General features: G+C 38.5%; 1 protein-coding gene, 1 long non-coding RNA gene and 1 pseudogene across 4 annotated transcripts; 1 reads left to right on the top strand and 2 right to left on the bottom strand.

Annotated features, from left to right (window-relative positions):
- Window positions 1–31,445: 31,445 nt before the first annotated feature.
- Window positions 31,446–61,788, bottom strand: LOC127122929 (eukaryotic translation initiation factor 4 gamma-like). The gene is made up of 4 exons (XM_051053201.1): window positions 61,366–61,788; window positions 60,487–60,580; window positions 35,981–36,131; window positions 31,446–31,758 (listed from the first exon to the last, which is right to left on the bottom strand). Exons 1-4 carry the CDS (start codon window positions 61,786–61,788, stop codon window positions 31,446–31,448), a joined length of 981 nt encoding a protein of 326 aa, XP_050909158.1.
- LOC127124344 (uncharacterized) lies at window positions 40,661–40,760 on the bottom strand (annotated as a pseudogene).
- Window positions 61,789–66,592: 4,804 nt separating the features above from the next.
- Window positions 66,593–67,936, top strand: LOC127119168 (uncharacterized). Of its 3 annotated transcripts, none has more exons than XR_007802688.1 (2): window positions 66,593–67,173; window positions 67,628–67,936. It is a non-coding gene; the product is annotated as an uncharacterized LOC127119168 (long non-coding RNA). The 3 variants fall into 3 exon arrangements; XR_007802687.1 differs by having other exon boundaries at window positions 66,593–67,446; XR_007802689.1 differs by having other exon boundaries at window positions 66,593–67,455.
- The last annotated feature ends 4,153 nt before the right edge of the window (window positions 67,937–72,089 follow it).

Here is a 72,089-nt window from a genome sequence, read left to right as displayed (position 1 = left end):
AAAATTTACCGCTATGTTAAGCAATCGTAATTGAACTTATGTAGAAGTCACAACTATTTGAGGTCGTGTAATAGAATTTTGGTGTTAATACATGTTAGAGACATAGTATAATGGTATATGCTCAAAAAGAATTATGCAAAAGTAGGGGCCTAATCTCATCCATACTTATGTTGATTTTTAAATCAACTAGCCTTAAGATATTGAGATATCATAGGTCCATGACATGAATGCATAAAGAAAGGGAATGAGATGAAGAGGGAGGGGAAATGGATCAAACTCAAATTGGACAAAGGAGGACTTTTACCAAATTATGATCATTAATTCATTTTGGGAGATGGAATGTACATTCCATCAATCCCCTAAATCCAATGATCTTAACTTAACAAAGTTAAATCAACCTTGACCAAGGTCCAACAACACAAGTCAAACTTGCCAAGTCAATCAAAATGGCTCTACACAATTTATTTGGCATTTATTCAATTAAAAATACTAAAAATAATACATTAAATTAAATATGGTTGGTCAATTTCCTAAAACCTCATCAAGACACCAAAGAAATGGCCATGAGATTTATCATAGCTTAAAAAAGGTCAAAGGACCTTGGAGAAAAAATTTCAGAATTTTTGGAAACTTAAAAGTATTTTTAAACAATTAAAAATATTCACAAAATCAATTAAATCATGAAAAATATTAATAATGATCCAAAAAATATTTTTAATTCAAAATATGAAAGAGAATTTTATTTAAACTTTTTCGGTGAAACTCATATTTTTTGGATCAATATTAAAATTAATATAAATTAATGAAAATCAAAGGAATAAAAATTAAAATCAAAAAATCAAAAAAACATGGACCACTTGATCTCCCTCATTAATTGAGGTGGCAGATCAAGTGGTCTGGAACGCGCAATCCACGATGGTCTTTAGTCAGCACGCCACAATAATGGTCGTCTAAATCAACGCTTATGATTAAAACATTTTAAACCAAATCAATGGTTCTGAACCGTGCCACATCACTTCCGGAGCCAAAGGTCGGTCATCTTCTCCGATGACCCTGGCCGGACTGGTTCAATCATCACCATAACTTAAATGAAAAAAGCAGACATGATCTGAAAGATAAAATGGCATAGATCATGAATATCACCTCAATTTTAACTAACTCCAAATATATAGAGAGATATGTGGAGTTGAATTCTGAGGTGTGTCAACTGAGTTGCTTCGATTTGACCTCAAAGCAACTTAATCTTCTTGCCTATATTGGTAGGACTTCAGATAACCAAAGATCCAAGAGAATTGATGAGAATTAAGTGAGAATCGAAGAGAAGAAAAAATCTGGAAAATACCTTCAATGTTGTGCAGAACTTGATCTCTCTTGCTTCAATTCGTGTTTGATCTTGCTCCAATAGCTTGCAGAAGTGGCATAGGATTGATACAAAGCTTTGGATTCTGGAGTTTTTGAATCTCCAAACAGTGAAATTCAAACTCAATTTTCAAATGAAAATTCTCAGGTTTTCCTTTCAAATGTGAGGGTTTCAAGTATGGAGGCAAAGCTGGCGCACAAGGATCCCTTGAAATGAGCACATAGGGTCTCTATTTATAGCAAAATAGAATGTTATTTGGACACTTGAAATTTTGTCCAAATTTAGAAATGCCATGTTCATGCTTGCATGGTTGTGTGCAGGCTCGTGAAGCAATGCAATTAGGTCTAAAATCAACTGTGCTGAGGTTTGAATCAAGCTTGAATGGCAAGGCAAAGTTAAATGATCATTTGAAGATTTGATTTTGCCAACTGATACAGTCCTATTAACACCATCTGCAACCCTATCAAACTTTGTCCAAAACGAATGAATTAGGATTCTTTGGAAAGCTTAGATCAAGAGGAACAAATCTTATGTTAAACACTTTTCCATTTGAAACTTTTATCATGGTGAATTTTGAGGTGGAAGTTTGGAAATTTCAACATGTTGAAATTTTTTCTATGTGCCAAGTCACATACTTCATTATTCCACCTTGCTTAACTTTTTACGTCAGCTCCAAATGAGAAACATGTCTTCATTAAAGTTGTATCTCTTTCAAATTCCTTCAAAATGGTCACCAATTTGACATCATTTAGAATTATAATGAGTGAGTTATGCATTTTTGAAGTTGAGGAAAATCACTTATTCAATGGTATTGGTCCAAAATGACCTATAATGTATCCTAATATCACATTCTCATAAAAGTTCATTTACCTCTCACTCCAAGCATAAAAGTTGAAGTAGACATCTTGAACTTGATTGTGAAACTTGTAAATATTACATATCATAAAAATTGAGCAAGTTATGGCCTTAGGAAGTTGACTTTCAAATTAGGGTTTAGACAAAATGACCTATAATGTTTCAACATAGAAAATTACTTCCCAAGCAAAATTAGCTTTAGACCTCAACATGAAAGTTATTTGGAATTTCATTTAGAGTAACGTTTCTCTTAGAATAATTTTCATATGATGAAAAGTGTAGGAGATAGGGTCTAGGGAGACCCAATTTTGATTAGATGAATTCATCTGGCCAACCACCAATAACCAACTTGCTAACTTTCAATTCTCTTGACTTTTTAGGCTCATGGTAGATCATATATGCATAAGATGATGAATTTTGAAGTTTCCCTTGAGAAATTTGATCTATTGATGAGGAAGCTTGTTGCAGAAGTTACTCAAGATACGCAGACAACCTAGGGTTTCCAAGGCAAACCAACTCCAAACTCTTGAACAAATCTTGATCAAAGTAACATGTAAAGATCAATGGGACTCATATATGATGCTTAGAGACATTGTGGATCAATCATTGATTGTGCTCTTAGCCATGAGGGTCTTAAACCCTAGATGTGAACTTGATAGATCGATGGGGATCATGCCATTCCTACAAAAGAGTTAGGCAAATGCAAAGACATATTTTTGGTATTTTGGTTAGTGAAATGATAATATACAAGTATGATACAATCACATGGTGCTTGGTGATCTCTCCTAAAACAAACCCAATGAAAGGAGGATGCTAAGGTATGATCCCAATGTTAATGCATATGATGAGATTACATGAGGGATCTTAGGGTCAAAATTGGGGTCTTACAACTGCCCCTATTTAAGGACATTCTAACTGAGGAGGCGAAGGTTAAAATCTTCATATCGACTGAGTAGAATGGGCTTAAATAACAACATATAGGAACAAATTTTGGTCCCTAAGAGACCTCATGACGCACATGAATGTAAAAGCAAATTCTCTATGGGAAAATGTTGCCACAAAACAAAATAAATCAGAGAGATCGAGGGTCTGCAGGAGCGTAATGCATTCCGTAAGGAAAGCTCACTAGGGAGACAGAGACTCTGAGGGGATAAAAAGATCATGCGTAGGCCAGGCTACGACTTACAAACTGCTGGGAGACTAGAGGGATTCCATGAAAATGGAAAGACTCAGTCGGGGAAACAAAAACATCTGCAGGGGAAACGAGCAGATCAACATAAAACTGAAATACTTATATCATGCAGGAAAGCGATTTCACTATGAAAATACGCACTCAACTCGACTGGGGAAGAAATAAACTTTAACACAAGAGGAGCATAAATTTATTATCCACTAACTGTTACTGGGTAAGCAGATAATAAAAATCTGACAGAGAGGACACTCGTCATCGGTTAGGATGAACATATCAAGGATGACTCGCTGAGAACCGCCAGGCGGGTGTATTCGTTACCGGTTACTGGGTAAGAATAGCCTTGCTGGGGAAAAACTACAAAAATAGGATTTACAACTACCGGTTACTAGGCTGAAGACCGAAGATGAGAATATCCTTCATCGGTTAAGATGAACATATCAAGGATAGACTCAAAGGGAAGAAAATCTGTCATCGGTTAAGATGAACATATCAAGGATAGACTTGCCTGGGGATTCCAAGGGGGATATCCTACATCGGTTAAGATGAACATATCAAGGACAAACCAACTGAACAAAAAGTAGGAATTACATTTATCGAATGCTGGATAGAATACCATCAAAGAGAAAATCTGTCACCGGTTAGGATGAACATATCAAGGATAGACTCTGCGAGGAAAAGATAGGAATTACATCTATGAGTTACTGGATAGAATACCAACAGAGAGAATATATGTCACCGGTTAAAGTGAACATATCAAGGATAATCCCTGCAACGGAAGTGGAAAGCAGGATTTACAACTACCGGTTACTTGGCAGAAGACCGCAAAGAGAAGGAAACCCGTCATCGGTTAGGATGAACATATCAAGGATTAACTCTCTGGGGAACAAAATAGGGACTACAACTACCTTTTTACTGGGTAGAATACCAAATATGAGAGTATCCGTCATCGGTTAGGATGAACATATCAAGGATAAACTCAAACAGGGGAAGAAAATATCTGTCACCGGTTGGGGTGAACATATCAAGGATATACTTCCTAGGGAAACAAAAAATGAATTCGTTGGGGAGAAAAAAGGGTATAAACTGCAAACTAAGAAGAATATTACTAGTTACTAGGTAATAAACTCTTAGGGGACCCAAAGCATCTATCTAGGTAAGATCCAGAAAGAAATGGTCAATCAAGACTCAACCCAATGAGGATATAACTCAAGGGGAGTGATTCCATCCAAATAAACAACTGGGGAGGAAACTGAAACAATAATCGTCCACGAGGAACTAACTCGGTGGGGAAAGGAGAAAGGTTAAAGTCTTTCTGCTTAGGGAGGCTGACACTCTACAATTGAAAAGAGGACAGACATCAAATTCGTATGGGGGTAAAGTACCGCCATAACAGAGGATAAGAATCAATGATGCAATAATGAGATTATATGAGTGTATATGTATATGTATATGTATATATGATGATTATGCTGACAAAACGATCGCAAAGGATAGAAAGGTGTAGCAAAATTGAATCATCGATACAATTCTCGGTCAATCCACAAAAAGGGAGACAACTGCTAGAGGAAAGAGAGATCAACATCCCAAAGACTCAACCCTATATGGGGAAGGAGGAGATCTGCTGAGGAAAACTTCTACCAACTTTGTGGGGAATTTTAGGTCAACACCATATCAAATGGGAGACAACCATGCAGAGGATAAACACAAATAGCTGCTCAGGAACCAGGAGGAAACTCTGACTGGGAGCGAATTTGACAGCGACTAATAATGAAACCGAAGTTCTGCCGCACCTACATGAACTGCTAAGGACACTGTTATTACTTTTCTGGAGACCAAAAATCGGTCGGGGAATGCACACTAAATTCCGCAGGGGGACCGATCAATCAACTAGCTAGCTACTCCAATGGGGAAATAGTGAACAAAAACTGCTCGGGGAAATCAGCAACTACTGAGCGTTGCATCTATACTTTCGGGGACGAAAGAGAAATGCGCCTACTGCTTGGGGAGAACCAATAATGCTCCACATTTAGGGCTTACTACTTTCGAACCACTGTTGATATTCCTTTAAATGAAATCGATCGCTTAAAATTCATGCTTTTATATGTTTAAGAAAAATGATTTTGATTTAAAACTTTAATTTCAAAAATGATCATAATAAAATTTAAAACTATTTGGCTGAAATAAATAAGAGTGGAAACAATTGGATAAAAGCTCAACTTTATTTATTGGAATGGTAGTCTGTAAATGACAAGACTCCATAGATCTTTACAAAGTTGAAAATGGTAATTTTCATGGAAAATGGTTACATTGAATACAATGATCACTAATCCTTCTACCAACTCTTGATATCTACTGTGCTCTCGACTGGTGTTGGGCCTCATGAATCACCATTGACCATTGTGCTCAAAACGACTTCAACACTAAAGATCAGCAGGATGCAGTTATTTGCCATAATCCCTAACTTTTGCATAAATTTCCCCAAGGTAGGGTACTCAATTTATTGGGATAATTCTTTTCTATTTTATGTCTCTAATTTTTGTCTGGATCGCCCTTTCGGGTTTTGAATCCACCGAGACGCTCATTTTTGCCTAAGTCGCCCTTTCGAGTTTTCAACTTAGCGAGTTGTTCTTTTCTTTTTATGTGAAGTATTTCTTGACTGCATCGGCGTTCACAGGACGAGTGAACTCTTCACCATCCATAGTTGTAAGGATCAAAGCACCATCTAAAAAGGCTCTCTTAATAACATATGGGCCTTCATAATTAGGAGTCCATTTTCCCCTAGAATCTGGTTTGAAAGATATAATCTTTTTGAGCACAAGATCACCTTCTCGGAACACGCGAGGTCTGACCTTCTTATCAAAAGCTTTCTTCATTCTCTACTGATACAATTGACTATGACACATGGCAGTTAATCTATTCTCTTCTATCAAGTTCAACTGATCGTACCTGGTCGGACACCATTCAGCTTTAGTCAACTTCGCATCCATGAGCACGCGTAATGAGGGGATCTCCACCTCTACTGAGAGAACTGCTTCCATGCCATATACAAGAGAGAAAGGGGTTGCCCCTGTTGAAGTGCGGATGGACGTACGATACCCGTGCAAAGCAAATGGGAGCATCTCATGCCAAGCCTTATATGTTAAAACCATCTTCTGAATAATCTTCTTGATGTTCTTGTTTGCAGCTTCAACAACCCCATTCATCTTAGGTCTGTAGGGAGAAGCATTATGATGTGCAATCTTGAAGTCTTTACAAAGAGCTTCCACCATATTATTGTTCAAGTTCGATCCATTATCAGTAATGATCTTGCTTGGCACACCATAACGATATATAATCTGATTCTTGATAAACCTTACAACAACTTTCTTGGTTACATTCACATACGGTGCCGCTTCAACTTATTTTGTGAAGTAGTCAATTGCCCCTAAAATGAAATGATGTCCATTCAAAGCTTTGGGCTCAATCATGCTAATCATATCGATTCCCCACATGGATAAGGGCCATGGGGAGGAAATGACGTTCAACAGTATCGGAAGAACATGAATCTTATCCGCATAAATTTGACACTTGTGGCATTTCTTCATAAACTCGCATCAGTCAGATTCCATTGTCAGCCAATAGTAACCTGCTCGCTACATCTTCTTTGCCATCGCATGTCCATTGGAATGAGTACCGAAGGAACCTTCATGGACTTCTGTCATCAACAGGTTTACTTCGTGTCTATCCACGCATCTGAGTAATACCATATCGAAGTTTCTCTTGTACAAAACATCACCATTTAGGTAGAAGTTGCCGGTTGATCTTCTCAAAGTCTTCTTATCTTTCAAAGATGCCCCAGGCGAGTAAATCTGACTTTGGAGGAAACACATAATGCTGTAATACCATGACTTCTCGTCTTTGATCTCTTTAGCAACAAACACATGAGCTGGCCTATCAAGACGCATCATAGTCAAGTCGGGAACTTCATTCCAATACTTCACTACTATCATTGATGCCAATGTTGCAAGAGCATCTGCCATCCGGTTTTCATCTCGAGGGATATGATGAAACTCAACCTTTGTAAAGAAAGTTAAAATCCTCCTCGCATAATCTATATATGGTATCAAACTGGATTGATTTGTCTCCCATTCACCTTTGATTTGATTTACCACCAAAGCTGAATCTCCAAAGACATCCAAATACTTGATTTTGAGATCGATGGCCTCTTCAAGCCCCATAATGCAAGCTTCATATTCAGCCATATTGTTTGTACACTTGAAAGTCAATCTAGCTATAAATGGAAAATGCGTGCCTTGAGGAGTAATAATCACTGCCCCAATGCCATTACAATACTGATTAACAACTCCATCAAATACCATGCCCCAACGGGAACCAGGTTCTGGCCCTTCTTCAAGCAATGGTTCATCACAATATTTCATTTTCAAGTATAAGATCTCTTCATCAGGAAAATCATACTGCACTGACTGGTAATCTTCAATCGGTTGGTGAGCCAAATGGTCAGCCAAGATACTACCTTTGATCGCTTTCTGAGATTGGTATTCAATGTTATACTCTGATAACAACATTTGCCAACGGGAAATTCTCCCAGTTAAAGCAAGCTTCTCAAATATATACTTGATTGGATCCATTTTGGATATCAACCAAGTGGTATGATTCAACATATATTGATGCAGACGCTTAGCAGCCCAAGCCAATGTGCAATAAGTCTTTTCTAGCATAGAATACTGAGTCTCATAGTAGGTGAATTTCTTACAGAGGTAGTAAATTGCAAATTCTTTCTTTCCAGTATCATCTTGCTGGCCAAGAACACAACCCATACTATCTTCAAGCACAGTCAAATACATTATCAACGGTCTTCCTTCAATAGGCGGAGACAAAATCGGAGGCTCAAGCAAATATTCTTTGACACTGTCAAAAGTTTTCTGGAAGTCTTCGGTCCAATCACAAGACTGGTCTTTCTGAAGCAGCTTGAACATAGGCGCACATGTGGTAGTCATGTGTGAAATGAATCTTGAGATATAATTCAAACGACCGAGAAAACCTCTGACTTGCTTCTCAGTTTTGGGCGCAAGCATCTCTTGTATTGCTTTGACCTTGGCAAGATCAACTTCAATACCCCTCTCGCTGACAATAAAGCGCAACAACTTACCAGAACGAACACCAAATGTACACTTATTGGGATTCAAGGGGAGTTTATACTTCCTCAAACGCTGGAATAACTTCAACAAATGCTCAACATGCTCCTCTTCATCAATTGATTTAGCAATCATGTCATCAACATAGACTTCAATCTCTTTATGCATCATATCATGAAAAAGAGTACTCATTGCTCTCTGGTAAGTTGCACCAGCATTCTTCAAACCGAAAGGCATCACTCTATAACAGAATGTTTCCCAAGGTGTAATGAATGTGGTCTTCTCCATATCTTTGGATGCCATATTAATTTGATTATAACCGGAAAATCCGTTCATAAACGGAAAGACTTTGAATTTAGTTGTATTGTCTACCAACATATCAATGTCTGGTAGAGGAAAATCATTTTTCAGACTGGCTTTATTCAAATATCTATAATCAACACACATGCAGACCTTTCCATATTTCTTCGGTACAGGCACAATATTGGCCACCCATTGCGGATATTCAGCGGTCACAAGGAAATCGATGTCAATCTGCTTTTGCACTTCTTCTTTGATCTTTACTGCCATATCAGGATGCGTTCTTCTCAACTTCTGCTTGACTAGCGGGCATTCTGGCTTCAACGGCAACACATGCTCCACAATCTCATAATCTAAACCAGGCATGTCTTGATAGGACCAAGCAAACACATCTGAATATTCTCGAAGAAGATCAATCAACCCTTTCTTAACATCTGGACACAGTCGAGACCCAATCTTGACTTCCTTCACATCATCCTCGGAACCCAAGTTGACTAGCTCAATCTGCTCTTCGAATGGCTGAATTGTTTTTCCTTCATGCTCAAGAAGACGAGACAATTCATCACTCACTTCTTCGTCACTTTCCTCCTCAGCCTCAAACACAGGGAATTCAAAATTTGAAGAAGGAGAAGGATCATTGTATTCAATGGGGTTAGAATCCAACCTGCATAATGATTTGATATTTTGATTTTAGAGAAGTGAATTTGTGATCAAATATTATGCAGATGGACAATTATATTATTTATTTATGTTTTTTGTGATTACCATTTTCAGAATAAAGCAAAAAGTAAAAACAAAACATCATAGATGTGGATAAATAGAATTATACTTTATTAATGATCAATTTGAAATGCCCAAACAATGTTCACTTCTCCCTTAGGCATAGGAGAAGGATTTTTTAAAACAAATAAAAGCAATTACTTAGATTGATGCATATTAACAGGAATATCAACAACAATCCAATTTTTGCAAGCCTTTCCATGCGCCACAAAATTGGTGTAGTCTTCCTCTTCGTCGTCCTCTAGCACAACATCAAAGTGTTGTTCATTGCCATGAATGAACCCTCCACTACGGAAGCTGAGTTGCACATCTTCTGATCTAGCCGTTGACGAACCTTACTGAAAACCCAGACCATTTCTATTCTTGTTATCGAAGACCTCTACCATCTGCCCCCACTGATCAACAATCCCTTCTTCGACAATCTTCCTTGCATCTTTAAATGAGGACATGGGTGCCCTAACTCTCTTTTCAACAGCAATAGATAAGGCTTGGAACGGAGTTCCAACCTCATCCTCAGCTTCAACATAAGAGAAAGATGACAGGTGGCTAACCAACAACGCCTTCTCCCCGCCAACGATAATAAGCTTCCCATTCTTGACAAATTTGAGCTTCTGATGCAATATGGAGGTAATAGCTCCTGCCTCGTGGATCCATGGTCTTCCCAACAGACAATTGTAGGCCGGGTGTATATCCATTACTTGAAAAGTAATCTGGAAGTCACTCGGACCTATCTTCACCAGAAGGTCCACTTCGCCAATGACAGTCTTGCGCGAACCATCAAAAGCTTTGACGATTACACCATTATATCTCATAGGCGCTTCTTGATATGACAGTTTTGATAATGTTGACTTTGGCAGTACATTCAACGAGGATCCGGTGTCAACAAGTACATTGGATAAAGCTTCATCTTTGCAGTTCATGGAAATATGCAAAGCCAAGTTATATTTCCTACCCTCCTCAGGGAGTTCCTCATCACAAAAACTGAGATTATTACAGGAAGTGATGTTAGCTATAATATGATCAAAGTGATCCACCGTAACATCATGTTCCACAAAAGCTTGCTCAAGAACTCTTTGCAATACTTCTCTATGTGCTTATGACTTCATAAGCAGAGACAATACTGAAGTTTTTGAGGGGGTTTGGAGCAGCTGCTCCACCATATTGAACTCACTCTTCTTTATCAACCGAAGTACCTCATCATCATCGTTAGTCTTCAAATTGCTGGATTCACCAGACTAACGCTTTGGAGCACTGACTAGATCTACTGCAGTCACTACTACTTTCTTACCTACTGAACCATCTTCTACATCTTTTGGGAACACCGACCCAAACACTCGACCACTGCGGGTCGCCTTGGCAACATCAGCAATGCTTAGGACAGAACTGGTCGTAGGTAATGGAACCTCTTGACCATCCTTCACCATAGTTGCATGTACTGATAAGGAACAGCCTTATCGGATGCGTACGGGACTAAGCCCGCTAACCATATAACCAACGGTGATACCGATCTCTTGCTGATACTATTACTGTTGCTGCTATCATACTGAATCACCAGTCTCTCTGGATTCTTGAATACATGCACTATTACATTAACATCATCACATATTGGACGGGATTGAACAATCTGGATCAAGCCTTCATCCATCAACCGCTGGATGTCCCTCTTCACAATCTCACAACCTCGAGAATTAACACTACAGATAGCACAACCATCATGGTCATGCTCACAATCGCTCACCAAGCAAATATCCTTGTGCATTGTCACCAAGGATCTTCTAATGAATCAGACATCGAATACTTTGAACTCCCCGAGACAACCGTCCACCATATTAACAGATGAATTTCCATGGGCAGACAGTGGGTTAGCTTTCACGTTGGGTGCATGGTCCTCAAAGGACCCCATTCCACTTTTTACCAGCTTCTGAACTTCATACTTGAGTGGGTAACAGTTCTCAATATCATGTCTGGGCGGTCCTTGATGAAAAGCACACCAGAGTTCTGGTTTGTACCACCATGGAAGTGGTTCAGGGATTTGCGAAGGATTTCTTGGTTGTAGCAGGTTCTTGAGAACCAATACGGATATAGTTCTGCGTATGTCATTGGAATCGGGTCGAAAGAGACCTTCTTCCTCTCAAAGTTCTGTTGTTGATGATTGTTGGTATTGTTGTTGTTGTAGGTGTTTGTTCGTTGTTGTGGTTGTTGTTGTTGATGTTGTTGTTGTTGAACTGATGCTGATTGATTTGCTTAAAATATAGGAATTACTAAAGATACTTGATGATGATGTTGACGGGGTGGTTGACTTCTTCTGATCTGAGGCCTCCTTTGCCTCCCACTCGAAACTGCATTAGTTTCTGCTTCCTTCTTCTTACCAAAATTGTTGTCGTACCTCTTGCTGGAGGATACCTCCTCTCTAGACAACCGTCCTTCTCGGACACCTTCTTCTAGCCTCATCCCCGTGTTTACCATTTCGGTAAAATCACTGGGGGCACTGGCGATCATCCGCTCATAATAAAATGAGATAAGGGTCTTCAAAAAATCTTATCCATCTCCTTTTCCTCTAAAGGAGGGTTGATCTGAGCAGTGAGTTCTCTCCATCTCTGAGCGTACTCCTTAAACGTCTCTTTGTTCTTCTGAGACACTGATATCAGCTGATCTCGGTCGGGAGCCATATCAACGTTGTACTTGTACTGCTTTACAAATGCTTCACCCAAATCGTTGAAAGTGCGGATGCTCATACTATCCAACCCCACATACCATCTTAACGCCGGTCAGACTGTCTTGAAAGTAGTTGATCAACAGTTGATCATTGTCCATTTGGGTAGACATCTTGCGGGCATACATCACCAAATGGCTGAGCGGACATGTGTTCCCTTTGTATTTCTCAAATTCAGGCACTTTGAACTTTACTGGAATATTCGCATTCGGCATTAGACATAGTTCAACATCACTCTTCCCAAATAGGTCCTTACCTCAAAGTTTTTAACTCCTTGCGCAGCTCAAGAAATTGATCTTTCATTTCATTCATTTTCTCATACATATCCGGGGCCTCGAACTGCTCGGAATGATAGATGGTGTCTTCCACACGAGGCAAGGTATGCACAACAGGCGGTGGCACAGACATGGCCGGGCTAGATGCCGGCATAGAAGCAAATGTAGGAGCAAAGCCTTCAGGCACGAAGTTTGGCGGCATTCCCCAAGGGAATCCGACAGGCATGTTGGGTGCGAAAGGAGCGGTAGTTGCAGGCACCGTAGAGGTAGCCACCTCTGAAATAACAGCCCTCTAAGGAGGAGAAGTTGCGGGCATTGGAGAAGACTGACTCTATGCAGCTAAAACTGACTCCATCATGGCAGTCAGGCGGGCGATCTCCTCTTTTAAGTATCTATTCTCTGGCACAAGATGTTTCATAATCTTTAGATGATTGGCGCGAGTATTGTATCAATGAGTCAGCTTGGCTGAAGCACAAAAGAAACACCAATGAGACATCTGGCGAATGAGAAACCTGCTTATGCAAATGATGCATGAAATACAGTGCTTGATTGTTTTTATGCAAATGATGCATAAAAATCTCTTTTATTTATATAATTAGAAGGATTACACTGAATACAATTTCAGAAACCAAATAAAAAATACAAGAGAAAAGGAGACTAGTCATCCTAAGGATCCCTAACAACAACGTCAGAAGATCTAGTTGTAGGCGTGTACTTCCTTCGAATGCTTCGAATCTCGATCTTAAAAGAAGCTTTCATCTGAGTCTTCTCGAGGACAAGCTGGTCAACAATCTTCTTCCAAGCAATGGAAGGCTGAGGCATGCTAGAGGAAGATGAAACCCCTGGCTCTCTCTGTCTCTTTGTCTCCCGGTCTTCAAGTAGCTCAATAAGTGCATCTTTGTCCTTAGACTCAAGTTGCAACTCCTCATACTTTTTGCTCAAAGCATGGAAATGCTCTTCCCACATATCCTTCTCTCGCTGCATCTTAGCGAGTGCGTCTTCCAAATCCTCTACATCTTGGTTAGGGAGAGTTAATGGCTCAACCACAACCATAGACGTGGGTATTTCACATGGATAAGGCATCTTCAACTCCATAGCTCTCTTCTTCACCCAAAAAGTGTAAGCTTTCAAAGCTACACAATTGCACGGACCAAGCTCGAATCTTCCTTTCCTATGCACATTATGCCAAGCATGCATAATCTTCTGCTTCAAATGTTGGGGATCTTTACCCTCTTGATAGAAAAGACCTTCTAACAAAGTGTTATTAGGTTTATCTCTCAAGGGGAACCCAAGTTGACGACGAGCCAAAGCAGGGTTGTAGTTGATTCCTCCTTGTGTACCCATGAGAGGCACATTAGAGAATTCTCCACAACTATCAACAATCTCCAAACTACTCAAACAATGATCATACCAAACTATATCATCATTGGTGAGAGACATAAGTCTCTGAGACCACCGTAGACATTGTTTGTTCTCCACAAAAGCAAGTGTCTGAGACAAGTGCAAAATAAACCACTTGTACAGAAGAGGAATGCAACAGACAATAGTTCCACCACCTTTAGAATTCCCTAGATGCAAGGAGAAGTACATATCACCCAACAAAGTAGGCATAGGATTCCCAATCAAGAAAATTCTAATGGCGTTAACATCGACAAAACCGTCAATGTTAGGAAATAAAGACAACCCATGGATGAGCAACACAAAGATAGCTTCAAAAGCGTCCACACTACCAGTCTGAGCAAAAGCAGTAGCTTCCTTGATGAGGAAATCAGATGGCAACCCAAATAATCCTCCTTTCTTCATCCAATGAGCCTCTATTTCAGACTTCTTCAAGTGAAGAGCTTCAGCTATAAGATAAGATCCGGGAATGTCTTCCAATCCACTAAATGGCACTTTGCTAGAAACGGTATTCCCAAGAGATGGGCATACTCTTCCAACGTAGGCACAAGCTGATAATCAGGAAAAGTGAAGCAATGGTAGAGAGGATCATAGAACTGCATCAACACACTCAATAGTCCTTCAACCATATTAGCAGACAAGATGGAGAAAAGCTTCCCATGACGTTGTTTGAAGTCCAAGGGATCTAATACAAAAGATGCTAGTTTCCTTAACTCTTTCAAGTCGGGACATCTGAAACTATACTTCTTAATGTTCCTTCGTACATAATTCATGTGATAAATGTTTGGATGCATACGAATGCATGAATGCAACAATCACAAATAAGGGATCACGCACAAGGCAAACAAACAAAGGTCAAGGGATGAATCAAGTCATTTTCAAGATCAATCATCCATTTTGGTGGATTATGGCTTTCACCTTATCAACACCCAAGTTCCATTGATATTGACAAGACTTAATTGGATCAACCAAGAGTCAAGGGTTTGTTGTAAGTCACGAGCATGGAGTTTGGGTAAGAACCATCCTAAAGGAGTGAACTAAGGATAAAAACCTGTAGATCATTTTCTGAAAAGTTCCCAGAGTCTTAATTCCATCTACCTGTGATCAAGTCTACACTTGGAGAGTCTTTGCACTACGTCCTAAATAGGCCAAGAGGGGTTAAATGTTCTACGATCCTCAGCTTCTCAGACACCAAATTAGAGATAGTAATGCCTAACCACAAATACTTGTGTGACATTTCCAAATCCAAAAGGGTCTCCACTAAGCAGATGGATCTCAAGCCAACTTGTTAAGGACTACTCCACACAAGTCGAACATGACTATACCATCCTCCTATCTTAATTGCACTCAAGTTCGGGTTAGAACTTATCTTACCACTCAGAGATCAATAAGCACAACAAGCAGCTTATATCACACAAACAAATATACATACATCAAATACACAATTATATACACACAAATAAAATAGGCTAAATCCACTGGAGACTACTCCCCCACAGAGTCGCCACTTAATTTCTGTAGCGGTAAATTCATGATCATCAAGCTATGGATAAGCAAGACATCAAATAATAAGAGTCGCAACCGCGCTTTTATTGTTTCCAAGGGAAAAGGGAAAATTACGAACAAAACCCATAAATAAGAAGTTTTCAAATCAAAACTAATAAAATGCCAGAGATTACAGGTAAGGGGGTTGGTTACACAGAGGGAAGGTGTTAGAACCCAAAGTGTTCTAGGTACTCCTAGGGAGCCCTTTCTTGTGCGCATATGTGTTTTTGTACAAATGATGTTTGTAAGCAAATATAATGGAGGGATGAGAAAATAATTCATTAATTATATTTTTGTGTTTGACAAGACCTTCGGACTTGTGCCTACATACCAACATAAAAATGAGGGATCAAAACCTCGTAGTTCGTGGTATAAATTTCAAAGTGGGTGTATTGCTTTTAACAAAAAATTAGGTTTGAAAGGCACAAAGGCCTAAAATGGTTTGAATGAGCGTCAGTTCTTTTTAGATTTTGAAAATATTAAGTCAAGTATAGTTAAGTACGTTTACAAGTTTGATTAAGAAAAGAAGTTTGAAAATGCAATGACATAAGGCTAAAGTTTCTAGTTTGCAATATGTTCTGAGTTTAGAAAAAACAAGCACAAGCAAAAAAGTTTTTTTTTAAAAGGAGGGAGAGATTTTGAAATTAAAGAAGTGGGGAGGAGATGAAAAGACTAATCCTAAGAATCAATTTAAAAGTTAAGAGTTGAAAAGATCTGACCAATGGGCTGCAATCCAATAGACAAGAATGTCATATAGAAACCCAAATTCCCTTGGACATTAGAATCAAGCAACAAACAATGCATAAAATATCAACTTGAAGAGCAAAGCATCAAATAAATATAGCCACATCCAAGCTTAGCAACTCCATGATCTTCTTCCAATTTGCCCATGTAGCAGATGAATTGCACAATACACCAGTCACAGGTTCACAATGGCAACTTCACAATGATCATGTTGCAGATGAACTCAAATGGATCTTTCAAGGATGTATCAGATGAAGTTTCAGATTATAAGCACTTGGTTACATGATAGTTGGCATTGGCCAAGTCCTTTGCATAGGGAGTGTTGCCTAAATTATAAGTCCAATTGTCTCATATCAAACCAATAGTCCACACAAGAAGTTTTTTAGGGTTTTTGTTCTTATTATGTACATTAGTAGTCAAATACCACACAAATAAACACAAGCAAAATATATCACAGAATATGGTCCAAGTGGACAAAGTGAAAATGACATTAACATAAACAATTAGAATGGTATGAATAATGGCAAATGAATAAGGCTTAAAAATAAAGTGCATAAAAAGTAAATGACTTGAAACTAAATGTTAGTTGTTAATGAGTTAGAAGTTAGTATTGCTTTTGATTTTTTAAGTTATTCTTTGGAGAATACTCAACCCACTTATCACAAGCATGGATCTTTGAACCAAGACATCTTCCAAAGTAAGGAAAAAAGGCCAAGTTTCCATACAATACCATGAAAGATGGGAGACTTACAATCTTACTAACTAGAATACTGTGCCTTTTAGAGTAAAAAATTTACCGCTATGTTAAGCAATCGTAATTGGACTTATGTAGAAGTCACAACTATTTGAGGCCGAGCAATAGAATTTTGGTGTTAATGCATGTTAGAGACATAGTATAATGGACTATGCTCATGAAACATACCACACACAAAAAGAATTATGCAAAAGTGGGGGCTTAATCTCATCCATACTTATGTTGATTTTGCAATCAACTAGCCTTAAGATATTGAGATATCATAGTTCCATGACATGAATGCCTAAATAAGGGGAATGAGATGAAGAGGGAGGGGAAATGGATAAAACTCAAATTGGACAAAGGAGGACTTTTACCAAATTAAGATCATTCATTCATTTTGGGAGATGGAATGTACATTCCATCAATCCTCTAAATCCAAAGATCTTAACTTAACAAAGTCAAATCAACCTTGACCAATGCCCAACAACACAAGTCAAACTTGCAAAGTCAATCAAAATGGCTCTACACAATTTATTTGGCATTTATTCAATTAAAAATACTAAAAATAATACATTAAATTAAATATGGTTGGTCAATTTCCTAAAACCTCATCAAGACACCAAAGAAATGGCCATGAGATTTATCATAGGTCAAACAAAGTCAAAGGACCTTGAAGAATTTTTTTTAGAATTTTTGGAAACTTAAAAGTATTTTTAAATAGTTAAAAATATTCACAAAATCAATTAAATTATGAAAAGTATTAATAATAATCCAAAAAATAATTTTAATTCAAAATATGAAAGAGAGTTTTATTTAAAGTTTTTTGGTGAAACTCTCATACTTTTTGGATCAATATTAAAATTAATATGAATTAATGAAAATGAAAGGAATAAAAATTAAAATCAGAAAATAAAAAAAACATGGACCACTTGATCTCCCTCATTAATTGAGGTGGCAGATCAAGTGGTCTAAAACGCGCAATCCACAATGGTCTTTAGTCAGCGCACCACAATAATGGGCATCCAAACCAACGTTTATGATTAAAACATTTTAAACCAAATCAATGGTTCTGAACCGTGCCACATCACTTCCGGAGCCAAAGGTCGGTCATCTTCTCCGATGACCCTGGCCGGACTGGTTCAATCATCACCATGACTTAAATGAAAAAAGCGAACATGATCTGAAAGATAAAAAGGCGTAGATCATGAATATCACCTCAATTTTAACTAACTCCAAATATATAGAGAGATATGTGGAGTTGATTCTGAGGTGTGTCAACTGAGTTGCTTCGATTTGACCTCAAAGCAACTTAATCTTCTTGCCTACATTGGTAGGACTTCAGACAACCAAAGATCCAAGAGAATTGATGAGAATTGAGTGAGAACCAAAGAGAAGAAAAAATCTGGAAAATACTGTCAATGTTGTGCAAAACTTGATCTCTCTTGCTTCAATTCGTGTTTGATCTTGCTCCAATAGCTTGCAGAAGTGGCATAGGATTGATACAAAGCTTTGGATCCTGGAGCTTTTGAATCTCCAAACACTGAGATTCAAACTCAATTTTCAAATGAAAATTCTCAGGTTTTCCTTTCAAATGTGAGGGTTTCAAGTATGGAGGCAAAGCTGGCGCGCAAGGATCCCTTGAAATGAGCACATAGGGTCTCTATTTATAGCAAATTGAAATGTTATTTGCACACTTGAAATTTTGTCCAAATTTAGAAATGCCATATTCAGCTTGCATGGGCGTGTGCAGGCCCGTGAAGCAATTCAATTAGGTCTAAAATCAACTATGTTGAGGTTTGAATCAAGCTTGAATGGTAAGGCAAAGTTAAATGATCATTTGAAGATTTGATTTTGCCAACTGATGCAGGCCTGTTAACACCATGTGCACCCCTATCAAACTTTATTAAAAATGAACGAATTAGGACTCTTTGGAAAGCTTAGATAAAGAGGAACAAGTCTTATGTTGAACACTTTTCCATTTGGAACTTGTATCATGGTGAATTTGGAGGTGGAAGTTTGGAAATTTCAACTTGTTGAAAAATTTTCTATGTGTCAAGTCACATACTTCATTATTCCACCTTGCTTAACTTTTTACGTAAGCTCCAAATAAGAAATGTGTATTCATAAAAGTTGTAGCTCTTTAAAAGACCTTCAAAGTGGTCACCAATTTGACATTATTTGGAATTATAATGAGTGAGTTATGCATTTTTGAAGTTGAGGAAAATCACTTATTCAATGGTATTGGTCCAAAATGACCTATAATGTATCCTCATATCACATGCTCATAAAAGTTGATTTAGCTATCACTCCAAACATAAAAGTTGAATTAGACATCTTGAATTTGATTGTGAAACTTCTAAATCATTCATATCATAAAAATTGAGCAAGTTATGGCCTTGAAAGTTGACTTTCAAATTAGGGTTTAAACAAAATGACATATAATGGTTCAACATAGAAAATGACTTCCCAGGCAAAATTAGCTCTAGACCTCAACGTGAAAGCTGTTTGGAATGTGATTTAGAGTAACATTTATCTTGGAATCATTTTCATATGATGAAAAGTGTAGGAGATAGGGTCTAGGGAGACCCAGTTTTGATCAGATGAATTTATCTAGCCAACCACCATCAACCAACTTGCTAACTTGCAATTCTCTTGACTTTTTAGGCTCATGGTAGATCATATATGCATAAGATGATGAATTTTGAAGTTTACCTTGATAAATATTATCTATTGATGAGGAAGCTTGTTGAAGAAGTTACTCAAGATACACAAACAACCTAGGGTTTCCAAGGCAAACCTACTCTAAACTCTTGAAGAAATCTTGATCAAAATAACATGTAAAGATCAATGGGACTCATATATGATGCTTAGAGACATTGTGGATAAATCCTTTATTGTGCTCTTTGCCATGAGGGTCTTAAACCCTAGATGTGAACTTGATAGATCAATGAGGATCATGTCATTCCTACAAAACAGTTAGGCAAATGCAAAGACATATTTTGGTATTTTGGTTAGTGAAATGATAATATATAAGTATGATACAATCACATGGTGCTTGGTAATCTCTCCAAAAACAAACCCAATGAAAAGAGGATGCCAAGGTATGATCCTAATGTTAATGCATATGATGAGATTACATGAGGGATCTTAGGGTCAAAATTGGGGTCTTACAGCTGCCCCTATTTAAGGACATTCTAACTGAGGAGGCAAGGTTAAAATCTTCATATCGAATCAGTAGAATGGGATTAAATAACAACATATAGGAATAAATTTTGGTCCCTAAGAGACCTCACGATGCACATGAATGTAAAAGGAAATTCTCTATGGGGAAATGTTGCCACAAAAGAAAATAAATCAGAGAGACCGAGGGTCAGCAGGAGCATAATGCATTCCGTAAGGAAAGCTCACCGGGGAGACAGAGATTCTAAGGGGATAAAAAGATCATGTGTAGGCCAGGTTACAACTTACAAACTGCTGGGAGACTAGAGGGATTCCATGAAAATGGAAAGACTCAGTCGGGGAAACAAAAACATCTACAATGGAAACGAGCAGATAAGCATAAAACTAAAATACTTATCTCCTGCAGGAAAGCGATTTCACTACGGAAATACATACTCAACTCGACTGGGGAAGAAATAAACTTCAACACAGGAGGAGCATAAATTTATTATCCACTACCTGTTACTAGGTAAGGAGATAATAAAGATCTAATAGAGAGGACACTCGTCATCGGTTAGGATGAACATATCAAGGATTACTCGTTGAGAACCGCCAGGCGGGTGTATTCATTACCGATTACTGGGTAAGAATAGCCTTGATGGAGAAAAAATGCAAAAATAGGATTTTCAACTATCAGTTACTGGGCAGAAGACCGAAGATGAGAGTAGCCATAATCGGTTAAGATGAACATATCAAGGAGATACTCAAAGGGAAGAAACTCCGTCATCGGTTAAGATGAACATATCAAGGATAGACTTGCCTGGGGATGCCAAGGAGGATATCCTTCATTGGTTAAGATTAACATATCAAGGATAAACCAACTGAACAAAAAGTAGGAATTACATCTATCGAATGCTGGATAGAATACCATCAAAGAGAAAATCCGTCACCGGTTAGGATGAACATATCAAGGATAGACTCTACGAGGAAAAGATAGGAATTACATCTATCAGTTACTGGATAGAATACCAACAGCTAGAATATCCATCACCGGTTAAGTGAACATATCAAGGATAATCCCTGCAAGGGAAGTGAAAAGCAGGATTTACAACTACCGGTTACTGGGCAGAAGACCGCAAAGAGAACGAAACCCGTCATTGGTTAGGATGAACATATCAACGATTAACTCTCTGGGGAACAAAATAGGGATTACAACTACCTTTTTACTGGGTAGAATACCAAAGATGACTTTCAAATTAGGGTTTAGACAAAATGACCTATAATGTTTCGACATAGAAAATGACTTCCCAAGAAAAATTAGCTCTAGACCTCAACATGAAAGTTGTTTGGAATGTCATTTAGAGCAACTTTTCTCTTGGAATAATTTTTATATGATGAAAATTGTAGGAGATAGGGTCTAGGGAGACCCAGTTTTGATCAGATGAATTCATCTGGCCAACCACCATCAACCAACTTGCTAACTTGCAATTCTCTTGACTTTTTAGGCTCATGGTAGATAATATATGCATAAGATGATAAATTTTGAAGTGTCCCTTGAAAATTTTGGTCTATTGATGAGGAAGCTTGTTGAAGAAGTTACTCAAGATACCTAGACAAACTAGGGTTTCCAAGGCAAACCAACTCGAAACTCTTGAAGAAATCTTGATCAAAATAACATATAAAGATAAATGGGACTCATATATGATGGTTAGAGACATTTTTAATCAATCCTTGATTGTGATATTTGCCATGAGGGTCTTAAGCCCTAGATGTGCACTTGATAGATCAATGGGGATCATGTCCTTCCTACAAAAGAGTTAGGCAAATGCAAAGACATATTTTTGGTATTTTGGTTAGTGAAATGATATTATACAAGTATGATACAATCACATGGTGCTTGGTGATCTCTCCAAAAACAAACCCAATGAAAGGAGGATGCTAAGGTATGATCCCAATATTAATGCATATGATGAGATTACATGAGGGATCTTAGGGTCAAAATTGGGGTCTTACAGCTGCCCCTATTTAAGGACATTCTAACTGAGGAGGAGAAGGTTAAAATCTTCATATCGACTCAGTAGAATGGGCTTAAATAACAACATATAGGAAAAAAATTTGGTCCCTAAGAGACCTCATGATGCACATGAATGTAAAAGGAAATTCTCTATGGGGAAATGTTGCCACAAAAGAAAATAAATCAGAGAGACCGAGGGTCCGCATGAGCATAATGCATTCCGTAAGGAAAGCTCACTGGGGAGACAGAGATTCTGATGGGATAAAAAGATCATGTGTAGGCCAGGCTACAACTTACAAACTGCTGGGAGACTAGAGGGATTCCATGAAAATGGAAAGACTCAGCCGGGGAAACGAAAACATCTGCAATGGAAACGAGCAGATAAGCATAAAACTAAAATACTTATATCATGCAGGAAAGCAATTTCACTACGGAAATACACACTCAACTCGACTGAGGAAGAAATAAACTTCATAACAGGAGGAGCATAAACTTATTATCCATTACCTATTACTAGGTAAGGAGATAATAAAGATCTGACAGAGAGGACACTCGTCATCGGTTAGGATGAACATATCAAGGATGACTCGCTGAGAACCGCCAGGCGGGTGTATTCATTACCGATTACTGGGTAAGAATAGCCTTGCTGGGGAAAAAAATGCAAAAATAGGATTTATAACTATCAGTTACTGGGCAGAACACCGAAGATGAGAGTATCCATCATCGGTTAAGATGAACATATCAAGGATATACTCAAAGGAAAGAAAATCCATCATCGGTTAAGATGAACATATCAAGGATAGATTTGCCTGGGGATTCACAGGAGGATATCCTTCATCGGTTAAGATGAACATATCAAGGATAAACCAACTGAACAAAAAGTAGGAATTACATTTATCGAATGCTGAATAGAATACCATCAAAGGGAAAATCTGTCATCGGTTAGGATGAACATATCAAGGATAGACTCTGCGAGGAAAAGATAGGAATTACATCTATCAGTTACTGGATAGAATACCAACAGCTAGAATATCGATCACCGGTTAAAGTGAACATATCAAGGATAATCCCTGCAAGGGAAGTGAAAAGCAGGATTTACAACTACCGATTACTGGGCAGAAGACCGCAAAGAGAAGGAAACCCGTAATCGGTTAGGATGAACATATCAAGGATTAACTCTATAGGGAACAAAATAGGGATTACAACTACCTTTTTACTGGGTAGAATACCAAAGATGACTTTCAAATTAGGGTTTAGACAAAATGACCTATAATGTTTCGACATAGAAAATGACTTCCCAAGAAAAATTAGCTCTAGAGCTCAACATGAAAGTTGTTTGGAATGTCATTTAGAGTAACTTTCCTCTTGGAATCATTTTTATATGATGAAAATTGTAGGAGATAGGGTCTAGGGAGACCCAGTTTTGATCAGATGAATTCATCTGGCCAACCACCATCAACCAACTTGCTAACTTGCAATTCTCTTGACTTTTTAGGCTCATGGTAGATAATATATGCATAAGATGATGAATTTTGAAGTGTCCCTTGAAAAATTTGGTCTATTGATGAGGAAGCTTGTTGAAGAAGTTACTCAAGATACCTAGACAAACTAGGGTTTCCAAGGCAAACCAACTCGAAACTCTTGAAGGAATCTTGATCAAAATAACATATAAAGATAAATGGGACTCATATGTGATGCTTAGAGACATTTTTAATCAATCCTTGATTGTGATATTTGCCATGAGGGTCTTAAACCCTAGATGTGCACTTGATAGATCAATGGGGATCATGTCCTTCCTACAAAAGAGTTAGGCAAATGCAAAGACATATTTTTGGTATTTTGGTTAGTGAAATGATATTATACAAGTATGATACAATCACATGGTGCTTGGTGATCTCTCCAAAAACAAACCCAATGAAAGGAGGATGCTAAGGTATGATCCCAATGTTAATGCATATGATGAGATTACATGAGGGATCTTAGGGTCAAAATTGGGGTCTTACAGCTGCCCCTATTTAAGGACATTCTAACTGGGGAGGAGAAGGTTAAAATCTTCATATCGACTCAGTAGAATGGGCTTAAATAACAACATATAGGAACAAATTTTGGTCCCTCAGAGACCTCATGATGCACATGAATGTAAAAGGAAATTCTCTATGGGGAAATGTTGCCACAAAAGAAAATAAATCAGAGAGACCGAGGGTCCGTAGGAGCATAATGCATTCCGTAAGGAAAGCTCACTGGGGAGACAGAGATTCTGATGGGATAAAAAGATCATGTGTAGGCCAGGCTACAACTTACAAACTGCTGGGAGACTAGAGGGATTCCATGAAAATGGAAAGACTCAGCCGGGGAAACGAAAATATCTGCAATGGAAACGAGAAGATAAGCATAAAACTAAGATACTTATATCATACAGGAAAGCGATTTCACTACGGAAATACACACTCAACTCGACTGAGGAAGAAATAAACTTCAACACAGGAGGAGCATAAACTTATTATCCATTACCTGTTACTAGGTAAGGAGATAATAAAGATCTGACAGAGAGGACACTCGTCATCGGTTAGGATGAACATATCAAGGATGACTCGCTGAGAACCTCTAGGCGGGTGTATTCATTACTGATTACTGGGTAAGAATAGCCTTGCTGGGGAAAAAATGCAAAAATAGGATTTATAACTATCAGTTACTGGGCAGAAGACCGAAGATGAGAGTATCCATCATCGGTTAGGATGAACATATCAAGGATATACTCAAAGGGAAGAAAATCCGTCATCGGTTAAGATGAACTTATGAAGGATAGACTTGCCTGGGGATTCCAAGGAGGATATCCTTCATCGGTTAAGATGAACATATCAAGGATAGACCAACTGAACAAGAAGTAGGAATTACATCTATCGAATGTTGGATAGAATACCATCAAAGAGAAAATTTGTCACCGGTTAGGATGAACATATCAAGGATAGATTCTGCGAGGAAAAGATAGGAATTACATCTATCAGTTACTGGATAGAATACCAACAGCTAGAATATCCATCACCAGTTAAAGTGAACATATCAAGGATAATCCCTATAAGGGAAGTGAAAAGCAGGATTTACAACTACCGGTTACTGGGCAACAGACCGTAAAGAGAAGGAAACTCGTCATCGATTAGGATGAACATATCAAGGATTAACTCTCTGGGGAACAAAATAGGGATTACAAATACCTTTTTACTGGGTAGAATACCAATGATGACTTTCAAATTAGGGTTTAGACAAAATGACCTATAATGTTTCGACATAGAAAATGACTTCCCAAGAAAAATTAGCTCTAGACCTCAACATGAAAGTTGTTTGGAATGTTATTTAGAGTAACTTTCCTCTTGGAATCATATTTATATGATGAAAATTTTAGGAGATAGGGTCTAGGGAGACCCAGTTTTGATCAGATGAATTCATCTGGCCAACCACCATCAACCAACTTGCTAACTTGCAATTCTATTGACTTTTTAGGCTCATGGTAGATAATATATGCATAAGATGATGAATTTTGAAGTGTCCCTTGAAAAATTTGGTATATTGATGAGGAAGCTTGTTGAAGAAGTTACTCAAGATACCTAGACAAACTAGGATTTCCAAGGCAAACCAACTCCAAACTCTTGAAGAAATCTTTTTCAAAATAACATATAAAGATAAATGGGACTCATATATGATGCTTATAGACATTTTTAATCAATCCTTGATTGTGATATTTGCCATGAGGGTCTTAAACCCTAGATGTGAACTTGATAGATCAATGGGGATCATGTCCTTCCTACAAAAGAGTTAGGCAAATGCAAAGACATATTTTTGGTATTTTGGTTAGTGAAATGATAATATACAAGTATGATACAATCACATGGTGCTTGGTGATCTCTCCAAAAACAAACCCAATGAAAGGAGGATGCTAAGGTATGATCCCAATGTTAATGCATATGATGAGATTACATGAGGGATCTTAGGGTCAAAATTGGGGTCTTACAGCTGCCCCTATTTAAGGACATTCTAACTGGGGAGGAGAAGGTTAAAATCTTCATATCGACTCAGTAGAATGGGCTTAAATAACAACATATAGGAACAAATTTTGGTCCCTAAGAGACCTCATGATGCACATGAATGTAAAAGGAAATTCTCTATGGGGAAATGTTGCCACAAAAGAAAATAAATCAGAGAGACCGAGGGTCCGCAGGAGCATAATGCATTCCGTAAGGAAAGCTCACTGGGGAGACAGAGATTCTGATGGGATAAAAAGATCATGTGTAGGCCAGGCTACAACTTACAAACTGCTGGGAGACTAGAGGGATTCCATGAAAATGGAAAGACTCAGCCGGGGAAACGAAAATATCTGCAATGGAAACGAGAAGATAAGCATAAAACTAAGATACTTATATCATACAGGAAAGCGATTTCACTACGGAAATACACACTCAACTCGACTGAGGAAGAAATAAACTTCAACACAGGAGGAGCATAAACTTATTATCCATTACCTGTTACTAGGTAAGGAGATAATAAAGATCTGACAGAGAGGACACTCGTCATCGGTTAGGATGAACATATCAAGGATGACTCGCTGAGAACCTCTAGGCGGGTGTATTCATTACTGATTACTGGGTAAGAATAGCCTTGCTGGGGAAAAAATGCAAAAATAGGTTTTATAACTATCAGTTACTGGGCAGAAGACCGAAGATGAGAGTATCCATCATCGGTTAGGATGAACATATCAAGGATATACTCAAAGGGAAGAAAATCCGTCATCGGTTAAGATGAACTTATGAAGGATAGACTTGCCTGGGGATTCCAAGGAGGATATCCTTCATCGGTTAAGATGAACATATCAAGGATAGACCAACTGAACAAGAAGTAGGAATTACATCTATCGAATGTTGGATAGAATACCATCAAAGAGAAAATTTGTCACCGGTTAGGATGAACATATCAAGGATAGATTCTGCGAGGAAAAGATAGGAATTACATCTATCAGTTACTGGATAGAATACCAACAGCTAGAATATCCATCACCAGTTAAAGTGAACATATCAAGGATAATCCCTATAAGGGAAGTGAAAAGCAGGATTTACAACTACCGGTTACTGGGCAACAGACCGTAAAGAGAAGGAAACTCGTCATCGATTAGGATGAACATATCAAGGATTAACTCTCTGGGGAACAAAATAGGGATTACAAATACCTTTTTACTGGGTAGAATACCAATGATGACTTTCAAATTAGGGTTTAGACAAAATGACCTATAATGTTTCGACATAGAAAATGACTTCCCAAGAAAAATTAGCTCTAGACCTCAACATGAAAGTTGTTTGGAATGTTATTTAGAGTAACTTTCCTCTTGGAATCATATTTATATGATGAAAATTTTAGGAGATAGGGTCTAGGGAGACCCAGTTTTGATCAGATGAATTCATCTGGCCAACCACCATCAACCAACTTGCTAACTTGCAATTCTATTGACTTTTTAGGCTCATGGTAGATAATATATGCATAAGATGATGAATTTTGAAGTGTCCCTTGAAAAATTTGGTATATTGATGAGGAAGCTTGTTGAAGAAGTTACTCAAGATACCTAGACAAACTAGGATTTCCAAGGCAAACCAACTCCAAACTCTTGAAGAAATCTTTTTCAAAATAACATATAAAGATAAATGGGACTCATATATGATGCTTATAGACATTTTTAATCAATCCTTGATTGTGATATTTGCCATGAGGGTCTTAAACCCTAGATGTGAACTTGATAGATCAATGGGGATCATGTCCTTCCTACAAAAGAGTTAGGCAAATGCAAAGACATATTTTTGGTATTTTGGTTAGTGAAATGATAATATACAAGTATGATACAATCACATGGTGCTTGGTGATCTCTCCAAAAACAAACCCAATGAAAGGAGGATGCTAAGGTATGATACCAATGTTAATGCATATGATGAGATTACATGAGGGATCTTAGGGTCAAAATTGGGGTCTTACAGCTGCCCCTATTTAAGGACATTCTAACTGGGGAGGAGAAGGTTAAAATCTTCATATCGACTCAGTAGAATGGGCTTAAATAACAACATATAGGAACAAATTTTGGTCCCTAAGAGACCTCATGATGCACATGAATGTAAAAGGAAATTCTCTATGGGGAAATGTTGCCACAAAAGAGAATAAATCAGAGAGACCGATGGTCCGCAGGAGCATAATGCATTCCGTAAGGAAAGCTCACTGGGGAGACAGAGATTCTGATGGGATAAAAAGATCATGTGTAGGCCAGGCTACAGCTTACAAACTGCTGGGAGACTAGAGGGATTCCATGAAAATGGAAAGACTCAGTCGGGGAAACGAAAACATCTGCAATGGAAACGAGCAGATAAGCATAAAACTAAGATACTTATATCATACAGGAAAGCGATTTCACTACGGAAATACACACTCAACTCGACTGAGGAAGAAATAAACTTCAACACAGGAGGAGCATAAACTTATTATCCATTACCTGTTACTAGGTAAGGAGATAATAAAGATCTGACAGAGAGGACAGTCGTCATCGGTTAGGATGAACATATCAAGGATGACTTTCTGAGAACCGTCAGGCGGGTGTATTCATTACCGATTACTGGGTAAGAATAGCCTTGCTGGGGAAAAATACAAAAATAGAATTTACAACTATCAGTTACTGGGCAGAAGACCGAAGATGGGAGTATCCATCATCGGTGAAGATGAACATATCAAGGATATACTCAAAGGGAAGAAAATCTGTCATCGGTTAAGATGAACATATCAAGGATAGACTTGCATGGGGATGCCAAGGAGGATATCCTTCATCGGTTAAGATGAACATATCAAGGATAAACCAACTGAACAAAAAGTAGGAATTACATCTATCGAATGCTGGATAGAATACCATCAAAGAGAAAATCCATCACCGGTTAGGATGAATATTTCAAGGATAGACTCTGCGAGGAAAAGATAGGAATTACATCTATCAGTTACTGGATATAATACCAACAACTAGAATATCCATCACCGGTTAAAGTGAACATATCAAGGATAATCCCTGCAAGGGAAGCGAAAAGCAGGATTTACAACTACAGGTTACTGGGCAGAAGACCGCAAAGAGAAGGAAACCCGTCATCGGTTAGGATGAACATATCAAGGATTAACTCTCTGGGGAACAAAATAGGGATTATAACTACCTTTTTACTAGGTAGAATACCAAAGATGACTTTCAAATTAGGGTTTAGACAAAATGACCTATAATGTTTCGACATAAAAAATGACTTCCCAAGAAAAATTAGCTCTAGACCTCAACATGAAAGTTGTTTGGAATGTCATTTAGAGTAACTTTGCTCTTGGAATCATTTTTATATGATGAAAATTTTAGGAGATAGGGTCTAGGGAGACCCAGTTTTGATCAGATGAATTCATCTGGCCAACCACCATCAACCAACTTGCTAACTTTCAATTCTCTTGACTTTTTAGGCTCATGGTATATAATATATGCATAAGATGATGAATTTTGAAGTGTCCCTTGAAAAATTTGGTCTATTGATGAGGAAGCTTGTTGAAGAAGTTACTCAAGATACCTAGACAAACTAGGGTTTCCAAGGCAAACCAACTCCAAACTCTTGAAGAAATCTTGATCAAAATAACATATAAAGATAAATGGGACTCATATATGATGCTTAGAGACATTTTTGATCAATCCTTGATCGTGATCTTAGCCATGAGGGTCTTAAACCCTATATGTGAACTTGATAGATCAATGGGGATCATGCCCTTCCTACAAAAGAGTTAGGCAAATGCAAAGACATATTTTGGTATTTTGGTTAGTGAAATGATAATATACAAGTATGATACAATCACATGGTGCTTGGTGATCTCTCCCAAAACAAACCCAATGAAAGAGGGGTAAGGAGGATGTCAAGGTATGATCCCAATGCTAATACATATGATGAGATTACATGAGGGATCTTAGGGTCAAAATTGGGGTCTTGCAGTATTCTTGTATGTTTGCTTCATGTTTGTATGATGATGATTTAGCCTTTATATAGTGTTTAGAATATGATGTCGTTGGCTGAAGCATTGATGTTGATATCTTGCCCATGATGAGACTTAATTAACATTCAGTTTGTTTTCCTTTTCATAGCAATTTGGGAGAGTATTTATTCTTCTCCAAATAAAGACTAATACCATATATGGAATACTTCATTGTTAAGACTTGAGGTTGATCTGTTAGGCGTGAATCAGAGTGCACGGAATCTAGATCTTCTTGTACAACATGTATTCTTCAGATATTTCTTAGAAGTGATTTTCTTCAGAAGTTCTTGATTAGTCTTTAGTTGGACCTTCTTCAGATGTATGAATCTGCAGAGTAACTATGAGTGGAAACCTTTAGATTCAGAGTATTTGAGTCTTCAAACTTCAGATGTTATGAACATCATTGTCTTCAGAGTCAGAGCGGCTGCTTTATTTGACTCTAAGTCAACTGTTCTAGACTTGTGTGATGGTAGATGTTGTATGTCAGATCCATTTTCTGTTAGAGTTCTGCATACTTAGAGAAATTAGTTAGGGTACCAAATTATTTCATCCTTTGTTATTATAAAAACTTAGAGATGAATTATAGGCCCAAAATCTTGTTCTAACAATCTCCCCCTTTTTTATGATGACAAAAACTTTATACTGTTGATGAAACAATGATACTTCATAAAAATTTAAAGGTGTTGTCTCAGAGTCAGATGTATGATGACTCCCCCTGAGATAGACAATCTTCCCCTAAATATTATACTTAAGAAGGTTTAGATGTTCTTACCAGATCTTCTTATGTTGCTTAGCTTGTTTCTCAGAAGTTTTACTTAGATACTTCCTGTAAAACTCTAGATTTCACAATAATAGTTTTTGAATGTACGCGATGCATTATGAGGCTTATATATTATTTCATCAGAGGTTGTTTAATTATCTCTCCCCCTTTTTGTCAGACTAAAAAAGACATAGCAAAGCAAGTTAAGGCAAGACAAATTTCATTGATAAGGGAAAAGTACAAATAAGAGAGAGAAAAATATAGAAGAAAAACATATATGTTAAACACTTAGAGCAAAAAATCCTAATTGTGCCTAAGGGTTTGGAGGAGGCGGCATCCTCTGCAGCAGCTGAGTTAGCAGATTCTGAATGTTGGAGTTGACAGATTCCTATTGATCCGGTCTGGCTCTCACAATCTGTTATTCTTTATGGAGTTCCTCCAGAGTCTTCAACACCAGTGGAGCAAACTCAAAATGAGATGATTCACCTTGAGTCAGAGCTACGTCCTTTTCCTTGGCAGCTTCTTCCGCGGCAATGTGTGTTGCTTCTTCAACGTCGGCCTTGGCTTTGGCTTCAGCTTCAACAGCAGCAGCACTCTCAGCGGCGGCCTTTTCTGCAGTTTCTCTTCTTGCTTTCTCCTCTGCTTCAAATTTATCCTTTTCTTCTGCTTTTCCGCGAGCTCTCTCTTCTGCCTCTCTGGCCAGACGAGCCTTTAGCCTCTCCCCAACTTCTCTAATAAAGTCATTTATGACTTGTTCAGAGAGGCCTTTCAGCTTAAAAGCCTCAGATGTCATCCATCTGATTACTCTATTCCAGTGAATCCTCACTTCAAAGGGATCATCACTGATTTTAGAGTTTTTAGACAGTGATCTGAGCTTTTCCACTGAAGACTTAGCAAATAAAGCAACTTCCTCTTTCAGGGTGGCGAAGGTTGGTTCAGGTTCAGAGGTGGGAAGGATAGCTTCTGGTGGGGTGGGGATGGTTTTAGTGGGAGAGTCAGATGTTTGGGTAATAGGGTTTTCAGAGGGAGTTTCAATGTGATGTTCAGAGGGTGGTGTTGTTGGGCGTTCAGATGGGGAAGGGATTGAGGTTTCTGGCTCATATGGGTTTTGATTATAGAGGGCGTAGGCTTGGAGTTGAGCAAGTGTAGGGGATTGATGATCACATGGTTCTGGCTAGTCAAAGTCAGAGGATATGTTATAGTAAGGTGGAGAGGAGGGAGTTGAAGAGGGTGGTGATATGGGTGCATGAAGAGTAAGACCTCAGAGACGGGGAGTGTTGTAGTGGTGAGATTAAAAGGTTGAAGGGGAGGTGAGGGTGGGTTAGAGGTATGAGATTCAGAGGGATTTGTGGTGGATGTTATGGGTTCAGATTTTATGTAGATGGGGGATGGTTGAGGTAGAGAGGAAGATAATTGCTTTAAATTAAAGTGTAAGAGAGTATCAAAGGGAACTGACTTACTTGGAGAGGAGGAGACTAGAGGCACATGCAGTTTGGTTTCAGATGGTTCTCTCAACTTCATATCTTTTTCTTCTACTTTCTTTCAGAAGGCTCTTACATCCTCTTCATGAAGTTAGGTGGATGTTCAGGTAGCAAATCCACCGAGAATTCTGATATGTCGACTCCTTGAGCAGCCAGATCCTAGAGGTAGTAGGCAATGACCTCAGAAGGGTCTATCTTGAAGAAGAGGTAGAGACTATTTGGAATCTTTCTCTGGTCCTTTTGAGCTTCCCAGGATGTGTTTATAGTTGGTCTTGCTAAGGCCCTTTCAATAACCCCTATGCTCTTCAGATTCCTGGCATTCAGAGGTTTGTCGGTGTCTACCGTCACATCTTCCATTAGATTATGGGATATCAGATGATCCACTAATCCTCTTTCAATCAGAACATCCGAAATGAGTCTGCCCAGAGGGATGTAGTTTTTGACTTTCATGTGATTTTTGGTGTCTCTGGTTGAGTCCCTTAGGTATTTAAAGAGCAATGCAGGAAAATTCAACTTCAATCCTTTGTGAAGGCATTAGAGGATACATTTCTGGTCGGTGTTGATGTAGTCTGAAGAATTTGACGTTGGGCGGTGATGAATGGTACCCATAATGATCTTTTATCAAACTCTCACATTTTGGTGAAGTTCTTTGTTCTTAGAGGATCTGCCGTCGGAATCTTGCTTAAAGATGGTGGAAACAATTTCATGGACATGTATGTTGCCCTAGGGCTAATGTTGTAGATTCTTCTTCCCCCAGTCTTCTCCATGTTCAGAAGTTTTGCAATTGATTTCTCAATAATGACCATCTTCACCCCTAGGACGTGTGAGACGATGCAATGGTCATTGCAATCTGTGAATCTCTAGAACTCCTTGACCAGAAAGGCGTAGATGGGACCATAGAGTCTCTGAAAGTAGTTTTTCCAACCTTATTTTCTTAGTTCTTCCGTGAGATCAATGCCATTACGTTTCATGTTCTCGAAATCCACAAGAGATTCATACAAAACTTCCAGTTTGTCAAAGGGATTTGCAAGATGGATGTGAGCTGGACGATCAAGAATGTGTGGTTCCTTATAGACTGCAGTTGATGTTGTAGCAGTTTCACTGGTGGTTTGCTGAGAAGTATTTGCATGTTGTTCAGTTGATTCCATTTGTTGGGAGAAGTTGTACACTTGTTGTTATTGTTGTGAATCCATAAAGAAGATGAAGACAAGTGAAGAACAATGAAGAACAATGAAGAACCTTGGAGGGAGTTGGTAACAAGGGTTTGTGTTGGATTGTGAGTGAAAAAGTGTGAGAGTGAGAGTTGTGACAATTATATATACACAGGGTTAACATAAAAACGACATCATTTAATGGGAATAGTAAACATCATACGTTAATGAGAACATAAATTGAGTTGACACGTAAGGGGGAAATTAATTTCAGCTAATGATGGATGTCTAATCCCAAAAATAGGCACATTGTTCGAGGAGATCTCAATAGTCTGGCCCTTGAGTTCTATGCTAGATAGTTGTCTAGAATATCCAAGGTTAGACGCAAGAGAGGCCACGTGTTGATATATCTGACTTCAGGAATACCAAGAGATTTGATCATGAGGATTTCTGATTCAAATTACTTCTAACTGGTAGTAGTATCAGAGTCAGATCCAGATGCCAGAAGGTTTTAAGTTAGAGCCTATTTTGACACTTCAGAGAGGGAGCACAAATTTTGGACTCGTTCTGGGTAATCTACCATGTTTAAATGTTTCAGAATGAGCACGAATCTATCTTCAGCTAGGGGTTTTGTGAAAATATCAGCCCATTGATGGTCTGTATCAATGAATTTTAAAGTTATTACCCCTTTCTAAACATAGTCTCTGATAAAATGATGTTTAATTTCTATGTAATTTGCTCTGGAGTGCAGAATATGGTTCTTACTTAAACATACGACAACAATATTGTCACAAAAGATTGGAATGTTACTCTCATATATCTGAAGGTCCACTAGTTGATTCTTCATCCAGAGCATCTGAGTAGTGCATAATGAAGCTGAAATATATTATGCTTCTGCAGTAGAGAGTGTTATGGTTGACTGTCTTTTGCTAGCCCAAGAGATAAGGTTTCCTCCCAGAAATTGACAGTTTCTAAATGTACTCTTTCATGCCAATCTGCCTCCAGCGTAATCTGCATCACAAAATCTAGAAAGCTTATACTATGATGTTTTCTCATACATCATGCCAAGGTTAGGTGTTCTTTCAGATACCTTAGGATTCTCTTAACAGTTGTTAGATGAGATTCCCTTGGATCTGATTGGAATCTGGAACAGAGACAAACGCTAAAAAGAATATTTGGATGTGTAGCAGTCAGATAGAGAAGAGAGTCTATCATACCACGATAGAGCTTCTGACAAACCTTTTGACTTACCTCTTCTTTCTCCAGAATGCAGGTAGGATGCATGGGAGTCTTTGCTGGTTTACTTTCTGACATTTGAAATTTCAGAATGTCTTTTATGTATTTGCTTTGATATCTATCTATCTATCTATCTATCTATCTATCTATCTATCTATCTATCTATCTATCTATCTATCTATCTATCTCTCTCTCTCTCTCTCTATATATATATATATATATATATATATATATATATATATATATATATATATATATATATATATATATATATATATATATATATATATATATATATATATATATGTAGCGTTTGAAGCTTGGTTGATTTGAATTCCCAGAAAGAATTTTAGTTCATGCATCAGATTCATTTCAAATTCTGCCTGCATTAACTCAGAAAATTCTTGAGAAACAGAAGGGTTAGCAGAACCAAAGATTATATCATCAACATATATCTGACAGATCATGAGGTCATTTCTGATGTTTTTACGAAAGAGTTAGAGTCAACTTTGCCTTTGATAAAATCATTTTCTAGAAGAAAAGTTCTTAGTCTTTCATACCAAGCTCTAGGAGCTTGTTTTAGACCATACAGAGATTTTTTCAGTTTAAAAACATGTTTTGGACATTTTGAGTTTTCAAAACCCGGAGGTTGATGAACATACACTTCTTCAGAAATATATCCATTCAGAAATGCACTATTGACATCCATCTGATATAGTTTGATGGAATAATTTACAGCGAATGATACAAGTAAATGAATAGATTCTAACTTGGCGAGTGGAGTAAAGGTTTCGTTGTAGTCAATGCCCTCTTTTTAACTATAACCTTGTGCTACGAGTCATGCTTTGTTTCTGACCACTTACCCCTTTTCATTTAGTTTGTTTCTGTACACCCATTTGGTTTTAATAACGTGGGTACCTTTTGGATTTGGTACAAGATCCTAAACATCGTTCTTTTCAAATTGATCAAGTTCTTCTTTCATTGCAAGAATCCATTCTTTGTCTTGAAGTTCCTCTTCACAAGATATTGGCTCTATTAGAGAAACTAATCCTAGAGGGGTCCCCTCAGATACTTTGAATGTAAACCTTGTTTTGACAGGTTCATCCTTGTTTCCTAGAGTCAACTCTTCATAAACGTTTAGTCTGTTTCTGGATCTTTTCTGTGAGGTTGAGATTTCAGTTACTTTTGGTGTTTCCCTTTCAGCATCCTCAGATTCTTTAGACTTTTCGTCAGAACCTGCAAGTGTTATCTCCAAATCTGCAAGTTCTTCAACTAGCTTTGACTTTTCAGAGTCAAGCTTATCATTAAATCTTACATGTATTGATTCTTCCACAATTTTAGTTTATGTATTGTATACTCTATAGCCCTTAGAGCATTATGAGTATCCCAACATGATACCTTTTTGTGCTTTTGAATCAAACTTGTTTATATTATCTTTAGTGTTTAGGATGAAATAGGAACACCCAAAAGGATTAAAATAAGAAATGTTGGGTTTTCTTCCCATACACAATTCATAAGGAGTCTTCTCCAGAATAGGTCTTATAGAGATTCTATTATGAATATAAGAAGTTGTATTTAGTGCTTCAACCCAAAAGTGCTTAGTCACATTTGTTTCATTGATCATGGTTCTGACCATTTCTTAGAGAGTCATATTCTTCTTTCTACAACCCTACTTTGTTGTGGAGTTCTAGAACAGGAGAAATCATGGGATATTCCATTAGAATCAAAAAGTTCTTCAAAAAGTTTGTTTTCAAATTCAACACCATGATCACTTCTGACTTTGATGATTTTAGAGTCAAGTTCGTTTTGCACTTTTGAACAAAAACTAGTAAATACAGAGTGTGACTCATTCTTGTATCTTAGAAATTTTACCCATGTCCAGCGACTATAATCATCAATGATGACCAGTCCATACTTCTTACCATTGACTGAAGCTATCTTAACAGGTCCAAACAAGTCCATGTGAAGAAGTTCCAGAGGCTTAGAGGTAGAAACAACATTTTTATATTTGAAAGTTGTTTTAGAAAATTTTCCTTTCTGGCATGCCTCACAAAGAGCATCTGAAGAAAACTTCAGCTTAGGTAGACCTCTTACTAACTCGAGTTTATTTAGCTGAGAAATCCTCCTCATGCTAATGTGACCCAAGCGTTTATGCCATACCCATTTCTCTTCATTTACAGACATTAAACATTTTACATTTTGATCTTTTAGATCTGAAAGATTAATTTTGTAAATGTTGTTCTTCCTCTTGCCAATGAAAAGAACTGTCCTATTGTTCCGATTAATTGCTTTGCACGCTTTTTGATTGAAGATTATATCATAACCTTTATCACTTAATTGACTTATGGATAACATGTTATGCATTAATCCTTCTACGTAAAGAACATCAGAAATAGAGGGAAGAGATCCATTACCAATTTTTCCAGAACCTCTGATTCTTCCTTTCTGATTTCCTCAAAAACCTACGAAGCCAGCGTCTTTAAGTTCTAGGCTTTGGAACATATGCTTTCTTCCCGTCATGTGTCACGTGTAACACCCTTCTAAAATACCCCAAATATTTAATTAAAATAACAACATATCAATCAGAGTAAATATGCAATCAAGGGTGTCACACAATTATTTCACACAATTCATCATAATATTTAGTCATGCTCATTATTTAATTCAAAACATAAAGCATTGCACAATACGCAGCGGATAGAGATCAAATCGATCATTCAAAACATATAGCACATTACATGTAAACTGGTTCAACAACCACAACAAACAATCAAAACATCCCATCCCGATGTTACATCTATCAGAGCATGACCCACTAAGGAGACTACACTAGACTCCAAGCACTAGCTTCTACTCAATCACTGCTCGTTACCTGAAAAATAGTTGTAAGGGTGAGTTCCTCAATCGATATAATAAGCATTATAAAATATCATGCAATGTTAAGTAATTTAACACATTTCATCACCCAAATCAGATTACACATTCAGCAACGGCAATATCAACTCAATCATACTCAACATCAACACAACACACAACACACGTATAATACTGGAATACATCCATTCATATTATACGCCATACATAATTTATGAAATGAGACTCTATGCATGCGGTACCGACTATTCTTGAACATATAGTTCAAGCTCACCGTCCAAATCCAGGCACGGCTACCAAGCCCACTAGTCCCACTCATTTGAGACCTAGTGACTCACTCACTAATTCCTCACCACGGGAATTAGCTACCACCCCTCAAGGGCTATGCTATGCACGCTAATCACCTAGCATGCAAACATCAACAACAATCCACAATGATTTACTCACTAATTCCTCACCATGGGAATTAGCTACTGATAACACGAAATTATATCATATTTTAGGACTTAATTCCATTAAATTCTATGACTATTTATTTCGGTTTACTGCATTTTATGAGATATTACGTGGTATTTTCTTCCTATTTGTCTCAGGTAGTCCATTTTGAAGAACAAGTGAAAACGGAAGAAAAGAAGGTGCAAAAAGGAGAGAAAAGGAACCAAATGCCAAAGCCCAGCCCAAAGCGCACAAGTCACCAATGTTGTGCCTGTGACGGACGTCACAGGGTGCGTGACGAGCGTCACGCAAAACAGCCTTGTGACGGACGTCACACATGGTGTGACGAGCGTCACACCGTTCCACTACCTTTTTGGCGCAAGTAACGCCCTCAGAAGACTTGAAGAAGAGACGTTGAGGAGTTGGTCTCCTATATCCACGCCGTGCATTTAGCCACGTTGAAGAACGGGAGAAATGGAAAGCAGTTACCAGCACCAATATAAATAGCCATCTCAAAAACCTAAAGGCCTCTCGGTTTTTCCACGCTCATATTGCCGAAGCTCTGCCAATTTTCTTTTCACGCTTTTGCTTAATTTTCTTTTCCAGCAACTTAACATTGTTTATTTTATTTATTTCTTTTGCAAGTTCTACATTCTTTTTCCCTTGCAATTTACCTTTCCCTTTTTAGCATTTAGATATTTTTCGCATAATAGTTTCTACACCGGAAACTATTGTGCAACTTTTTATCGGATCTAACCTTACGTTAGATTCTAGTTTTATTTCCTTGGTTTAATCTATTGTTTAATTGAAGAATCGAAGAACAAATCCTACCGGCTTGTGGTGGAGTGTTCAAGACTATTGTATTACGCATTCAGGTTCTTTAATCATTATTTAATATTTTGTTTTATTATTTATCTATATTATCTTCCTGGAATGAGTCTGTTTATGCATGATATGTATTCTTGTTTATTTAGCATGTCTGGCTAATTCGCCTAGGTATCGGTATGTAAAGTAAGCAGAATAAGGGATCAAGACTGAGTCGGTCTATCTAAACTTAAAATTAAAATCAATCTTTTTACGGTCTCAACTTACAGGTTTAATAACAAGATTTTTTACAAAAGTAAAGGACATAAAGAAGTTAAAATCAACAGAGCGAGAGTTTGAGGTTTTAACTGGACAGTGTAAGTTAGGCATTAATTCTAGATCAGGGCGAGAGCAAGTTTTAGAGTTAATTAAATTCTGACTTTTTCCAAAAAGTATTTTTAAAGATTGAATGTGAGGACGAGAGTTAAGCATTTGGATTTGATTATATAACCTAAGTCAACAGAGCGAGAGTTTGAGATAAGGGTGTTTAAAACGGTCAGTGTTTTCTTAAAAAGAGTTTCTGCAACTTTATTGTTTTCAAAATATGGTTTTTGACTTAATTATAAGTGACAGCTACATTAATATAAAATCATGGTTTATTCAACAGAGCGAGAGTTTGAGATAAAACCTTTAACCAATAAAGTTAACTGAAACGATTTATTTTAAAAAACCAAGAAACCGACAAAGACTTGATTCCCTAGTTTTGACGAACTACATACCGATATCCGTTTTATTAATATTTAATCCAGATCTTAGTTTAGCCTTTAGTTTTTCCCCAAACAATCAAACATTTTTAACCTTAGATTTACGTAGTAACCTTAGATAATGGTATATCGATTCATAAGTCCCTGTGGGATCGATATCTTTTAAAACTACGCGATAGAACTGTGCACTTGCAGTTTGTATCCCATTCTCGACTCACACAGTCGAGCGATCAAGTTTTTGGCGCCGTTGTCGGGGACTTTTATTCAATCGATATCGTAACTCTTCCGTTACGCTGTAGAGACTAAGGTTTCTTTTTCTTCTATTCTTTCTTTCGTTGATTTGTATGCCACGCACTCGCTCACAAGGTGAACCGCTCTATCTACGAATCAACGATATCGAACTATATCTCCGAGTCTTACGACGAATTCGGGAATATCGTGCTGCAAACAATCTCCCTCCTATAGACTTTCCTGATCTCAAAGATCTTCCTTCTTTAACCGAGATGGCAGAACCAGCTCGTGCTCTTAGAGATTACGCCGCTCCATCGCAAGATGAACCGCATTCAAGTATTGCTCCGCCCGCAATTGAAGCAAACAACTTCGAACTCAAACCTTCGCTGTTGCAGGCTGTGCAACAGAACCAATTCTCTGGAAATCTTACCGAAGATCCAAACCTTCATTTATCCGTATTTGTTCAATACGCTGATACTGTTAAAGCTAATGGTGTCACTTCAGAGGCAATTCGACTTCGTCTTTTTCCTTTCTCATTAAGAGATAGCGCTAGAAGATGGCTTCAATCTCTTCCTTCCAACTCAGTCACCACATGGAACGAGTTGAAGAAAGTTTTTCTTGCCCGATACTTTCCGCCAAGCAAAACAGCTATGTTAAGAGCCCAGATAAACGGATTTAAACAGAAAGACAACGAGTCTCTTTTCGAAGCATGGGAAAGATACAAAGACATGATGAGACTTTGCCCACACCATGGTTTGGAAGACTGGTTAGTAATTCACACATTTTATAATGGTCTCTTATACAATACAAGGTTAACAATAGACGCCGCTGCAGGTGGTGCACTAATGAACAAACCTTATGCTGATGCTTACCAGCTTATCGAGAGCATGGCCCAAAACCACTATCAGTGGGGAACCGAACGAACAACGGTGGAAAAACCTCAACCGAAAACTGGCATGTACGAGATAAGTAACCTTGATCACGTTAATGCAAAAGTGGATGCTTTGGTCCAGAAAATTGAAAGTTTAAACGTATCACCTCCAGCCGCCGTGGTTGCTATAACTCAGAATTGCGAGGTCTGTGGAATCCAAGGCCACATTCCTGCGGAATGTCAACTCTTGACTGGAATCCAAGCAGAGCAAGTAAACTATGCTCAAGGAAGCCCCTACTCGAATACCTATAACCCAAATTGGAAGAACCATCCAAACTTTTCATATAAGAGTAATAATGCTTTATACGCACCTGGACAGTCTCCGAATCAAGCCCCATCTATACCTCCGGGATATCAGAAACCGAATCCTAACAATAATACCCCTAGAAAATCCAACTTGGAAATCATGATGGAAAACTTTATAGCTTCCCAACAACAAACCAATAAAGATTTCTTAAACCAGAACATACATACTGGCGAACAACTTAAACAACTAGCAAGCAAAGTAGATGCCTTGGCTACCCATAACAAAATGCTAGAAACACAAATATCACAAGTAGCTCAACAACAAGCACCTACTGCTGCCCCAACTGGTACATTCCCTGGACAGCCCCAACCTAATCCGAGAAGCCAAGCTCATGCAATTATATTAAGAAGTGGAACGGAGGTGGAAGGACCGTCTGACCCAAGGATAGAAAACCAAAACACTAAGAAATCAACTGAGGAAAGTGAACCTAAGGAAAAGGAAGAGAGTAATAAGGAAACCCTAGAAAAGAAGGAACCTTATGTACCTCCACCACCTTACAAACCACCTATACCGTACCCTCAAAGGCTTGTTAAAACCAAAGATGCGGGCCAATTTAGAAAATTTGTTGATCTCCTTAAACAATTAAACGTTACAATTCCGTTTACCGAAGCTATTACGCAGATGCCCTCATATGCTAAATTCTTAAAAGAAATTCTTTCTAATAAGAGGAAACTTGAGGATAGCGAAACCGTTACACTCCCTGCCGAATGTAGCGCTATAATCCAAAACATGCCTCCTAAACTCAAGGATCCGGGTAGTTTCTCTATACCCTGTCACATAGGAAAATTTGTCATCGACAAAGCCTTATGCGATTTAGGAGCCGGAATTAGCGTTATGCCTTTATCCATATGTAAGAAACTGGAAATGGGAGAATTAAGACCGACCAAAATGTCCGTGCAACTAGCAGATCGTTCCATCAAATATCCTGTAGGAATCCTTGAAAACGTTCCCGTACGCATAGGTCAGTTTTACATTCCCACTGACTTCACAATTATGGACATTAGAGAAGATGATACTACACCTATTATACTAGGAAGACCATTCTTAGCAACTGCCGGTGCAATCATAGACGTAAAACGAGGACGACTCACCTTCGAAGTAGGTGAAGAGAAAATTGAATTCATTCTTTCCCAATTCTTGAAAGCACCTGCAATAGAAGATACATGTTACTTCATGGATATCATCGATGAATGCATAAAAGAAGCAGAGTTAGGAGAAGACAAATCATCAAACTATCTTTTAGAGGACAAATCTAAACAATGCTTAGCAATAACACCGGACCCTACGCAATGTCTTAACAAACCAAACCCTGATTTGAAAACACTTCCCAAAAATCTGAGATATGAATTCCTAGACTTAGAACTTGAACGACCTGTGATAGTTAATGCAGATCTAGGAAGACTCGAAACAGAAAAACTCTTACATATCTTAAGGAAATATCCAACCGCACTAGGATACCACATCACCGATCTTAAAGGAATAAGCCCTTCTATTTGTATGCACCGCATCATGTTAGAAGAAGACTGTAAAACCTCTAGGGAACACCAGAGAAGACTAAATCCGATCCTAAGTGAGGTAGTAAAGAAAGAAATAACCAAGTTATTGGAAGCAGGTATTATATATCCTATATCTGATAGCAAATGGGTCAGTCCTGTACACGTTGTACCAAAGAAAGGAGGCATAACCGTTATTGAAAACGAAAAAGGAGAAACTATAACTAAACGAATCGAATCGGGATGGAGAATGTGCATTGATTATAGGAAACTAAACAAAGCAACCCGAAAAGATCATTTCCCTTTACCATTCATTGACCAAATGTTAGAACGATTAGCTAAACATTCACATTTCTGTTATCTAGACGGTTATTCAGGCTTCTTTCAAATACCAATTCACCCTGATGACCAAGAAAAGACAACGTTCACATGCCCTTTTGGTACCTTCGCTTATAGACGAATGCCGTTTGGTCTGTGTAATGCCCCTACAACTTTTCAAAGATGCATGATGGCAATATTCGCCGACTTTCTCGAAAACATCATGGAAGTATTTATGGATGACTTTTCTGTATACGGACAAAGTTTCGAAGAATGCCTTGAAAACCTGAAAAGAGTTCTTGAGCGATGTGTAAAAGTAAACTTAGTACTTAATTGGGAAAAGTGCCACTTTATGGTACAAGAAGGAATTGTTTTAGGACACATCATCTCGAACAGAGGAATTGAAGTAGACAAAGCCAAAATAGAGGTAATCGAAAATCTTCAACCCCCAAGAACCGTGAGAGAAGTACGAAGCTTTTTAGGACACGCCGGTTTTTACCGACGATTCATCAAAGACTTCTCTAAGATAACTAAACCCTTAACCGGACTGTTGATGAAAGATGCTGAATTCATATTCGACGATAACTGTTTAAAAGCATTTCAAACTCTTAAACAAGCATTGATCTCCGCACCCATTATGCAAACACCAGACTGGAATGAACCATTCGAAATAATGTGCGATGCCAGTGATTATGCTGTAGGTGCTGTTTTAGGACAAAGAAAGGATAAAAAGCTTCACGTTATATATTACGCTAGCAGAACCCTGGATGAAGCGCAAATGAATTACGCCACTACCGAGAAAGAACTCCTAGCGGTGGTATTTGCGCTAGATAAATTTCGTTCTTACTTGGTAGGAGCCAAAATAATAGTTTACACCGATCACGCTGCTATCAGGTACCTTTTAACAAAAAAAGATGCTAAACCCAGACTCCTAAGATGGATCTTGTTGCTACAAGAATTCGACTTAGAAATCAAGGACAAGAAAGGAGCTGAAAACGTAGTAGCAGACCACCTCTCTAGACTTGAGAACCTTGAACCGGAAAGAACATCAATTAATGATGATTTCTCGTACGACAAACTTATAGCTACTTTGGAAGAGAACAACTCCGACATACAAGTAGAAACCACCTTAGCTATATCTGTCACACCATGGTACGCTGATCTAGTCAATTATTTAGCTGCCGGAATAGTTCCACCTACTTTATCTTACCAGCAGAAGAAACGATTCTTCCACGACATAAAACACTATTACTGGGATGATCCCTTACTTTTCAAAAGAGGCCCCGATGGTATTTTCCGTCGATGTATACCCGAAGAAGAGGTAGAAAATATAATCCAACACTGTCACTCCGCTCCTTATGGTGGACACACAAGTACATCCAAGACCTGCTCTAAAATCCTACAAGCTGGCTTTTATTGGCCAACTATATGGAAGGACGTACATGCGGCTATTAAGGAGTGTGACAGATGTCAGCGCACGGGAAACATATCTAGACGCGACGAGATGCCACAAAAAGGTATTTTGGAAGTAGAGATTTTTGACGTGTGGGGGATAGAGTTCATGGGACCTTTCCCATCCTCTTTCGGTAACAAATACATACTCGTGGCAGTTGACTACGTATCAAAGTGGATCGAAGCTATAGCTTCTCCAACAAATGACACCCGAGTAGTAACTAGACTCTTTAAAAATATAATATTTCCGAGATTTGGCATCCCAAGAATAGTAGTCAGTGATGGTGGATCACACTTTATATCCAAGGTACTCGAAAAACTACTACTTAAGTATGGAGTGAGACATAAGATAGCGACACCTTACCACCCTCAAACCAGTGGACAAGTGGAAGTGTCTAACAGAGAAATCAAGCAAATACTAGAAAAAATGGTCGCCACTTCAAGGAAAGATTGGTCATTGAAATTACCAGAAGCTTTGTGGGCATACCGAACTGCTTATAAAACCCCCATAGGGACGACCCCATTTAAGCTCATTTATGGAAAATCCTGTCACCTCCCGGTAGAGTTAGAACATAAAGCCTATTGGGCTATTAGAAATCTAAATTTGAATTATAAAGCCGCCGGTGAAAAGAGAATCCTTGACATAAACGAATTAGAGGAACTCAGAAGAGACGCCTATGAAAATGCCAGAATCTATAAAGAAAGAACAAAACAATGGCATGACAAGCGTATATCAAGGAAAATCTTCAAGCAAGGCGACGCAATACTTTTATTTAACTCTAGACTAAAGTTATTCCCGGGAAAACTACGATCCAGATGGTCAGGGCCTTTTCATATCACTAAAGTCTTTCCCAGTGGAGCGGTAGAAATAAAAGGAAAATCTACAGAACCGTTCACCGTAAACGGGCAACGTCTGAAACACTATCACTATGCGGAAACCAACGAGGATTCGCAAATTCTACACTTAGACGAAACGCCCCCAGGACTCATAGACTATATTTAACAGTTTCTTTGTCGAGCTTGCGACATTTAAACAAAGCGCTTAGTGGGAGACAACCCACAAATTAATTTGTTATTTTATTATTCTATTATTATCATTTCCCTATTTCTTTCTTAATTATTCTTTTAATTTCCGTTTAATATTCATTCTTGATTTATTCAAAAATAAAAAAATAAAAAAATAAATAATAATAATATTTTTTTTCTTCTTTCGGCATTTGGCCAAATCCTGACTTAAACTCATGTTTTCTTTTCTCTAGCTAACACTAACCAGATGGGACATTTTGATCGTATGGGTATCAAGTTCAGAGGAATGGCTCAGAAACAAAAGTTTGAAGAACTAGCCGCTAGAGAGATGCTACCTAGTTTATATGCTGATGATTGGGCTATGACTGCCCTTGGACTGAGACAGAGTGTCCTGTATTTGCTGAATCAGATAGGATGGGAGACCTCCCCTATCCTGAGACAACCCACAAATTAATTTGTTATTTTATTATTCTATTATTATCATTTCCCTATTTCTTTCTTAATTATTCTTTTAATTTCCGTTTAATATTCATTCTTGATTTATTCAAAAATAAAAAAATAAAAAAATAAATAATAATAATATTTTTTTTCTTCTTTCGGCATTTGGCCAAATCCTGACTTAAACTCATGTTTTCTTTTCTCTAGCTAACACTAACCAGATGGGACATTTTGATCGTATGGGTATCAAGTTCAGAGGAATGGCTCAGAAACAAAAGTTTGAAGAACTAGCCGCTAGAGAGATGCTACCTAGTTTATATGCTGATGATTGGGCTATGACTGCCCTTGGATTGAGACAGAGTGTCCTGTATTTGCTGAATCAGATAGGATGGGAGACCTCCCCTATCCTGAGACAACCCACAAATTAATTTGTTATTTTATTATTCTATTATTATCATTTCCCTATTTCTTTCTTAATTATTCTTTTAATTTCCGTTTAATATTCATTCTTGATTTATTCAAAAATAAATAAATAAATAAATAAATAATAATAATATTTTTTTTCTTCTTTCGGCATTTGGCCAAATCCTGACTTAAACTCATGTTTTCTTTTCTCTAGCTAACACTAACCAGATGGGACATTTTGATCGTATGGGTATCAAGTTCAGAGGAATGGCTCAGAAACAAAAGTTTGAAGAACTAGCCGCTAGAGAGATGCTACCTAGTTTATATGCTGATGATTGGGCTATGACTGCCCTTGGACTGAGACAGAGTGTCCTGTATTTGCTGAATCAGATAGGATGGGAGACCTCCCCTATCCTGAGACATTTCACCACCTACCGGAGACTCACACTAGAATCCCTTAGCTCACTAATCTATCTACCCAGCCATGGAAAAGGAATTAGCAGAGGTTTTATCCAGTTCAGAATGTTCAATATGGAGTACCAATTTAATATTAGAGACTTCACCAACCTTTTGGGTTTCCCTACCTCCTTTGATACATTCACTGTAAGCCAGGAAGAACTTTTTGAATATAGAGAGCTTGAACACTTTTGGGGTAAGCTGACTGGAAATGATGAGCCCGAAGAACATGAGTTTCTCTCTGGAAACATACATAACCCGACTTTTCGCTATTTCCATAAGATCCTGACCCACACTTTATTTGGGAGGAAGCCAAACAGTACTTCAGTTTCACGTGATGAACTTTTCATCATATTTTGTGCTTCCCAGAACCGTCCAGTAAACGGTGCCACTTTTATGTTAGCTAATTTGGACCACCTTATCCAGGATGAGCGAGCACCCATTAGAATAGGCGGTTTGATAACTATGATAGGTAATGCCATTGGATTACGTCAGCCTATGCTTGACCTTAGCCCTTTTTGTGGCATTACTACTATGAGTATACCTTTCCTCTTCAACACTATGTTTATAGCAAACCTAGGGTCTGATGAGTTTGAACTTATTATTGATAACCAGGTTCTCTGCCTATTCACCATGCCCGATCCTAGGACTAGTGTTCATAACCAAAGGAACTGGCTCTATAACCTGAATGAAACCCCAACTCCTGCTGGATCCACTGAATCCATCCAGGATTATGAGATTTGTAACGACTATGAGAATTATGTTGACCAGATCTCTCATGCTGAATCTAACCCTCAGACACCATCCGGCTATCATGATATTGACCCTCCTCCTCAGCCTGTTCCGACCGAAGAATCAGCCATACCTGACCTCCGACATCATATGCCCGGAACTGATTATAACACCGCCATTGAAGCTTTGATGTCAGAACAAGACGCCCTCAGAGGAGAATTTACTAACATGAGAGACGAAGTTCTAGGATACATGAGCAGTATGACGAATCAGTTTCACGAATTGCTACATCATGTTAACTCTTTTGCTCCTCCGGCCAGAGATCGTTCAGAGGGATAGAATTTAGTTATCTTTCTAAGTTATTTAGTTTTACGTCAGATTATTTATTAATGTTATTTGAATTCATGTTTATTTCTCTTTCATTTCATTGTTTTCCTTTCCTATATTACATTATGATCATTTTTATTGAAGCTGTTTAGTTAATTTTATTATGCAAAAGCTATTATGCTCTACTGTTGCTACCTACGAATTATTACTATACAAAGCAGATTAAGCGTGCACAATAAATTAAATTGCAGACTAAACTGATCATAAGCAAAACAAAACATTAAAATACACTACCAAAATAATCCTGTGAAGCGCCACTAAGCCTTTCCAAAAGGGAATGCGTGACGAGCGTCACACTACCCATAACGGACGGCACGCTTAGTGCCTGTTACGAGCGTCACATCCCTGTGACGAGCGTAACACTCCTCAGACTAGTGAACGTTAAGGAGCCGTTGGAGACGAACGTTACACCTTTAACTTTTTACCTTCCCCATTCATTTTTCATTTAACCACACTTAATTACTTTTCAACCACTTTTTCTTTCCACCTTCCAAATTCTTCTCCTATAAATACCCACCAAACCTTCCTTCATTCACCACAAAACAATTCTCTCCTATCAAATACACTTCTTTTTCTTTCCAAATCATCCCTTCAAAAATTCATCACAATGGCGGGAAATCAGAATTTCGGAAATATCATCTTCCGATCCGTAGATGACAATTATCAGAGGGAGCAATTCGAGCGTTTCCAACAGCGAGGCGTCGTTTCCACCAGGTACCCCGATTTACCTTGTTTACAACAATTAGGCTTACTCCAAGGTATCGAATGGATGCTCCGTCAAGCCAACTTAACCTTCCTTTGCACTCATAATCAACCCACCTACCCATCCCTAACCTTAGAATTCTTAAGTTCATACGACTACACCACCCCCGCCGGTGAAGACGAATTTCTAACCGGTACGGCAACCTTCCGTATGTTTAACACCGAGTACTCTCTAACCCAAAACCAATTGAGTACCATGCTACATTTTCCCACAGAAGGTCTGCTGCATGCCAGAATCCCTCCAACCTCAAACTGGAACACAGTTGGCGTTTTTGGCCTTTTTAAGAAAATTTCCGGTATAGATACCTACAACTGGGAAGAACTCCTTCTCTCCCATATACATAACCCCACTATCCGGTACTTTATCCGCATCTTGCAAAACACAGTTTTTGGAAGGCCAAACAACAGCAAGGTCAACTCAAAGGAACTATTTTTCCTCCAGTGCGTCTTCGAACCAGATACTCAGGTAAACGCCGTCTTCTTTCTCTTTCATCACATCCGCACCTTATGTGCTAGAGGCAGGCAACCTTTTATAATTGGTGGCTTAATCACCACCATCGCACTTGGCCTACACCTAGGAGATAAACTCCAAACTTTAGAATCCCTACCTCCCCTATCTATGGATACCAGCTACTGTCGATCCAGCCGCTTGATTAAGAACAGAGTAGGCGGAGGATATTATCTTATGGTGAACAACCAGGCCGTCCCAAGCGTTGTTCTACCAAATACTGCCCTCACTGATGTCACAAACCCCGATCGCCACCTCTATGATCTAAACGCTCCTGAAACCACCGAGCCTTTACAAACAAACCCACAAACAGATGAGTTTGAAGAAATGGAACAAGGTGATCATCCGCCTACACAACAGTCAGTCCCGCTCAACCCTTCCGGCAATACAACTGGCCCATCCTCCCAACGTCGTCGACGAAGAAGGCCTGCAACCAACGACGACATTATGGATGCTATCGATGGAATGCAGGCACAGAATGTCGAGATGCTGCAGATGATGCGTCAAATGCAACAGCAACAGGACGCTAGGAATGCCATAACCGACCAGCGGTTTACTGAGTTGTTCAGCAGGTTCGACAACTTAGACTTACGTCAGAGATCACCAGGTCCAAGAACCAGAGGCGGAAGACAACCTTAGTTGTAGTTTCCTTCTCCTCTCCATATTGTATTTCATTTCCTTAAAACATTGGGGACAATGTTTAATTTAAGTATGGGGGGGAAAACTTGTTCTTCCTATTTCCATTTTTCAAGTATGTTACCTTCCCTTTCATTGTTATTTCCCTTTCTTATGCAAAAAAAAAAAAAAAAAAAAAAAAAAAAAAAAATTATTATTTTAAGTTAAGTCCCTAGTGTGAAATATTTCTATTATCTATTCCCCTCAATTTTCTTGAGCCATAACAAAACAAATTTTAACACACCCAATAAGTATAAAGGTTGCTTACTTTATAAAACTTGAGTGAAATCAAGACAAAAAAAAAAAATCATTACCATAACAACGCTTTGAGAACCTCAACATGTTAGATCAGGATAAGTACCTATTATACCGATTCCTCGAACTTTTAGCTTTAGAGTAACCCCGAGTAGTTTATACGAGAAGTCAGCACCATCTTAATAGCAAACTACGTGGAGAGCCGATGAATATAAGTGAATGATCCCCAAAGTAACATAAAATATATGAATATATCAGGAAATGCACTGATTAAATTAGGTGATCCTTACCAGATCATTTAATCTAAAGGTTGCAGATCATGCAAAAACACAATATGAAAAATCCATTATGAGTTGGTTCAGTAGGTATCTGGTACTGAACTCGGTAGGGCGGACTACGGTTCGATCCCCCACGATTTGCAATGGACTGAATAACGAAGTTATCCGACTTATGTACCAGAACTTCTACTAAAAGCGGATCAGAATCACTAACCGGTCACTCCACTATGTGCGCGAAAAGATAAAGGGCTTAATGTGATTTCGCTAGAATGAAAGCGGGTGAAATAAAAGTAAAGGAACTCGGATAGCTATAATGGCATTACTTGAACTGATTTGCATAAAGTAGGGTTATCTAAGTTGTAACGGTAGTTGTTGATGTCAAGATTAAACTCAAATTGCTTCTAAACAAAATCCATTTGCAACCTATTACGAATTGATGTGTGTTTTGAAACTTCGCCTGGCTAAATTTTTGAAAACGATTTCTATACTGAATTTTGCTTGAGGACAAGCAAAGATCTAAGTATGGGGGAGTTTGATAACACGAAATTATATCATATTTTAGGACTTAATTCCATTAAATTCTATGACTATTTATTTCGGTTTACTGCATTTTATGAGATATTACGTGGTATTTTCTTCCTATTTGTCTCAGGTAGTCCATTTTGAAGAACAAGTGAAAACGGAAGAAAAGAAGGTGCAAAAAGGAGAGAAAAGGAACCAAATGCCAAAGCCCAGCCCAAAGCGCACAAGTCACCAATGCTGTGCCTGTGACGGACGTCACAGGGTGCGTGACGAGCGTCACGCAAAACAGCCTTGTGACGGACGTCACACATGGTGTGACGAGCGTCACACCGTTCCACTACCTTTTTGGCGCAAGTAACGCCCTCAGAAGACTTGAAGAAGAGACGTTGAGGAGTTGGTCTCCTATATCCACGCCGTGCATTTAGCCACGTTGAAGAACGAGAGAAACGGAAAGCAGTTACCAGCACCAATATAAATAGCCATCTCAAAAACCTAAAGGCCTCTCGGTTTTTCCACGCTCATATTGCCGAAGCTCTGCCAATTTTCTTTTCACGCTTTTGCTTAATTTTCTTTTCCAGCAACTTAACATTGTTTATTTTATTTATTTCTTTTGCAAGTTCTACATTCTTTTTCCCTTGCAATTTACCTTTCCCTTTTTAGCATTTAGATATTTTTCGCATAATAGTTTCTACACCGGAAACTATTGTGCAACTTTTTATCGGATCTAACCTTACGTTAGATTCTAGATTTATTTCCTTGGTTTAATCTATTGTTTAATTGAAGAATCGAAGAACAAATCCTACCGGCTTGTGGTGGAGTGTTCAAGACTATTGTATTACGCATTCAGGTTCTTTAATCATTATTTAATATTTTGTTTTATTATTTATCTATATTATCTGCCTGGAATGAGTCTGTTTATGCATGATATGTATTCTTGTTTATTTAGCATGTCTGGCTAATTCGCCTAGGTATCGGTATGTAAAGTAAGCAGAATAAGGGATCAAGACTGAGTCGGTCTATCTAAACTTAAAATTAAAATCAATCTTTTTACGGTCTCAACTTACAGGTTTAATAACAAGATTTTTTACAAAAGTAAAAGACATAAAGAAGTTAAAATCAACAGAGCGAGAGTTTGAGGTTTTAACTGGACAGTGTAAGTTAGGCATTAATTCTAGATCAGGGCGAGAGCAAGTTTTAGAGTTAATTAAATTCTGACTTTTTCCAAAAAGTATTTTTAAAGATTGAATGTGAGGACGAGAGTTAAGCATTTGGATTTGATTATATAACCTAAGTCAACAGAGCGAGAGTTTGAGATAAGGGTGTTTAAAACGGTCAGTGTTTTCTTAAAAAGAGTTTCTGCAACTTTATTGTTTTCAAAATATGGTTTTTGACTTAATTATAAGTGACAGCTACATTAATATAAAATCATGGTTTATTCAACAGAGCGAGAGTTTGAGATAAAACCTTTAACCAATAAAGTTAACTGAAACGATTTATTTTAAAAAACCAAGAAACCGACAAAGACTTGATTCCCTAGTTTTGACGAACTACATACCGATATCCGTTTTATTAATATTTAATCCAGATCTTAGTTTAGCCTTTAGTTTTTCCCCAAACAATCAAACATTTTTAACCTTAGATTTACGTAGTAACCTTAGATAACGGTATATCGATTCATAAGTCCCTGTGGGATCGATATCTTTTAAAACTACGCGATAGAACTGTGCACTTGCAGTTTGTATCCCATTCTCGACTCACACAGTCGAGCGATCAGCTACCACCATAAAGGCTACAATATGCATGCTAATCACCTAGCAATGCAACATCATCAACAATAATTCAAGAATAGACATATGCTCACACTCTAAGCCATAAAACAGTCTATTCACACATGCACACATAACTGATACATTCACAGCATCATGCATACCATCACACATCGTCAGTATTTTATCACATAAGCATATCAGATCATGCCAAATAACAACCATAGTATTAGCACACTCTACTAATACCTATACTACTCAAAACAACGGGAAATGATCCCTAATATATCATACATCAGCTGAATTACGTTACTCAGCTGAACAGCTAAAAACTGCACAACAACAGCTCAGGAAAATCACAATCCTGCCCATACGCGTATTGCCTAGTCCCATACGCGTATGGCCCATCTCCTGACCAAATCCCATACGCGTAACACCATCTCATACGCGTATGCTACGCGTATCACTTCCCCATACGCGTACCAACAGAGACCAAAACACGTTCAAAACATCATCTTCCTCATCCATACGCGTATTGCCTAGTGCCATACGCGTACCAGACCATCTCATACGCGTATTGCCTAGTGCCATACGCGTATGACCAGAAACCAGAATTTCCAGATCTGCTATGGCTTTCTCTGCTACGAGATCTATCCAATTCAACCTTCCACAGTCCAATTTTCACACATCGTTCGTTATATCATCTAACACGAATCATACCCTATTCGATTTCACAATTTCTAACACTATTACATCTAATTCCTACGAATTCTTTCGATTATAATCCAAATTTCGTTCATCCAAAAGTTCCCAATTTCATCATGCATCATTCCAATCAGAGACAAATCAATGGTTTATCACTACCCATTACATATTATCCCATAATACCCATTAATCGATGATAAACCCCCCTTACCTGAGTTAATTCGGCAATCCTTTGGCTTCGAGCTCTTCCTTTCTTCAACCCTTGTTCTCTGGCTCTTTGCCCTTTTCCCTTTTTCCACTTTCTGAGTCGTTTCTCTGTTTTCACGTGAAAACCTCTTTTTACCAAATGGGACCTTTTCTAATTCCAACTTTTATTCCAATAATAATAATAATAATAATAATAATAATAATAATAATAATCCAATAATTCCAATTATTTAATTAAATTAATAAATATAATATTAACTTAAATTAAATAATTATCTTATTTTTATCGGGGTGTTACAACTCTCCCCCACTAAAAGAGTTTTCGTCCTCGAAAACATACCTCAAGCGAATAACTCCGGATAAGACTCCTTCATCTGACTCTCAAGTTCCCAAGTCACATTGCCACCTGTTGGTCCTCCCCAAGCTACCTTCACCAAGGCAATCTCTTTACCCCGCAACTGCTTCAACTCTCGATCCTCGATCCTCATAGGTGATGTTTCAACAGTCAGGTTATCTCTCACCTGTACATCATCTACTTGGACTACATGCGACGGATCATGAATGTACCTCCTCAGCTGAGACACATGAAAAACCTCATGCAAATTCGCAAGTGACGGCGGTAAAGCGATACGATAGGCTACCTCCCCTATCCTCTCCAATATCTGATAAGGACCAATAAATCGAGGTGTCAACTTCTTCGACTTCAAAGCTCGACCAACCCCAGTTATCGGAGTAACCCGAAGAAACACATGATCTCCCTCTTGAAACTCAAGTGACTTCCTCCTCTTATCGTGATAACTCTTCTGACGACTCTGAGCAATTCTCATCTTCTCCTGAATCATCTTAATCTTTTCTGTAGTCTGTTGAACAATCTCCGGTCCAACCACAGCACTCTCACCGGACTCATACCAACATAAAGGTGTCCGACATCTCCTACCATACAAAGCTTCAAACGGTGCCATACCAATGCTCGAATGAAAACTATTGTTGTAGGTAAACTCAATCAAAGGTAAATAACTATCCCAAGCACCTCCCTTTTCCAAAACACAAGCCCTCAAAAGATCCTCTAGTGACTGAATCGTCCTCTCAGTCTGACCATCAGTCTGCGGATGATACGCAGAACTCAATCTCAGCTTAGTTCCCAAAGCCCTCTGCAAACCTTCCCAAAACTTCGATGTAAATCTAGGATCTCTGTCCGAAACAATACTCGACGGAATACCATGCAAACTTACAATCTTCTCAATATACAACTCAGCTAATCTCTCTAACGGATAATCCATTCTGATCGGAATAAAATGAGCCGATTTTGTCAATCTGTCAACAATCACCCAAATAGCTTCAAAATTCTTAATCGTCCTCGGTAAACCAGAAACAAAATCCATACTGATACTATCCCACTTCCACTCTGGAATAGCCAACGGTTGCATTAGCCCAGACGGCTTCTGATGCTCAATCTTTGACTTCTGACAAGTCAAACAAGAATAAACAAAACTCGCAATCTCTCTTTTCATTCCCGGCCACCAAAATAATTTTTTTCAAATCATGATACATCTTCGTAGCTCCAGGATGAATACTCAGGCCACTGCGATGTCCTTCCTCAAGAATACTCTTCTTAAGTTCGGTAACATCCGGAATACACACCCGATTACCAAATTTCAAAACACCGTTCTCATCAACTCTGAATTCACCACCTTGACCTTGATTCACTAGAGTCAACTTATCAACCAAAAGCACATCGGATTTCTGACCCTCTCTAATCTCATCCAGAATACCGCTCGTTAACTTCAACATTCCCAATTTAACACTATTGTGAGTACTCTCACACACCAAACTCAAGTCTCTAAACTGCTCAATTAAATCCAATTCCTTAACCATTAACATAGACATATGTAATGATTTCCGACTCAATGCATCAGCCACTACGTTTGCTTTACCCGGATGGTAATTCAAACCAAAGTCATAATCCTTCAGAAACTCTAACCATCTCCTCTGTCTCATATTCAGCTCTTTCTGATCGAACAAATACTTTAAACTTTTATGGTCACTGAAAACCTCAAATCTTGACCCATACAAGTAATGCCTCCATAACTTCAGAACAAATACCACAGCTGCCAACTCTAAATCGTGTGTCGGATAGTTCCTCTCATGAACCCTCAACTGTCTCGAAGCATAAGCTATAACCTGCTTATTCTGCATCAACACACCACCCAAACCCAACAATGAAGCATCACAGTAAACCTCAAATGGTTCCGACGAACTCGGTAATATCAGAATAGGAGCAGTAGTCAACCTTCTCTTTAACTCTTGGAAACCTTCTTCACATTTTGAGTCCCAAACAAACGCTTGCCCCTTTCTAGTCAACATCGTCAACGGTAACGCCAACTTAGAAAATCCCTCAATGAACTTCCTATAATAACCAGCCAAACCAAGGAAACTTCGAATCTCAGCAACAGACTTCGGAGCTTCCCACTGAGATACCGCTTCTATCTTAGAAGGATCAACAGCAACACCACCTCTTGAAATCACATGACCAAGAAACTACCTTCTTCTAACCAACCACACCGGTGCACCCCACGGTGACACACTCGGACGAATAAATTTCTTATCCCACCGATCTTCCAACTGACTCTTCAATTTAGTTAACTCAACAGCAGACATACGGTACGGAGCTATCGACACCGGCCTAGTACCAGGTACCAAATCAATCGAGAACTCAACTTCATGCTCTGGCGGTAATTTGTTCACTTCTTCCGGAAACACATCAGGAAAGTCACACACCACGGCTAGATCGCAATTCACCAGTTTATCTTTAGCCTCCAAAGTTGCTAACAGCATAAACAACTCTGCCCCATCTGCTACTGCCTCATTCACCCGCCTTACTGACAGAAACAAACTCTTTTCTTCCTCAATCTCAGAAAAGATCACAGTTTTATCAAAACAATTGATATAGACTCGGTTAAACACCAACCAGTTCATACCCAGAATAACATCAATCTGCACAAGTGGAAGACACACTAGGTCCATCCCAAAGTCTCTACCAAAATACTCAAAGGACATTTTAAACAAACTGAAGTAGTAGTCACTGAACCCTTCGCAGGAGTATCAATCACCCTACTTCCATGCGTCTCAGATATCTCTAACTTAAGTTTCACAGCACAATCCAAAGATATAAAGGAATGAGTAGCACCAGTGTCAATAATAGCTACAAGAGAAAAGCCATTAATATAACACGTACCTCGGATCAACGATCATCTGCAGAAGTCTCAGAACCCGATAAAGCAAAGACCTTGCCTTCCGACTGATTCTCTTTCTTCGGCTTAGGACACTGTGGACTGATATGACCCATCTCTCCACAGTTGAAACAAGGCGCAGTCTTCAACCGGCACTCTGCAGCCAAGTGACCACCTTTGCCACACTTGAAACACTTCTTCTCAGCACTGGTACACTCATAGAAACGATGTCCAGCCTGACCACATCTATAACATTTAGCAGGGACACTGGAGTCTCCCCCACTAGGTCTCCTCATCCCACTCTGTCTCTGGAAACCTTTGCCAGCTGCATACGGTTTCCCACGATCATTCTGATTCTTGCCTTTCCTATCAACCCTCTGCTGATAGCTTTCCGCTCTGGCCTTGGTATCCTGTTCAAACATTCTGCAACAGTCGACCAAATTAGAAAACACTCTGATCCGCTGATACCCAATAGCCTGCTTGATCTCGGGACGTAACCCGTTCTCAAACCTCACGCATTTTGAAAATTCTCCAGTAGCCTCATCATAGGGAATGTAATATTTTGACAGCTCTGTGAACTTAGCAGCATACTCAGTAACAGACCGATTGCCCTGCTTCAATTCTAAGAACTCTATCTCTCTCCTCCCTCTGACCTCCTCTGGAAGGTACTTCCTCAGAAATCTCTCTTTGAACACCGCCCAAGTGACCTCAGCACTCCCGGCAGCTTCCAACTCAGTGCGGGTAGCAACCCACCAATCATCTACTTCCTCTGACAGCATATGCGTACCGAACCTGACCTTCTGGTTATCGGCACACTCAGTCACTCGGAAGATCCTCTCGATCTCCTTCAACCACTTCTGAGCACCATCTGGATCGTATGCTCCCTTGAACATTGGAGGATTGTTCTTCTGGAACTCACTCAGTTGACGAGCAGCTCCCATTCCCACAACATTCGGATTTCCCCCAAGTACTCCAGCTAGCATACCCAGAGCCTCAGCAATCACAGCATCGTCTCTACTCCTTCCAGCCATCTCTATTCTGAGAACCTAACAAGATGAAACAATAAGTACTGATAGGGTTATACAACACCTATCACGTACAGGGGAACAAAATAATTACGACTCGACTCGACCGACTATGCTCTGATACCACTTATGTAACACCCTTCTAAAATACCCCAAATATTTAATTAAAATAACAACATATCAATCAGAGTAAATATGCAATCAAGGGTGTCACACAATTATTTCACACAATTCATCATAATATTTAGTCATGCTCATTATTTAATTCAAAACATAAAGCATTGCACAATACGCAGCGGATAGAGATCAAATCGATCATTCAAAACATATAGCACATTACATGTAAACTGGTTCAACAACCACAACAAACAATCAAAACATCCCATCCCGATGTTACATCTATCAGAGCATGACCCACTAAGGAGACTACACTAGACTCCAAGCACTAGCTTCTACTCAATCACTGCTCGTTACCTGAAAAATAGTTGTAAGGGTGAGTTCCTCAATCGATATAATAAGCATTATAAAATATCATGCAATGTTAAGTAATTTAACACATTTCATCACCCAAATCAGATTACACATTCAGCAACGGCAATATCAACTCAATCATACTCAACATCAACACAACACACAACACACGTATAATACTGGAATACATCCATTCATATTATACGCCATACATAATTTATGAAATGAGACTCTATGCATGCGGTACCGACTATTCTTGAACATATAGTTCAAGCTCACCGTCCAAATCCAGGCACGGCTACCAAGCCCACTAGTCCCACTCATTTGAGACCTAGTGACTCACTCACTAATTCCTCACCACGGGAATTAGCTACCACCCCTCAAGGGCTATGTTATGCACGCTAATCACCTAGCATGCAAACATCAACAACAATCCACAATGATTTACTCACTAATTCCTCACCATGGGAATTAGCTACCACCATAAAGGCTACAATATGCATGCTAATCACCTAGCAATGCAACATCATCAACAATAATTCAAGAATAGACATATGCTCACACTCTAAGCCATAAAACAGTCTATTCACACATGCACACATAACTGATACATTCACAGCATCATGCATACCATCACACATCGTCAGTATTTTATCACATAAGCATATCAGATCATGCCAAATAACAACCACAGTATTAGCACACTCTACTAATACCTATACTACTCAAAACAACGGGAAATGATCCCTAATATATCATACATCAGCTGAATTACGTTACTCAGCTGAACAGCTAAAAACTGCACAACAACAGCTCAGGAAAATCACAATCCTGCCCATACGCGTATTGCCTAGTCCCATACGCGTATGGCCCATCTCCTGACCAAATCCCATACGCGTAACACCATCTCATACGCGTATGCTACGCGTATCACTTCCCCATACGCGTACCAACAGAGACCAAAACACGTTCAAAACATCATCTTCCTCATCCATACGCGTATTGCCTAGTGCCATACGCATACCAGACCATCTCATACGCGTATTGCCTAGTGCCATACGCGTATGACCAGAAACCAGAATTTCCAGATCTGCTATGGCTTTCTCTGCTACGAGATCTATCCAATTCAACCTTCCACAGTCCAATTTTCACACATCGTTCGTTATATCATCTAACACGAATCATACCCTATTCGATTTCACAATTTCTAACACTATTACATCTAATTCCTACGAATTCTTTCGATTATAATCCAAATTTCGTTCATCCAAAAGTTCCCAATTTCATCATGCATCATTCCAATCAGAGACAAATCAATGGTTTATCACTACCCATTACATATTATCCCATAATACCCATTAATCGATGATAAACCCCCCTTACCAGAGTTAATCCGGCAATCCTTTGGCTTCGAGCTCTTCCTTTCTTCAACCCTTGTTCTCTGGCTCTTTGCCCTTTTCCCTTTTTCCACTTTCTGAGTCGTTTCTCTGTTTTCACGTGAAAACCTCTTTTTACCAAATGGGACCTTTTCTAATTCCAACTTTTATTCCAATAATAATAATAATAATAATAATAATCCAATAATTCCAATTATTTAATTAAATTAATAAATATAATATTAACTTAAATTAAATAATTATCTTATTTTTATCGGGGTGTTACATCACGAGCATCCAAAATCCAGGTACCATGATTGGTGTCCTAACTCTGCAGCATATGATATCTGCAAAATATACTATTTTATCTTTTGGTACTTAGAATCTTTTGGGTCCTTTATGATTAGTTCTCCCAGAGTTTCTGGAAACTTTGGGTTTTCCGGCATTAGTAAAACTTTGTGTTTGTGCATGTGTGTAATGATATAAAAGGGGAGATTTGGGTTTATCATCTGTAGAAGGTATTTGCTCATCTTCATCAGATTCATATTGGATTCCTCTTTTCTTATTCTGACTAACTCCATAAATCATAGAAGCCATTTTGCTTCTTTCTACCCCATTTTTCAGAAATTTTTGAAACGCTTTTTCATATTTCTATATGATTGTGTCAGAAGTTTGTGGAGCTTTGGATAGAGCTTTTTCAAGTTTTAAACATTTTTTAGTTGAAAATTCATTTTCTTTTTCCAAAAAAAAAATATTACCTTTTAATTCAGAAACTTCTATCTTAAGCTTATCACATTCTTCAATAGTTTCTTCATGGACCCTTTTTAGGGCCTTGAATTTTTGTCGAAGCTTCTGATAGGAACTTAGAGATTTTTATAAGCAAGATTCAAGGTCAGAGTAAGATAGATCAGAAAATACCTCCTCAGACTCAGATTCTCTTTCGGATGTACTTCCAGATATGGTAGCCATGAATGGAACATTTGCTTATTCCTCTTCAGAGTCTGATTCTGAGGCGTCAGATTTAGAGTCGTCCCAGGTAGCCATGAGTCCCTTCTTAGTTTTGAAAGAGGTTTTCTTGAATCCTTCTTTTCTGGAACTATCTTTCTTGAGCTTTGGACATTCGTTTATATAGTGTCATGTTTCTTTACATTCATAGCAGGCAACCTCTTTGTTTGATTTGCTTCTGGAAGTTGATTCTGAGCGATCTCCCTTCTGTCTTGGTCTTCTGAAGTTGTTATTCCCTTTTCTCCAAAGTTGTTTAACTCTTCTTGTTAGAAGAGATAACTCTTCTTCATCATCAGAATCATCCTTTTTAGAGTCATCACTGTCTTCTTCTTCAGCTTGAAAGGCTTTGTTCCTTTCTGGCTTGTGTCTTTCTGATCTAGACTTCAGAGCCACGAATTTGTTTTCTTTTGGGGATCGTATTCCTCTAGTTTTATCTCATGACTCCTGAGGGATCTGATGAGTTATTCCAAGCTTATGTTGTTCAGATCTTTTGATAGCTTCAATGTAGTGACCATAAGTCTCCACTTCTTTGGCAAGCTTCTGACAATCTTTTTGACATGATCTGCAGTTGTGTAGCTCTTGTCCAGAACCTTGAGTCTTGTAATTAAAGTTTGAAATCTAGGAAACATTACCTCTACAGCTCCATCGTCCTCCATTCTGAAGGCTTCATATTTTTGGATTAAGGCCAGAGTCTTAGTCTCCTTAACTTGATTGTTGCCTTCGTGAGTCATCTTTAGGGAATCAAATATTTCTTTATTTATATCCCTGTTTGTGATCTTTTCATATTCATTGTAGGATATGGTGTTCAGCTGAATCGTTCTGGCCTTATGATGATTTTTGAAGTCTCGCTTCTGATCATCGCTCATTTTGTTCATAATAATGACAACTCCAGGAGTATATACAGGTGGTTCATAACCAATTATAACCATGTCCCATAAGTCAGCGTCATAGCCTAGGAAGAAGCTTTCGATTCTATCCTTCCAATAATCAAATTTCTCTCCATCAAAGACTGGAGGTTTGGCATTGTAGATGTCTAGTTTATTGGTGGTAGTCATGATGTTTTTCTCGCGTTGGATCACTCTACACTGTTAAGTGTTTGATTAAAAAATCAATAACAGAGCCGAAGCTCTGATACCAATTGAAGGTAGAGAAAAACAAGAAAGGGGGGTTTGAATTGTTTTCACAGATAATAAAAACTTTTGCAAACACCACACACACGAAAACTAGAGCAAACAACACAGTAGTTTATCCTGGTTCGCTTGAAATTAAAAGTTACTCCAGTCCACCTGACCAAGGTGATTTCGCCTTCAATAGTGACTTAATCCAATAATCTAGAAAGATTACAACAAACGTCTAAGAGTACAATGATCTATTAGCCCTCTGAAGTCTACAGACTTCACAAGTCACTTGAGGAAATATTCAACAACTATTTGAGAATTACAAGAAAGTGTTTAGTGCTTCTAGGTAAGCAATTTGAACACAGTAAGAACATAAATAATTCACATTAAGAGCAACAACTCGTGTGAAACAATTTGAACAAGAATTAACGAAATATTAAATTTGAGTTTGCAGTATTGTTGTGCGCTTGCTTCATGTTTGTATGATGATGATTTGGCCTTTATATAGTGCTTAGAATATGATGTCGTTGGCTGAAGCATTGATGTTGATATCTCGCCAATGATAGGACTTAATTGACATTAAGTTTGTTGTACTTTCCATAGCAATTTGGGAGAGTATTTATTCTTCTCCAAATAAAGATTAATACCATATATGGAATACTTAGTTGTTAAGTCTTGAGGTTGATCTGTTAGGCGTGAATCATAGTGTGCGGAATCCAGATCTTCTTGTACAATATGTATTCTTCAGATAGTTGTTATAAGTGATTTTCTTCAGAAGTTTTTGATTAGTCTTCAGTTGGACCTTATTCAGATGTACAAATCTGTAAAGTAACTATGAGTGGAACCCTTCAGATTCAGAGTATCTGAGTCTTCAAACTTCAGATGCTATGAACATCATTGTCTTCAGAGTCAGAGCGACTGCTTTATTTGACTCTAAGTCAACTATTCTAGACTTGTGTGATGGCAGATGTTGTCTGTCAGATCCATTTTCTGTTAGAGTCCTGCATACTTATAGAAATTCGTTAGGGTACCAAATTGTTTCATCCTTTGTTATCATCAAAACTTAGAGATGAATCGTAGACCCAAAATCTTTTTCTAACACTCAAGACTTTTAATGTTTAGTATCAGATGGGTTTCTGGGGTAAAGACTTTCTTATCATATTTTCTTAGGTTGCTTGCCTTGATTTATTAGTTTCTCAGATAAAGATTCATTTTCCCTTTGTTTAGATAGATCCTGAAAAATGACTTAGATTGCACAATGATTATGTCAGAATGTAAGTAGTGCATTTCTGAGAGTTAGATAATTTATTTAATCAAAAGGACTTTTATATCTCCCCTTTTTTGTCAGACTCAAAAAGTAATGAATAAAAATTTCACAAACAAAAGAAACTTCATTTATAAGGAAAAGGATTACAAATCATAGGAAAATAGAAGATAAGGCCTCAGAGGCAAAAACACTTAGAAAATTTACAAAAAAAAATCCTAGAGTGCCTAAGGGTTTGAAGGAGGAGGCATCCAATGAAGAAGCTCAACTAGCATATTTTGTATGCTGGGGTTGACTTGATCCTACTTGTCGAGTCTGGCTCTGACTAATTGTTGTTCTTTCTGCAACTCTTCAGAGTCTTGATGAATAGAGGAGAAAGGTCAATCGTTGATGACTCACCTCGAGTCATAACAACCTCAGTTGTCTTCTCAACGTCTTCAGCAGCTTCAGTGGCTAATGCTGCTTCAACTTCAACTTTTTCCCTAGCTACAGCCTCTGCATCAGCTTTCTTAGTTGCCTCCTTGGAAATAGCTTCAGCAATAACTTTCTACTCAGCTTCTCTCTTCGCCTTCTCAGTTGCCTCTTGAGCTAGACGAGCCTCCAAATTCTCTTCAGCACTTCTGATATAGTCATTTCTAACTTGTTTAGATAGTCCCTTCATCTTGAAGACTTCAAAAGTTATCCACCTGATGAACTCGTTCCAATGAGTTCTTACTTCATAAGGATTGTCATTGACACTGGATTTGTCAGAGAGCTTCTTGAGTCTTGAAGCAGAAATCTCTGAGAACTTAGCAAGAGCCTCATCAAGGGTAGGTATGGTGAGGGCAGGTTCAGAGGTTTCAGGAGTGGGTTTAGAAGGTTCTGGTATAGAGGGTTCATGCATGGTTTCAGAGGTTTCTGGTACAGACTGAATTTTTTCAAAGTCAGACGTGGCCTGAAGTTCTGCATGGGTTTGGGAGGTTGGGTTAGAGTGTTCAGTGTTGGAGGTTAGGTCATAATATGAGGGGTGGGGGTGGGAGTGGGGAAAACTGGGGTTAGAGGAAAGAGGTGGTGATATAGGTTTGTTGACCATAATGACTTCATATATGGGGATGGCTGTTTTTTTGGAGGTTAAATTAAGGTAATAGAGGAGAAGATGTGATATGTGAAGCGCCGCGAAAAATACAGAGTCGCCACCGGATTTTATTTATTCCAAAGGGAAGGGAAAAAAGAGATAAAACCCCAAATGAGAGAAACGGTCTCGCAACCAAGAGCAGATTCGGAAGTCGGTTATGCAAGGGGAAGGTATTAGAACCAGCACCCCTCACATCCATGGTACTCCATGGCAACCACTTGCTCGTATCAAATGCGTATGGATGTTTGTTCATCTGTAAGTTGCTTGCTATCGGGAATGAGATGAAATAATGAGGTGGAAGAGAAAATAAGTTTAAGTTAGTGTCCTCTCCAAGGGTTTGGGCCCTTGTGCCTATGTATCCCCATACATGCAATAAGGAAGTCAGAGCTTCATAGTTCGGCTCAAAAATGAAGTATTTGTTTGGTTATTTTTATTGAACAGTATTGACGTTCTCGTGCTACTGTTCACTTGCTTGTATACTCTGTCATGGGAGCATAAAGTATTTGCTTGTTTGCGGTAAAGTGGATGCGCTTGGTTCACACTCTAGCAGTTAAACATTACTTGCTCGCACATGGAGGCTTAAGCTTCGTTCACGGTAGAATGGAAGTAACACGCCCTTATTGAAATGTTTTGAGGAGAAAGACCTAAGACACAAGATGATTTGATTTGTTAGGGTTGATTTTATGCACGGAGACAAGCATCAAACCCTTGGCTAGATACAGTCAACGGTCTAATAACTCGGGAGTTGAGAGGACAATGTTGTCCTAACCACTCTTTTTTGTCCAAAAAAGAGATATGAATTGTGAAAAGAATGTGGTAAGTCTACTCATTGGAACTTAGAGGGCGACAAATATCTGACCCTTGACTAAGTACGGTCAACGATCAAAGTACTTGGGAATTGAGACGAAAATGGAGTCCTAACTATTCTTTTTCATCCTCAAAGAACCTAGATCTAACTTGTTTGAATCATTAGATGTTTTAAGGGGGAAAGTCAAGTGTCGGGTCCTCAAGATAGGTACGCCCGACAACCCAATTACTTGAATGTTGTGTACAAACACGTACACCCAATTTGCATTCCAATTTGTTATGAAAATGGTTTTGAAAAAGGAACTTGATGTTGGATCAAGTGTTTGAATCTATTATGAAAATAGTGAGTGAAGAATAGAGGTGAGATAGAATAAGGTTGAGAAGAGAATGGATAAGAGATGTGAATAATGGATCTTGGAGTGGATGGAGAATGCTTGACATTGGATCAAGCATTCACGTTGCAATGTTGTGAGTTTTATTCGGATAACAACTAGACGTTGAATCAAGTACCTTTTGTTTCTTTTGAAATGCTTTGTTTATCGCTTTGGATTTTATCTTGGTTATTCACATGCATGGTGAATTAACTAGAAAGCAATAAATCTAAACTATTACATGACTAGGGGAGGGGGAACATTGAACCCACAATGGGGGGATGGATCCACACAATATACGTGAGAATGGAAAGAATACAAGTTACCAACTATTAACTATGTACCACGCCTAAAGCATACAAGTTGCATGGTACTTCAAACAATAAAAAGTTATTCAATGAAAATGAAATGGTTAGGAGCATGGCTAGCTAGGAGTGAGCTTGCATCTCAAAGTCAACATGTGGACACAAGACAACAAACGAGTTAGCATGAGATAAAGCCGAATGAATGAGAATGATATAATGATATGTAAGTACATATAATGGTTAGAATCAATTCAAAAGGTAATGAATTAATCAATGAAAAACAATCAAAGATCTATCCTATGATCATGGCAAATGAGATTAAACATACAAAGTATTCATCACCTATATTGAAATGGGATTTTCAATTTAATCAAAATGATCATAAATCAACGAAATCGATTAAATGGACAACTAAAGTGAACATTAATTCTAAAGGTTAAATCTACCTAAACATGAATTAGGAATTACTAATCAAATGGAAAATTAACAATCCAAAATCAAGAATTGAATGTAATGACTATGATTATACAAATCAAATGTAGTGGAAATTATCCTAAGGTCTAACAATGGTGAAATCACCATTAACCATATTAATCCACCTAAAATCCACAAAAAAAAATATCAAGACCTAACGACTAAAATTCTAATCCTGACAAGGTTAATCAATCACGGATTAATTCTGGAAAATTAAAAAAATTAAACCTAAATTCTAATTAGTTATCTAATTAACCTAATGAATCAATAACTATGTTAATCTAATTACCAAAAAATGTCAAAAACCAAGATCCCAATAATTAAAATCACGTTAATCAACAGAACTAAACATGATTAAAATAAATTAAAATCGTTAATCATAAATTAATGGAGAATTAAGAATAAATCAAAGGTTAATGGGCCTAGGTTGTGTTGGGGGGTGTAGTAAGAACGCATGGAGGGTGACAAAAGGGAAAGGGGTTGTTTGTGCCAAAGGCACAAGTATTACCAGAAACACCCAAGAACCTGGTTTTACATAACCCCCAGAATGCACCTTCGACGTTCAACCAAAGCGGTGAACCCTTAAGTCAAACGCGGAGAGAACCCCACCTCCGCCGCCGGAAAATCGACCTCTGTATTCACGTGGGCAAAATCGACTCAACATCCACATAAGAAATCACGAGAATCCTCCCCTACTCATTGTTGATGTTACTCGATTGCGTTGATGAAGAGCCTGGAATCGCGGTCGGTTAGAGGAGAGATTCGCCGTGAAAAGGTTTAGGTGAAGAGCGTATGGAGGGAAGCCTCGAATCGAATCTAAAAATGGTTTTTATTACTCCTTCTCAAATTCCGTTTTTCGCTATATGGTTCTCACAAAATTTCTCTGTGCAGTTATGTGCTTTTGTCAATTATTTCCCTAGTAAGTGAAGTAACTCATGGCGTGACGAATCAACGCGTCGATTCGGTGTTCCGGTATGAAAAATCCAGGTTCAGATATTCTTCCTTTTCTTCTCGTTTTCTCTTCTGCCGTTTTGTGTTCCTCTTCTCCGTTTCGGTCTCTTTCTGGTTGCGATTTTTGAGTCCTCTGGTAGAGTAGGAATGGAGGTTTTTGTTGGAGGTTAGGATGGTTGAGAGATTCTTGGTTATTGAGGAGAGTGAAAGGTTGTTATGATAGGAGGTTTTGGTTCGATTGAAGGGTTCTGCAAGGTTTGTGCGGAGAGGGTTGAAGAGTCTTTTTCGAGTGAAGTTGAAGAAGTGAAGGTGAAGAAGGTTCCAAGTATTTTTATGTGGTTTTGTTATTTTATGAATTGAGTTACAACATGTATTTAAACAAGTTGGTAGTTTATATATTAGTGAAAATTGTGTATTACATGCAGGGCTTAGTGTACTCTGTATTTTTTGTGGTAGAAAGCTGAAATGTATCCTATTATACATCATGCAGGTTGGATGCTGAGTCATGCTGTTAGGATCGGATGCCATATGTGCACTTAGACATGTTATAAAATCATAGAGTTGCTATGCTTTGAGTGTTACTCATGGAACTGGTGTGGTGAACCATATGCCCTGTGGAACATGCTAATTGAATATTGAATTGTATTGATTGTTATGCTGAGATTGGGTATAGTTGTAAATGTATTAAAAATGGTTGTAATTTTGTTGTAGTGAATTGGTTTGAAAAAATGTAATTTGAATTGGTATTTGGATCTAAATGCATCATGGTTTTGAAATTGTAATTGCAAATGGATTTGAATATGGATGTATGGAATTTGATGGTTAAATGGGAATGTATGGGATTTGTACGGTTATGTGATAACAAAACTGGTAGTCATGCATTATGAATGTGAATGTAATGTATAATGTGAATGATTCTCATGTTATGCATTCTTAAGAGTACGGTTATCATGGCTGTGAAATGAATGTGAAATTATGCAATCAACATTGAATGGTTTAGGAATTTGGTTTCAAAATGTGGATATGGGTTATGGGTGGGTTTGGCCCACTAACAAAATAAAATGGAATTGAATATGAATGGGTATTGATGCTCGATTTAAATGGGGAATTGGATATATATACAAAAGTGGATTTCGACTTTTAGAACATGGATCTGGATATTTTAAAGAATGAATGGGTTTAAAAATAGGAAGATGATAAAAAATGAATTTTGGTTAGATGGTCGACTTTGGTCGACTAATGGGAAACGAAAATGGACCATGATTACAATGCAACACAGAAATGAATTGGAACGATTGTGAATTGATTATCCAAAGAACCAAACATAAGTCAAGGTCTTGACCAACTATGAACATGTTTGCACCATGACTGCGTACGGATGCGACTGAAAAGCCCAATGTTCTTAAACCAAATAAGACATGCCATGTTCCAAGACTTGAAGTTAGATCATGTCAAACCAACCAACTGATACTTAATCAAGCAATTGTAACACCTTGAATGAATTCTAACCAATGGATCAGAATCAAGAATCTTGAACAAACAACTGAATCATTTAATGAACAAAACGAATCATATGAAACCCCCATGAATTAGGGTTTCCACTGTGCTCCCTGATGAATACCCTTGAACCCATGATTTTTATGTTTTTTGTATGAAAGTGGAATGTGTTATGATACAATGAATACGTAGATGAGATGAATTCTCATCAGGATATGCAAATGGTTAGGGTTAGCGACCTAGGTGAACTTGTGAAAGGTATGGTGAATTTTGGGGTATGACAGCTGCCCCTATTTAATCTTCTCCAACCTGAATGTATGGGTAGTAACAGCTTCCCGACATTCAAGGTAGGAGAGGATTAAATACTAAAATATCAAAAAAAAATCCCACCAAGAACAAGTGAAACGTGAAGATAGGTCGCAACGAAATTCTCCACTGAGGTATAGGGTGAAAAAGATAGCTTTTGTGCAAGGAAACTAATGGGGATCGAAAAGTTATTTTGGTGAAATGGATAGTTATAAAAGGTTAGATATGTATGACGTATGAAAGATGCTAATACACTATGATTATTCTTTTTTTTCACAACAAGCTCTCGATATTTTTATAAACAAACCCGAGGTGTGAAAGATGACTCCTCTGGGGAAGACAATGTGAAAGTAGATAGTTGGTCGTTAAATCCGAGGTTGGGGACAGAAACACGACCAACGCTGATTGCTAGGGGTTGGAATATTTGGGTCTCAATCTACGACTGGGGTAAAGCTGGATATTCTCAACTCTGTGGTTGGAAACAAATTATGATCAACGTCGGCTCTGAGGCTGGGAAAGGGATGAACGTCGACTCTAAGGCTGGGAACAAAGGTAGGCGCCAATTCTGAGGTTGGATTTATAGACATCAGCTCTGAGGCTGGGTGATAAGAAAGGGTTCAACAACTCGAAAGTTGGGAAAAAGGTAGACGTTCAACTTTGAGGCTGAAAAAAAGATAGACCTTCAACTCTGAGGCTAGGGGTAGAAAAGGATAAGCGACAACTCTGCGGTTGGAAAAAGGTAGGTACTCAGCTCTGAGGCTAGAAAAAAAGATACATCAACTCCAAGTTGAAAAAAAGTAGTTGCTCAACTTTGAGGCTGGGAGCAAAAAATGATAAGCGTCAACTCCAAAGTTGGAAACAATCAGATACTCAACTCTAAGGTTGGAAGATAAATGGTAAACAACAACTCTGAGGCTGGAAAAGGTGGTAACAACACTGAGGTTGGAGAATGGGCGACAACACTGAGGTAGCAAAAGGGGAAACAACACCGAGGTTGGAAAAGGGGCAACAACACTGATGTTGGAGAAAGGTCGACAATATTGAGGCTGCAAAAGGGGGAAACAACACTGAGGTTGGAGAAGGGACGACAACACTAAGGTTGGGAAATTAGGCAACAACATTGCGGTTGGAAAAGGGGCGACAATACTGAGGTTAGGAAAGGGGGACAACACTGCGGTTGGAAAAGGGAAACAACACTACGGTTGGAAAAGGGGCGACAACACTGCGGTTGGAGAAGGGGGAGGCAACACTGAGGTTGGAAAAAGGCAACAAACTGCGGTTGGAAAAAGGCAACAACATTATGGTTGTACACGAGGCGACAACACTGCGGTTGGAAAAGGGGGACAACACTATGGTTGGAAAAGGGGGCGGAAACACTGAGGTTGGAAAAGGGCAACAATACTGAGGCTGTAAATAAGAAAGGTTATCATCAACTTTGGGGTTGGGAATGAGAAACATACAACTCTGATGTCAAGAGAAAGACAGCAACTCTGAGGTTGGAAATAAGAGAAATAAACAACAACTCTGAGGCTGGAAATAAGGAAGGAGCAACAACTCTGAGGTTGGAGTGGGAACTGACATCAACTCTGAGGTTGGGTATAGGATAGTCTCTTGACTCTGGGGTTAGAGGTAACATCATCATAATATTTGAAACTGAAAAAGGTGATTATCTAGAACACTGTGGTTGGAGAAAAGGGATATCAACACCGACAGGTATTGAAAAAAGGTGATAGACACTTATGAGCGAAGGGATATCAATCCCCATGGGTATTGAAAAAACGGTGACAGACACTGCTGATTGCTTAACTGGTTTTTCGATAGGGATAGGAATCACCACATACATGAGCTGTGTTTAAAAAGGGTCTTACCAATGAGGATTGGACTTTGCAAGATGTTATCCAAATAAGGTCTAGGCTTTGGCAGACTGTGTCAATTGGGCACTTTGTTGTAGGCACGAAAACCTCAGGGGTCCCACAGGCACAACGACGGGGATGAAGTTTTTGAAACATGGCTACCCTTCCCGGGACTCACCAAACCTACATTGGGTATTTTGAAACAAATCAAAAGGCAAAGTCTTGACAGAGACAACCCTTCTTATGTGAAAGGCAACGAGGGGGAGACGTGATTTCGCGCACCAAGCAACAAAATAAACTCACGAAAAGAGAGTTATCTCAATGGAATCATCTTCATGGATAAGGCAACAGGCTTACGATAGGTAAGCGAAGAAGGGATGACTTTGAAAAATCCAGTCGGGGTTGCCAACTAGTAGCTTTACAAGGGTCAAAAGGTCATTTATTTTCTATTTTGTAATGCCAACAGGTTGGATTATGGAAAGGTGCCAACGGAAATGGGTTGTTTAATAGTGCCAAGGGAGTGTTAGGCTTGCTTCTTTCTTGTTAGAGAGCTTCATACTACGTTGGATGATATGCATGAATGGAATGATATGAATTATGCATGACAGGTTTATGCAATGATATGAGGGTCTACAGATGCCCCAGTCTTGGGTACGGTGTAATGAATGCTGAGAAAAATTAGCTTGGGTTGCAAGGCTTCTGATTTATAGGGTACGGGTTGTGTCTCGCATGACTTCCCGACACCTGACTTCTCGCTATTACTGGAGGAAGAATCTGACATGGACCTTCTGATGCTCCGGGATGGGTCTGCAAAGCTTTCATAGGCAGGGAGAGAACCTTCCTCTCTTTGGATAGCCTTTCCCCAGTCTCTTGGGTGTCTGCACGGATTGCCCTAGTCGCAAGCTATGAAGCAACTTTGTCGTGGATCATCTAAATCCAACGTGGCCAAGTGTTTTGGAACTGCATTCCTCTGATTAACCATCTTGGAGAGATTGACTTCTTGTGCTATTGGGGTGGCCTTCCCCAATGTGAGCCTTGAAGAAACTTTTCCTCTGTCTGGATGATCTTCGAGGGAGTGCCCCTGACTAACTGGTCTTCAGAGAGATTTATCGAATCTCGGCGTGACTACTTCTGATCGACTGGATCTTGTAGAGATTTCTCGACATGACTGCCTCTGATCAACTGGATCTTGTGGAAGTCTTGTCTTTCTATTCAAAAGAGTCTTCAGAATTCTGCTTTGGTATGATCAAGAGATGTGGCTTGCCCCTGCTCAACGAAGTTCTCAAGCGTTCTACA

This window comes from Lathyrus oleraceus, chromosome 2, assembly GCF_024323335.1.
Source record: "Lathyrus oleraceus cultivar Zhongwan6 chromosome 2, CAAS_Psat_ZW6_1.0, whole genome shotgun sequence".
NCBI classification, from domain to species: Eukaryota; Viridiplantae; Streptophyta; class Magnoliopsida; order Fabales; family Fabaceae; genus Lathyrus; species Lathyrus oleraceus.
This window is presented reverse-complemented; position numbering and strand designations above follow the sequence as displayed.

Excerpts from the sequence above, each read along its gene's own strand:
- LOC127122929 (XM_051053201.1), bottom strand. The coding sequence starts at position 61,788 with ATGACTACCACCAATAAACTAGACATCTACAATGCCAAACCTCCAGTC. Across the intron at positions 60,581-61,365 it reads AGGACGATGGAGCTGTAGAG|AAGCTTCGACAAAAATTCAA; the intron begins GTAATGTTTCCT and ends AGTTCCTATCAG. Across the intron at positions 36,132-60,486 it reads AGAAGTTTCTGAATTAAAAG|GTTCTGACGAAAAGTCTAAA; the intron begins GTAATATTTTTT and ends TAACACTTGCAG.